The 69,291-nt window shown below is 46.7% G+C and overlaps 3 protein-coding genes and 5 long non-coding RNA genes across 14 annotated transcripts in view; 3 read left to right on the top strand and 5 right to left on the bottom strand.

The window, feature by feature from the left end:
- TBC1D25 (TBC1 domain family member 25) overlaps positions 1 to 6,339 on the bottom strand; it is a 15,329-nt gene extending 8,990 nt beyond the window's left edge. Inside the window, exons 1-2 of the mRNA XM_081175717.1 lie at positions 6,091 to 6,339; positions 399 to 508 (exon numbers count right to left, since the gene is read on the bottom strand). Of these exons, the coding sequence (XP_081031843.1) occupies positions 399 to 508; positions 6,091 to 6,180 (200 nt within the window). The 5' untranslated portion in view covers positions 6,181 to 6,339. The remainder of the gene's footprint in view (positions 1 to 398; positions 509 to 6,090) is intronic.
- Positions 6,340 to 9,799: 3,460 nt separating this feature from the next.
- LOC308576471 lies at positions 9,800 to 13,880 on the bottom strand. Its single transcript, XR_014003257.1, has 2 exons — positions 13,759 to 13,880; positions 9,800 to 10,287 (listed from the first exon to the last, which is right to left on the bottom strand). It is a non-coding gene; the product is annotated as an uncharacterized lncRNA (long non-coding RNA).
- Positions 13,881 to 13,907: 27 nt separating this feature from the next.
- Positions 13,908 to 20,324, top strand: LOC308576455. 6 transcript variants are annotated; one of them, XR_014003231.1, is made up of 7 exons: positions 13,908 to 14,218; positions 16,831 to 17,001; positions 18,678 to 18,845; positions 19,137 to 19,446; positions 19,656 to 19,711; positions 19,805 to 19,862; positions 20,237 to 20,324. It is a non-coding gene; the product is annotated as an uncharacterized lncRNA (long non-coding RNA). The 6 variants fall into 6 exon arrangements; XR_014003232.1 differs by having other exon boundaries at positions 19,656 to 19,862; XR_014003233.1 differs by lacking the exon at positions 20,237 to 20,324 and having other exon boundaries at positions 19,805 to 19,863.
- A 1,084-nt stretch (positions 20,325 to 21,408) lies between these two features.
- Positions 21,409 to 23,212, top strand: LOC308577223. Its single transcript, XR_014003525.1, has 2 exons — positions 21,409 to 22,089; positions 22,830 to 23,212. It is a non-coding gene; the product is annotated as an uncharacterized lncRNA (long non-coding RNA).
- A 3,025-nt stretch (positions 23,213 to 26,237) lies between these two features.
- Positions 26,238 to 31,769, bottom strand: EBP (EBP cholestenol delta-isomerase). The gene is made up of 5 exons (XM_081177231.1): positions 31,648 to 31,769; positions 29,851 to 30,220; positions 29,068 to 29,104; positions 27,946 to 28,076; positions 26,238 to 27,231 (listed from the first exon to the last, which is right to left on the bottom strand). The coding sequence occupies exons 2-5, from the start codon at positions 30,164 to 30,166 to the stop codon at positions 27,020 to 27,022; spliced, it is 696 nt and encodes a 231-aa protein (XP_081033357.1). The 5' UTR covers positions 30,167 to 30,220; positions 31,648 to 31,769; the 3' UTR covers positions 26,238 to 27,019.
- Positions 31,770 to 35,186: 3,417 nt separating this feature from the next.
- On the top strand, positions 35,187 to 63,964 carry PORCN (porcupine O-acyltransferase). Of its 2 annotated transcripts, XM_081175765.1 has the most exons (15): positions 35,187 to 35,328; positions 38,376 to 38,520; positions 41,333 to 41,525; positions 42,209 to 42,252; positions 43,854 to 44,035; positions 45,020 to 45,150; positions 48,383 to 48,397; positions 49,907 to 49,921; positions 54,614 to 54,739; positions 55,842 to 55,942; positions 57,147 to 57,223; positions 59,923 to 59,986; positions 61,030 to 61,115; positions 61,638 to 61,748; positions 63,218 to 63,964. In XM_081175765.1, exons 2-15 carry the CDS (start codon positions 38,385 to 38,387, stop codon positions 63,317 to 63,319), a joined length of 1,383 nt encoding a protein of 460 aa, XP_081031891.1. In that variant the 5' UTR covers positions 35,187 to 35,328; positions 38,376 to 38,384; the 3' UTR covers positions 63,320 to 63,964. The 2 variants fall into 2 exon arrangements, with proteins under 2 accessions (XP_081031891.1, XP_081031892.1); XM_081175766.1 differs by lacking the exons at positions 48,383 to 48,397; positions 49,907 to 49,921.
- On the bottom strand, positions 36,680 to 38,358 carry LOC308576467. Its single transcript, XR_014003253.1, has 3 exons — positions 38,105 to 38,358; positions 37,428 to 37,731; positions 36,680 to 37,180 (listed from the first exon to the last, which is right to left on the bottom strand). It is a non-coding gene; the product is annotated as an uncharacterized lncRNA (long non-coding RNA).
- Positions 49,828 to 51,692, bottom strand: LOC308576473. Its single transcript, XR_014003259.1, has 2 exons — positions 51,511 to 51,692; positions 49,828 to 50,033 (listed from the first exon to the last, which is right to left on the bottom strand). It is a non-coding gene; the product is annotated as an uncharacterized lncRNA (long non-coding RNA).
- Positions 63,965 to 69,291: the final 5,327 nt, after the last annotated feature.

Here is a 69,291-nt window from a genome sequence, read left to right as displayed (position 1 = left end):
TACTGAAAACAGAAACTGTTAATAATAATGAAGGTAAAGATTGTTCATGTTTATTTGAAATGACAGAAGACTGGTGATCCAAAGTTTAACCACTCTCCCTCTCCTTACTTATGAGGAGATCCCTTGGTATGAGAGGCTCTCCTTTGAACATGGGATCAAATCCGTAGCTTTCAGAAGATTTGATGTCAGAACCGGGAAAGGAATGCAAGACTTCCTGTTCTCAGGTCACTTTTACTCATGTCCCTTCAAACCTCATTCCCCTCCTAGATACGAAAACAGAAGCTCCATCTCTCAGCTCCACCTTCACTGACCCCATTTTCATTTAGTGGGAAAGTAGCTAGGGAGCTAAAAGTCGGGACTACCCAGTTCCATATTTTCTATCCTCTTCCCAGACTCACCCATTTAGGTCAAATGCCCTGATGAGGATGTGCTGCAATACATCCAGTGAGGTGATCTGTGGATCCACGGCGAAGGTACGGAACTCAGGTTGCAAGAAGCCTTCACATTTCTGAAAGGATTACAAAAAGTAAGCAGGAGCAAAGAACCAACCCTATAACTTGGAGGAAGCAGAGATCCAGTGAATGAGAGGTTGGGGAAAACAAGTTCAGAATGCCACCCAACTATAATCTCTTAATTTCCCTATTGACAAAAATAAAAAGTTTGTCTCCAAATCTCCACACCACCAGCAACACACTCTGCTTTTCTACCACAATGATACTAAGTTCTAAGGGGTCGTTCTACCCACAGTGAAAACAGCCCTTTAAATGCTATCTATATATACCAAACACATAAGCCTGATACTTTACAGACCAAAGAACAGATCCTTCCCCTAGGATAACCCTAACGAGAGAGGAACAACGAATGGTTCTATTGTTAGTGTATTAATACACAAAGGGGATAGCTCACTGACCATGAACTGATGCAATTCCATTTACATCAATGGAGTTACACCAAGCTAAGCGCTTGGCGATCTCTCTCACAAAAGTAGGCCTTCTGAAGTATATCGGTCGGTGCAACTTGCTTCTTATCAACCTAGACTTTATCAAGGGGCAAATTCAGCTCTTTTACATCAGATTTACTACTTGAAAGATTACTAGTGGGAAAGGTAGATCTCATACGCAGGTGTGTTTCTCAATATTTTGTAACCAGGGATACTGGGGGCCAAACATGTGAGCTGAAACTTACAAAATATTTGAGCTATCACTCAGCTATTGCAGTATCTACATAGCTACAAGGTTGGCAATAATCCTTCAACATCACACAAAAGAAAAAGGGTCCAAAATGGCTTTTGGCTACTTCCATATACAATGTCATCTCTTCACACTAACAGAAACAATGGAGTGAGCAGATCTTAACACAGTCTGGAGTATGGTCCAGATTATATCATTTACAGAAGGTTTACAGCCACAGAGACATAGTCCTACCTATGTCTGATGGGTGGTGTACAAATAATAAATTTATTATTATTATTATTAGCAAAGCAGTGGCTTCCAATTAAAAAACTAACTGCACAACCCTAAGTATATTACTTTGATAATCCCGTTGAATCAATCAACATACTTCCAAGGTGAGTAAACAAGCTTTACCAGGAAACAAGCCAGTGAACTCAGTTGAACCTATCCCCAAGCATGCTTACAGCAGTCTGCCAAAATAACACTTTTGACTAGTATAAAAACAAATAATAATAATAATAATAATAATAATAATAATAATAATAATAATAATAATTTATTACAGTGGTGCCTCGCAAGACGAAATTAATTCGTTCCGCAAGTCTCTTCGTCTTGCGGTTTTTTCGTCTTGCGATGCACGGTTTCCCATAGGAATGCATTGAAAATCAATTAATGCGTTCCTAGGGAAACCGCCTTCAGACCAGGTCCGGGGACAGTCTGTCCCCGGACCTCTTCTGAAGGCTGGGGGGGGGGGGAACAAGGGCTTTTCTTCCCACCCACAGCATTTTAAAAAACCCTGGGACAGCGGAGGACTTCTCCGCTGTCCAGGCGATCTTAAAATGCTGGCAGGCGGCATTTTAAAATCGCCCCGGGACAGCGGAGGACTTCTCCGCTGTCCGGGGCGATTTAAAAGCCCCTGGGAAGGCAGGCAGGGGGGACAAAGACTTTCGCCCCCCGCCCGCCTTCAGAAGGTGTTCCCGCCCCCCCGCCCCGCTTCGCAGCAGCGCTACGAAGCTCGGCGGCTGGGGCAGGTGTTCCCGCCCCCCCACCCCGCTTCGGAGCACCGTTCTGAAGCGGGGCGGTGGGGAGAAGCGATCTCCCCGCAGCCGCTTGCTTCAAAAGAGGTCAGGGACCTCTTTTGAAGCAAGCGGCTGCGGAGAGGAGCGATCTCCCCGCAGCCGCTTGCTTCAAAAGAGGTCCCGGACCTCTTTTGAAGCAAGCGGCTGCGGAGAGAAGCGATCTCCCCGCCGCCCCTTGCTTCAAAAGAGAAGACCCGCTGTCCCCGGGGCAAGCTTCGCTTTGCGAAGCAAGCTCATAGGAAAATTCGTCTTGCGAGGCAACTCGAAAACGAAAAAACCTTTCGTTTTGCGAGTTTTTCGTCTCGCGAGGCGTTCGTCTTGCGGGGTACCACTGTATTTATACCCCGCCCATCTGGCTGGGTTTCCCCAGCCACTCTGGGCGGCTTCCAAAAGAATATTAAAATACTATGATACATCAAACATTAAAAGCTTCCCTAAACAGGGCTGCCTTCAGATGCCTTCTAAAAGTCTGGTAGTTGTTGTTCTCTTTGACATCTAGTGGGAGGGCGTTCCACAGGGAGGGCGCCACTACCGAGAAGGCCCTCTGCCTGGTTCCCTGTAACTTGGCTTCTCGCAGTGAGGGAACCGCCAGAAGGCCCTCGGTGCTGGACCTCAGTGTCCGGGTAGAACGATGGAGGTGGAGACGCTCCTTCAGGTATACTGGACCGAGTCCGTTTAGGGCTTTAAAGGTCAGCACCAACACTTTGAATTGTGCTCGGAAACGTACTGGGAGCCAATGTAGGTCTTTCAAGACCGGTGTTATATGGTCTCGGCGGCCGTTCCCAGTCACCAGTCTGGCTGCTGCATTCTGGATTAGTTGTAGTTTCCGGGTCACCTTCAAAGGTAGCCCCACGTAGAGCGCATTGCAGTAGTCCAAGCGGGAGATAACCAGAGCATGCACCACTCTGGCGAGGCAGTCCGCGGGCAGATAGGGTCTCAGCCTACGTACCAGATGGAGCTGGTACACAGCTGCCCTGGACACGGATTTAACCTGTGCCTCCATGGACAGCTGTGAGTCCAAAATGACTCCCAGGCTGCGCACCTGGTCCTTCAGGGGCACGGTTACCCCATTCAGGACCAGGGAATCCCCCACACCTGCCCGCCTCCTGTCCCCCAGAAACAGTACTTCTGTCTTGTCAGGATTCAATCTCAATCTGTTTGCCGCCATCCATCCTCCAACCGCCTCCAGACACTCACCCAGGACTGTCACCGCCTTCACTGGTTCTGATTTGAAAGAAAGGTAGAGCTGGGTATCATCTGCATACTGATGAACACCCAGCCCAAACCCCCTGATGATCTCTCCCAGCGGCTGCATGTAGATGTTGAAAAGCATGGGGGAGAGGACAGAACCCTGAGGCACCCCACAAGTGAGAGCCCAGGGGTCTGAACACTCATCCCCCACCACCACTTTCTGAACACGACCCAGGAGGAAGGAGCGGAACCACTGTATGACAGTGCCCCCAGCTCCCAGCCCCTCAAGACGGTCCAGAAGGATGATACTTCAGTTCTCAAATGAAATCTGTTCCAAAAGCCCATTCGTCTTAAGAGAGGCGCGGCTCCCCATTGGTTGCAAGAGTTTCTTGCACTCAGAAGCCGCGTCACACGTTCGGGTTCTGAAAAACGTTCAAAAACGGAAACATTTATTTCCGGGTTTTTGACGTTTGAGAACCAAAACATATGATGACGGAGGTGTTCGGGAACCGAGGTTCCACTGCACTAATTACATTACTAACAGAAAAATTTGAGAGGAGAAATATTTGCCCAAAATGTAATCTAAATATCTATATACTGTCAAAGTAACAGGTGCTAGACACCTGACAAGAGAAGCAGGTGCAGCTACTGCAAACCAGACAATCTGAGTACAAAACATGTGTTTTATAGATCAGTGTGTTATAGATTATCTGTATCTGAAGAAGAGTGCATCACATGAAAGCTCATACCTAAAACTACTCAGTTGGTCTCTAAGGTGCTACATTATAATTTTAAAACCCTTTTGGAAGGATTCTTTTAAAGACTTTCTTAGATCATATAACTTTTTTGAAGACATGATTCTTTTAAGGGAGTTTTTAGGTTTTTAAGAAGAGTCTTAACTATCTTCTAAAAGAACTGTTTTAATTTATTTCAACTACGGCAGACCATCACGGCTGCCTACTTGAATATAGATTAGTACAACCATTAGGGACAAAGTCATAGAATTGTAGAGTCGGGAGAAACCCAAGAGTTATCAAGTTGTCCTTATTTTGGAAAGCGTGTAACTCAAGGCATTCTTCTTGTGAAGAAGAAATCATCTCCAAACCTGTAAGCGGTTGTGTATAGTGAATCAACAATTGTGAACTCATTCTCTTTCTTCTTCTACGAAATGAAATACAGTTCCTTTACAACATTATTTTACACTCATAGATTGTCTGCAGCTATTAAATTTAGTAAAGTTTCTTAGAGTAATAAAGCACTAAGAAGTGTGAATTCCCATTGCCCGCTGAGAGCAAGTTAATCTCTCTCTCCACATCTAAGTTCCTAAACTGTCACTAATAACTGTGTAAAAGAGTCAACACACTACTTGTTATTTGTATCCACCAAGGAGGCCACTCACAATTTGACAGCAATGAGCAGTACATCAAATTGAAAGAAAGCGGCTCTAACCCTTTGAGAATTAGAAGTATGGCTACTATAAACAACTGTTTGGTGTGATGTCTGCATTGAAACAACGACTTGTGCAAGGCAGTAAGTTCAAAGGCTGAGCAGGAATTTGCCCCTGCTCTGCTCTAGCCCAGGAGTGGGAAACGTGTGGCCCTTTAGCAATGCCATGGTCCAGTATGGACAGTGGCCATGGGTGATGGGGGTTGTAGTTAAGCAGCACACCTGAAAGACCGCTTTCTTCCCTTAGAGATCCTCCTAGGCATTAAGATCGGCAGAGGGAAGTCTTTGGGTAGTTCCACTGCATAGTTGTCAACCTTTCCTTTTTTTGGAGGAAATTCCCTTATTCCAGCGCTGTTTCCCACTGCTACCCCGGATTGTTAGATATCCTGTAGACTGTCCCCGGGACAGGTGAGGCTGCTGATCCCTTATTTTCGAGGCTCCCCGGGACAGGTGAGGCTGCTGATCCCTTACAGTGGTACCTCGGGTTACATACGCTTCAGGTTACAGACTCCTCTAACTCATAAATAGTACCTTGGGTTAAGAACTTTGCTTAGGATGAGAACAGAAATTGTGTTCCGGCGGCGCGGCGGCAGCAGGAAGCCCCATTAGCTAAAGTGGTGCTTCAGGTTAAGAACAGTTTCAGGTTAAGAACGGACCTCCGGAATGAATTAAGTACCTAACCTGAGGTACCACTGTATTTTCAAATCTGAAAGTTGACAGCTATGTTCCACTGCCCTCAGAGGTTCAGCAGGTAGGTGGCCCAGGAGTTTTTTCTCTGCGGCAGCCCCGAAGTGGTGCAATTCCCTCCCCGCAGAGGTGCACCTGGCACCTTTATTTTGGAGCTTTCGTGAAGTGCTGAAGGCACACACATATGTTTAGGAACCTCATTGTGCTCTGTCTTACACTCTGCTTTTGCCATTCCATCTTTAAATCTCCGCAGCCCACCCTAGGACCAGGTGGCCGAAAGGGCAAGCGAGGAACCTAATTGTAAACCAAAACCCAGCCGTCGGAGGGCCGTAGGTTTCCCACGCTGCTCTAACCGCTACGTGGCACTGCCTGCCGTATCCCTCCTGAAACAAAGGGCGGCTCCTCTCGGGTCTCCGTCCCACAACCCGCCTCAATACGAAACCGGGTTCCCTCCGCCGCCCCCTGTGACGTCAGCCGCCCTTCCCCCCGCCCCCGAGTCCCCTCAGGCAGCTCACCTTGACCCGCACGCGAACCACCTCGTGCTCCTCCTCCTCTGGCGCCCCCGCCGCCCCGCCCCCTCCCGGCGCCCCCGCCGCCGCCGCCATCCCGGCGGCCCCTCCACCTTCTGGCGTGTGAGGGCGGGGGGAGGAGGCGCCTCGCGCCGGGGCCGTTGCAGCCCCCTCCCCCTCCACGTCACGCGCCCGGCGGGGGGGAGGAGGGGGAAGAGGGCCCCGCGCCGTCAGCCGCCTCGCTCCGCCGGGACTCCCGCGTCAGGCAGGCGGGAGGCAGGCGGACGGAGAGGCGCCGCTTCCATCACGTGACCTTTTCCCCCCCCGCGCCGGCTACTTCCGCCCCGTGCGGCGCTGACGTCACCGCCCCGGCCGTAAAGGCGCAGAGCGCGAAGCTGGCTCAGGTGTTTTATTTAAGCGCGTGTCCGCGAGGAAGGAGGAGGCGGCGGCTGAACTGCTTCGCCTCTGCGGGTTTTTTGGCGCGAGTTTCCCGCTCTTTCTGTGCTTTAATCGCCTGAGGAACTGAAATGCGCAAGGTGGCGAGGGAAGGGTTAAGAGGAAGCGGCTCCCACGAAGAAAACAAAAGGGGGAGGAAGTGAGAGGACCAACCAATCAGGAAAGGGGCCGTGAAGAGCAACATCCGGGTCAAACGGAAACTAGTGCACGGCAATAGCCTTGTGTGAAGGGCAACAACATCCGGGTCACCCGGAGTCCACGTTCCATTGGATTCACCGGCTGCATCCGGGTCGAACAGGGACGCGCGTCCGATACAAGAAAAGGAAAGAGGCGCCTACGTAGGGCCCTCCGACTTCTGTGTTGCGGAAGCATCTTGCGCCACGGGGCTGGCCAAACACGTGGGGGGGCGTGCCGTTTTGTTCATTGAAGCCAATGAGAAAGGGGGCCGTACCGGTGACGTCACAATAGCGCGCTTGGGATAACGGACGGGCCTTTATTGTACCAGGATTGGTCTGTGATCATAGAATCTTAAAGAGTTGGAAGGGACCCCGAGGGTCATTTAGTCCAACCCCCTCTAAGGAATCTCAGCTAAAGCATCCATGACAGGTGGCCATCCACTCTCTGCTTAAAAACTTCCAAGGAAGGAGAGTCTACAACCTTCGGAGGATGTAACAACTCAATTGTTGATATATTTATTTAGGAAAATATGTATATACTACCGTATCCTAAAGATACATCGCATCGATTTACAACAACGTAAAAACAAGCAACGAATGAATAAAAAATTAGGATATATTAAAAGCAAGCCAGTAGGGTTGTGTGGGTTGTAATCTTAATTGCCTACAGAGGCCTGGCAGAACAGAAAGGTTTTTAGCAGGCGTTTAAAAGGTGGCATAGAAAAATGTTTTTTACCCCACCTTTGGTGAGGGACGCAAGGCAGCTTACAAATAAAATAAGAGCATTAATAGAATTAAATCTCTCTCTATTCTAATCTGTTATGCAAGATAACATCATGACAAACAAGAGACCATGATTGCATCTGCTTTCCACTGGGAGGCTTTCAGCAGCTGGGACTCAGAGATGGCTCTTATCATGAGCTACTGGGGCAGCTGCAGGTCACGTGCCAACACTCCTGAGCCTCGCAAAGGGAGTAGGCAGACAAATGATAAATGTTCTAGGCAAGCATAGCTACTATGCCACTTGAAAACAAGTGATCCTTCACTCTGTCTTTTTAATACCCCTACCAGGGTTCACTGGGACGCGGGTGGCGCTGTGGTCTAAACCACTGAGCCTAGGGCTTTCCGATTGGAAGGTTGGCAGTTCGAATCCCCATAATGGGGTGAGCTCCCGTTGCTCAGTCCTACTCCTGCCAACCTAGCAGTTCGAAAGCATGTCAAACTGCAAGTAATTAAAAAGGTACCTCTCCGATAGGAAGGTATACGGTGTTTCTGTGCGCTGCTCTGGTTCGCCAGAAGCAGCTTAGTCATGTTGGCTATCTGTGGACAAACACCGGCTCCCTCAGCCTATGGAGCGAGATGAACGTGCAACCCCAGAGTCGTCTGCGACTGGACCTAACGGTCAGGGGTACCTTTACCAGGGTTCACCAAGGTTCACCTACTGCACATGTGTGCACGTGCTATTTACATCAGCCTATCTCCACCTCACGCCTTCCACAATGCCAATCTTCTTTCATCGCTGGCCATGCTGGCTTTTAAAGCAGGGTGTGTTAGCATACTGACTACAGCAGGTTTGCTTTTTGAAAACTTAAAGAAGTTTAATGAACTGCTTTATTTCGCAAAAGATCTGGATGTACTTATTGTAGAAACGCTCCAACTCAAACCATATTCATTAGCATTAATACTCTGGATAGGGAGTTAAGAGGGGAAGGAGGAACAGCATGTAAACTACTTATCAAAGGCATCCCAAAAGAGAAAAAGAAAGAGTGTTGCACCAGAGACTGTTATAAAATATAGATGGAACATAGGCAGTAAAATGCAGCTCTAAGATATGCAGGTAACTGCCTCTCTGCCAAAACTATTTCACAAAGTTACTGTGAGGATAACATCAATTAAACCTGCACTCATAACTCTTCCTCTACCTTTAAAGTAAGTGGAGAAAAGTTACAAGTTAACCCTCAGATAGATCAAAGCAAGGATTTAAGTAACAGAAGTAAAAAAAGAGCTTCATTACATTTTTCAGTTGGTTTCACCACCTAACCATTTAAGGCAGTGATGGCGAACCTTTTAGAGACCACCTGCCCAAACTGCAACCCAAAACCCACTTATTTATTGTTAAGTGCCAACACGACAATTTAACGTGTATGTCTCATTTTTTCGGTGTTTCACGTTTCCTCTTTATGACTGCTGTTGGAATAAATAATCCTTCATAAAAGTTATTGCATTACATTCTTCATTAAATTATCTTTCCACTGATATATAATCTTATGGTATAACTCAGTGTTTTTTTCAGGAAAAAATGTTTAGAAGTACTTTCATTTTGACTCAAGAAAATCACCACCGGGGGTGTGTGTGTGCGGAATAAATACAGTTCAAATTGGGAAAAAGAAATACAGTTCAAATTGGGGAACCTGAACACCTAAACCCGGAAATGAGTGTTCCGGTTTTGGAACTTTTTTCGGAAGCTGAGGAGGGCCTGGCTGCCTTCAGGTGGTGCAGGGGGTCTCAGATGCAGCTCTGGGCTGCTTGCACCTTCCCCAACCCCAGCAACTATTCAGCCTGGCTGCCTTCACGGGGTTGGAGGGATCTGATTTGGAGGGGGGGCTCCTTTAAACTTCTTCCTTGAGGGGAGTGCAGCCGCGAACTCCTCAACAGAAATTGTGACGGAGCCTGCACATCCCCAGCTGAGCAGCCCTGATCCTGTTCCCGTGCAAGCAGCAACGCTGCCTAGCGGAGCAGCCCGATTCCACTCCTACTTGCCTGACCCTAACCCTTACTCTAATCCTTACCCTAACCCAGCCCTCCTCTCCTCCACACACTTCCTCTACTCCCGGCACAGAAGCTATTGCCCTGCTGGGGCGACAGCATGTGTGCCCTCAGAGAAGGCTCTGAGTGTCCTCTCTGGCATGTGTGCCATAGGTCCACCACCACTGGCCTAGACTGTAAGTCCAAGCACATTCTGGAAATGTCAGAAAACACAACTTCATTTTTTATATATGTGTTTGCATTTCCCACAAGAAATGCAGGCCTGTATATGTGCATTTCTCAGGAGAGTTCTTAAAAAGGAGGTACAGCAGCTAACATCTTGCACACAGGCCATGTTTCACATTCATTGCAACACAACGGCTACTGAAGAAAAAGTGTCCACAGTGCACCGTTCTCATAGCCTGGAGGGCTGAAATTCTTCTTCAAGGAGCTCCTCTACTGTCACATTCTCATAAGCCGGAGGAGGTGTGAGGGGTTCCAGGCGTTCCGCCCGCTCTTCAACACCTTTGACTTCATGGGTACCCAACACAAATCACTGCAGTTTGGGCAGTATGAGCAACCTGAGGCGGAACCTGGACTGTAGATCTGCCTCTGAGGCAGCCGTGTGCCTGGTGCCACCGAAACACTGAACGCCTCAACCACAGTCTCTCAGTGGGCAGGAGGCTCAGTGACCACGCTGCACAGAGGGGACTCCGCTGGGGTTGTTCCTGGACTGGATGTGATGGTCCAGGTGGTGGGTCCCAATAAGTAGCCGGTAGTCACCACCTCCTCATATGCTGGTGCCTCATAGGCCTCCTTGTCTATGCTGGTAAAAGAGAGGGGAAGTAGTTAAAAACATTAATCCTCATAACAGCTCCATACAGTGGTACCTCACAAGACGAATGCCTCGCAAGACAAAAAACTCGCTAGACAAAAGGTTTTTTCGTCCGCGATTTGCCTCGCAAGACGAATTTCCCTATGGGCTTGCTTCGCAAGACGAAAACGTCTTGCGACTTTGTTAAGCCGTTTAAACCGTGCTTCGCAAGACGGAAAATTCGCTAGACGGCAAAAATTGCGTAACGAATTAATTTCGTCTTGCGGGGCACCACTGTACTTCCACAAAGGAGGATTATCTGTGCTATCAACAAACAAGGCATGATAACTACCATATTCAAGCAATGGGATCATCAGGTGCATTCTGCTATCTGGCCCCCACAACCGCAGGCCTCATCTGCACCATGCATTTAAAACACTATGATACCAGATGTGTGTGGTGTAAATAATAAAATTTATATGACTATTAAACAGTGAGGGCTTGCCCCAAAAGATTTCTGGGAACTGTTGAGGCATCTGATCAAGGCCTGTATTTTAAAATGAGCTTAAAGATATATTTGCAAATGTTTGTATGTTTCATGCCAGGCAGAAACCAGCTGGCTAAGTACTTTGGCAGTTGTTTATCTTCCTGCTCTCCTGAACAAGGACCCCCCTGATTTATAGCAGTAGCAGGAGACAAGTTTCTCAAAGTTGTAAAAGGGAATTACAGGCTGGGAGCAAAGGTTATACTGACCCTACATATTACAGAATACAATCAAGCTGCAAAAACACTAATTAAGAGTTGGTAAATAGTAAGATTTATTGTTTAACAGAAAATAATACCATGGGAAGAGCTAATGGGAAAAGCAGCTGGCTGGGAAAGGAGGGTGTAAACTGAAGAGGCTTCTTTTGAAGCTGTTTTTACTGAGATCCTTTTTTACTTTGCGAAGGCCTTTTCTTCTAAAAAGCTATCTATGTTATGTATGAGATTTGTTGGCTTAATGTAATTATGCAAAGGATTTAGAAAGTAAGAAATGTTAGATTCTTATGTTAGATTCTTATTTCATTGATGATGTGTGAGAATGTGAACCCAAGATCTCTGTTTAGATGGAATTTAATACCATGAGCCATTTGTTTTAGCCATTTGTTTTGGAATGCAGGGGCAACAGGGGAAAAAAGGTGATCTGGTAATTAAGGTGCCTTGTCGGGGCAAATGTAAGATATATGGCTACTTGTCTGCCATTTATGGATAGAAGGAAATATAGCTCTTTGTCTCCCATAAAAGGTAATAGGAAATGGGTGTATCTTTTATAATTGGTTCTAGCAAACAGCCAATAGGAATTTCAACCAGGCTGATTGGACAGAGGCAGCCAAAGGAGGAGCAAGGGGGCTGGGCTGAGGGAATATAAGTGCTGGCCATCAGGGCTGGGGGGGGGCAAAGCTTTGGTAACCATATACCACTGTGCCTATCATTTATTTGTCTGACAAATAAATTATTATTTTAATTTCTCTATTGCTGCGTTGAATATTTCATTCCAGCTAAGCGTTAACCACAAGCAGGGTGCTACTGTAACTTGCCAAAAGAGCTCTTAGGGGACTCCTACGCCTTTCACCAGAGCTACAGTTCCCAAAGTTCGCTGTGGAGAAGGAGTGACCATTAAACCTACTGTAGAATCTGAGAGACTTTAAGGGTGCTTCCAGTTAGAATCCCACCCCAAAATATTGGAAAATTCAAGCTGCACAATTGTAGTCGATTGGTAGGTCTTGCGCAACAACCTTCTTCTCCAAAAGATTGGATTTTCGGCGATAAGTGAAGGGATGGTATAATGCAGTGCTTTTTTTCTTTAAAAATGTTTAGGGGTACTCTCATTTTGACTCAAGAAAATCACCATTTTATAGTTCAAATCAGGAAAAATAAATACAGTAAATTAACAAATTTACTGAGGACAAGATGGTTGGACAGTGTTCTCGAAGCCACAAACATGAGTCTGACCAAACTGCGGGAGGCAGTGGAAGACAGGAGTGCCTGGCATGCTCTGGTCCAGGGGGTCACGAAGAGTCGGACACAACTAAACGACTAAACAACAAACAACAAATTAACAAAAGTACAATGATTCACAAAAGGTTAAGAGGTATGAATACCCCTGCGTCCCCCCAGAAAAAAAGCACCAGGATAATGCATTGGAAAGTGTGGTGCAAACGCCATCTAACCTCTCTGCAAATATTGTCAGTATCTTTTAACTCAGTTGATGGGGATTCCTTCGCTCTTCCTCCTGGCTTTCTTGAAGTTGGTTCAGATGCAATGCCAACCCATGGTTTACATTGCTTTTAACAACCAGCCACAAGCAGTTTTGTTAATGTGATCCTGCAGTTCTCCACTGGGAATATTTCACATAATGCATGATTTGATTCACTGACCCAGGAGGAGGTGGTAACTAAGTCAACGGAGAACAGATAAATTACAAGCTATTTGCCACTGCAGTGGTACCTCGGGTTAAGTACTTAATTCGTTCCGGAGGTCTGTTCTTAACCTGAAACTGTTCTTAACCTGAAGCACCACTTTAGCTAATGGGGCCTCCTGCAGCCGCCATGCCGCCGGAGCACGATTTCTGTTCTCATTCTGAAGCAAAGTTCTTAACCTGAGGTAATATTTCTGGGTTAGCGGAGGCTGTAACCTGAAGCGTATGTAACCTGAAGCGTATGTAACCCGAGGTACCACTGTACAGTTAAATAGAATCTCCAGCCATTGTAGCTAAACAGCTAAGAGGTAACATGGTGTATACATATAAATAATAAAATTAGTATTCTTATTATTATTGAATAGGATGTCCCTCTTTTCATCAGAGAAATCTTGGATGGTATATTTTTATGATAGTGTACACAATAAGAAGTGATCCTCTTTCAAACTGCTTCCAGCTCACCAAAAAAAGAGAGGCTTGTTATTTCTCTCTGATATTATGTCAGTGGTTATTTACACTTTTCGGAAATTCTTCAAAAACCACAAGACTGGAAGTGGGCAGATGTTGGAGCAATACTACTCAAACAATTGACCAGGACTGCTGTGAACATTTTTGGATATTGATTCAGAAGATTAAGAAGGCAAAAGGAATTAATATTATTATTATTATTTAAATCTGTGTATGGGGATTAATCTAATACATGCTGCCACTTGCAATTACAACTGGGTAGAAATTATTGGAGGAACAAGAACATCTTATTATAGGGAAAGGGAAGAGCATAGATCCCCCCAAGCCCCCCCCCCCAACTGGCTATGGGAGGCTCAAGAGAATCTCCAGAAAAGCACACTGTGGAGGAGAGTTTCCTGGCTCCCACTCAATGAAGAATTTGAACTCAGGCTGCAGTGTCTACCAAAATCTTTAATGCTCAGATCAGTGTGGTATATGGGCAAAATGCCGTTCAAAGGCACAGCAGGTGCTACACATAGCCAAGCAAGCAAAGACATCGATCCAGAAATGACACAAACCCTGGCTTAGGAGCTAACTCTTCTTAAGGCCCCCCCCCAAAAAAAAAAATATTTGAGGGGGGCAGGCACCCCCCAAGTAGATTGGCATTGTCATTTAAATGCTGTGTGCTGTGTCATGTGACTATGTGGGGCAGGGCTTACTGCCCCCCATATTTTATTCAAGTTGGCACCCCAGCAACCCTGTTATTAGGGAGTGGGGCCAGCACTAATTTCTCACCCATGCGCAGTGATCCCATGATGAAAACAAACACATTTGTATCAACTGTATTACTGCGCCGAGGGACTTTTTTCTGTGCCCTTATGACTGACAGGTGGTGGAAGGCGCGAGCCAGAGTCTAGTGAGTGAGACTGTCCCTGGCTATAATACTGGTTTTAGCCCTCTCACTGGTCAGAGCTGAAGTTGTTATTTACAACTTTAAAAAGAGATACAACAGATGTTCACTTGTGATCTCCCTAGTTGGCAAGTTTAAATATTGCTTATAGATAGATAGATAGATAGATAGATAGATAGATAGATAGATAGATAGACAGACAGATAGACAGACAGACAGACAGATAGACAGACAGACAGATAGATAGAAATCTTAATTCAGTAACTCCCTAAAATTGTTAGGAGACGCAATACACTTTAAATTAAAGGGAAACTGAAAGTAAATAGAAGACCAACAAAGAATTAATCCTAATAAAACAGGGAGAGTAAATTGTGGACAGATGATGGACTTTGAGAAAGCCCCCAAAAGAAAGCTTAGCCAAGCAAAATTTAAACTGAAAACTCATAGAAATACCAAAATGAAGATTTTAAAGAGAATCAAGAAAAGCAGATACACCTGATGACTAGAAAAGACAAATGAAAGAATGTGAGGGGCGAAATCAAGTTTATTTACCTTTCGACCAACTAGTCTTTGGATGTACAAAGGAGCAGAGGAAAGGGTGGGTGGATATGAAGTCTGCTTCAAGCAGAGTGAAGAATAATTGCAGGAAATAGAAGGCTTTTCTTTTAAAAGGCAACTGGAGAAGCCATTTCATAAAAAGAAGGCTGGTGTTTCTGTTGCCGAAGTTGTTATTATTATTATCATCATTATTTATTTATTTTATATAGCGCCCTATACCCGAAGGTATATATAAGAGTGGCTGGGGAGACACAGCCAGATGAGCGGGTACCAATAATAAATTATTATTATTATTATTATTATTATTATTATTATTATTATTATGTACACGATAAGAAGTGATCCTCTTTCAAACTGCTTCCAGCTCTCCAAAAAAAGACTTGTTATTTCTCTCCAACCGCATTGGTTCAGGGACAGAAATATTTTGGGAGACTTTCAACAGAAACAGTACCTTCCTGCAGTAGACATGCATTCATGTTTATTTGCTGCACATATCTTCCTCAGCACTTAGTAGATTTGAGATATAGGGCAAAGATAGGCATAACGTGTGTGTTCAGGTAGAGCACTAAACCATGGTTTAGCATAGCAGGGGCATGTGAGCAGGGTGGGGTGGCAGCTTGAGAATCTGGGTGTCCTGCAGGCATCCATGCCACCCACCCTGAGCCTGGCCGCCACCTGGACCCACTGCATCTCTGCCCCATCATCAATAACAAAAGGATGCCACTGCCATTCCACCCCCTTCATGCGCTACAGATGGCTTAACAGAACAAGAATGAGCCCCATTGAGCCTTGGCCTCTTCCATGCCCTCTCCAGGGCAGCCACAAATAAGAGATCATAAACACCCACTTCAGATCAACTCCACTTTCGCCTGTCGTGTGAACACAGCATAATTAACCCTAACTAGGGTTAGTTGAAACTAGCTAACTTGGTAAACTCTGGCGTGACGTTGGCCTGTTTCAACCTGCCTAGTTTGTCTGGTTTGAACAACATGGCAAGCTGCACTTAATCTGAAACAGAAGCAAAAGCCTCCAACTTCTTTCTCACAGCCATGCCAGTGGGATGGGGACTGTGTGAGATGGAATCAAAATCAACCCAATCTTTAAACAGAGTAGTCATGGCAGGTTCTTCACTCGTGTTCCAAGTGCAGATTCCTACTGGCGTTGCAATTCATCTGATTGTAGTACCTTCTTTTGGCACATTGAATGTTGTATCCTCCTTTTTAAAATATACGTAGATCTATATTAATTTAAACATTCATGCTTTGCCTTTTAAAAAATAATAATAATAGAAGTGTTTAGAATAGAAGCAAAAGTGCCCTGAGGATGGAATAAGGTGCTCTCGTCCACAGCCAGTTTGGGGTGCAAACTAGCAGAACTGCCTCTCCCTGCCCCAGAGCACATCCCCAGAGCAATAATTGAGATGCCCCTGTTTCCCCTTTGAAGGAGTCTTAATAAATTTTGTTAAACCTTCATATTAGCACCTGGAAGTTGGGTTTAATCTCTAGGGTGGAACAGAAGCTTCTTGGCTACATTGTGGATCTATGTAGATAAAATCACACAAACAGTCTGGGATTCATTCTGAACTGTCAAGTATGATAACCTAGTGATGGGCTGTAATAAAGAAAAATCTGCCCTTATTCCCTTATGGAGGACACAAGAGCCCTTATAGAGTCCTTTGTAGGTTCTCCATCGGTAGGAGAAAATAACAGAGGCCAACCGGAGAATATTGAGAAGCAAAGCAGCTAGTAAGCCTGATCTTTACTGAACTGTTGCAACAGGGTGCTCCCCTCACACGCAGGAAAGGAGGGGGACCCTGAACAAAGGTGAGTCTGCCCTTATATAGACATTTTAAATTCCCTGCCCTGAAGCTCAAGACCACCCCTCCATACATCATACAGACATCACAGAAGGGGTGTAACCCAAGACCACCCCCCACAAACATCATACCTACATCACAGAAAAGATGGTCTACAACAGAAATTTGAATGTTGTTGTTTTTCCTGTCTGCCAGGTTATCTGATAATGCCTTATCTGATTGCCTTTCCTGGTAGTCTGGCCATTCCTTTGAGATGAGTATCCCTGTTAGGTATCCCTGGTCTAGATAGGAGCATAGCTGGGTCACCAGCCGAAGCTGATGGAAGGCACTCCGGGTCACTGAGCGCCTTCCCTTGTCTCTGGACAGAGGTACAGGGCGACCAAGGCAGTTTCCGTGCCAAAAGCAGGCCTAAACCCTGATGGAAAAGAATCCAGAAAACCAGCTTCTTTCAAGAGCACCTGGATCTGGTCTGCGACCACTCGCTCCAGCCTCACTCCAGAAGTAAGAAAAACCAAGACTGGGAAGATTTTAACACAGGTAAGACTTAGAAGTGAGACGGGTAGGGGGATCCGGGGGGGGAAAGAAAGCTGTGCATGTGAGAAAGAGCAAAGCAGAGGGGCAGAAGACAACATAGCTCCTTTTAATTTCAGGTTAGCTCAGGTTGCCTTGTTGACAATAATGCATTGCATTGCACTTGTGATAGCTTCCTGGGGGCTATAGAAAAGTTCCTTCGCTAATGGGCAGAACTTCATTTATTCATAATGTGTCTTCCAAGGAGTAGAATAACAAACCCTCTTGAGCAGCTGGCTTAAAAGTGGTGGCATTTGACATATAAAGCTAAGAAGAGGCATTATTATGATTATGACTGTAATTGTGATTATTATTGTATTTTAATAATACCCCACCCTTCCTGATTGGAATCAAAGCATTCAGGGAGCCACTTCAGAGTGGTGAATTTAAAAAATAATGAAAGCGAAGTAACTATTGATCAAGGAAAGGTATGGAAGCCATTAGGATCAAGAATTGTTTCTGGGAGGGGGAAAAAGGGGGGAAATAACTGAGAAAGCCACAAGGAGAAGCATAGCTGTCAGCTTTTCCCTTTTCTTGCGAGGAATCCTATTCGGAATAAGGGAATTTCCCTTTAAAAAAGGGAAACATTGACAGCTATGAGGTGAAGCAGTGAAAAGCAAGCAACCAAGGGTGAGAGTATTATACCTAATTGTAGTTACTGGGCAACTGCAGAAGAGGGTCACCAAAATATTGTTCAGTTTTTGTTCCTTCAGATGTGTATAAATCCATAAATCCATACTACTGTTCCTAATGTAGAATTTAGAACACCCATTTTAAGATCATATGCATCAAACTGCTTCCTTTGTCTGTAACAGTTGCCTGGCTGTTTTAAGTGTGAAAAAGCAAATAAGGCATTTTGAGGGTGAATCTACTGGTGGGAATGGTAGAGACGGCCTGGTAGAGGCGTTGGAGTGAGTAGAGGTTTTCACCATTTGGTCGGCCATTTCTAAGCAAAGAAAGTCCAGCAAACGTTTAAGAACATCCATATTACTAAACGAAAGGTTGAGCCTTGACCATTTTTTCCTGTACATAAAGGGCAGAAGATTTTGTCTGCTAATGGTAAGGCTGAAATGACTGAGAAAATATTGGAAATCTTATGACTCCTGACTCTCTGGCCATTTTGACTCGTAGATAAGGGGGTGGCTGATTGTTCCACTAATGACCAGAGTGTGGCCACACAAAATCATAATAACAACCCACATTTGTGAAACATTTTCTAAGAGAGGTCTGTACCCCTCAATCCTGTAGATAAAGGAGGCATGTAGCTCCCCATTTTCTTTGCCTGGAGTACCGGTATTTCTCTTGAATGCAGGAAAGATGATCCATATATGCTGAGACTTGATTCAAAATTTAATTTGACCCAAATTCTATGACAGGCTTTTTGGTGAAAACCTGCTGGGTTTCCGACAAATACTAAAATTTGGGTCCTCACCAGTACTTCTGTTCCTAAGGTAATTTATTTAAAAACCTGGTGTAGGAAACTGCTTCCTTTGCCTGTAACCTCTCACTTGTTTACCTTCAACTACAATCCAACCTTCTAGTAAAAAAACTTTTGAATTATCAGAGGTGGTGAGAGGCACTAATAACTAACAATTAATCTCTAAATGCTCTATCTAATTGTATCTAATTGCATCTAATTGTAGCAGCAATGCGGTTGTGTGTCTTCTGGCTGAAGGTCAACTAGGTGAGTATCTTGTGCTTGGCTGAGGGGAAAATCTCTGCTGTGTTCTGCCTGCAACTCTTTGTACAAAGATTTTTTCAGCTCGCAGTGAGGGGGACCATTCAAGCACCCTGAGCCTGTTGGAGAAAAGGTAGGCTCTAAATGGAATCATACATCAAATATGCAAACTAAATATTCCAAAATAAAAAAATTCCTTCCTGTAGCACCTTAAAGACCAACTAAGTTAGTTCTTGGTATAAGCTTTCGTGTGCATGCACACTTCTTCAGATACACACTTGTGTATCTGAAGTTGGTCTTTAAGGTGCTACAGGAAGGAATTTTTTTATTTTGACTATGGCAGACCAACACGGCTACCTATCTGTAACTAAATATTCCAAAGAGCTTGTATTGAGCAATGTTGATTATTCAATCAGTTTTTCAGAAGAGCTGCGAACTCGAAAGCCTAATGCGGTCGCTCTCCGTGCTTCTACCTGGAGGGACTTCTCTTGTCGGGACACCACTGCAGGGGAGGCCCCTTCCTGTGCCATCACCACACAATAAGGTACATCTTTTGGTGGGACAGCCAGCCTTGTTTTGTTACAGCTCTTATTTTTACAAACCTCACAGAGCTACCTGTGCCGGAAGCAGATCTGCTCCATTGACAAAAGGCAGTGTCAGAGCTCTTGATCCATCAAATGAACATCTGCAGTGCAGGATTGAGAGACACCTGCGTCTTGACTGCGCTGCTTTAGGTAACCTGCTGTTTTTGCTCCTGTGTCTGGAGGGGAGGGCTGCTGAAGACCCTAGTCTCTTCCAGGTGCATCTCAGTGACACAAGAATTTTGCAAGCCTTCAGGAAACTTAACGGCAAGTGAACTTCACACTCCACAATTCAGTGATCTTTTTCAGTACAATCCTTTTGGGCTGGTTTCTCCATTTCCCCCTGCTTGATCTCTTCACAGTTCTGCCCAAGAGCGGACCACACTCAGGGGAAGCCAGCTCTTCCTGCAGAAGTCAGGTCAGTAAGAAGAGCTGTGTTCCAAAAACATTTCTCTGGAATTGGCGGGAAAGGGCCGGGGACAAACTAATGAGTCCAGATTGCTTTTCACAGACCAGCAGAAGGAACTTCCAGGCCCATGAATTCACGCTTCAGAGGAACAGACAAAAAGGTGAGCATAAAGGCAGAGTTTGAAGTCTGGAACCAGTCTCTCTGTTCTGCCCTGCAAATTAATGGCTGTCAACATGGCACTCTGTGACTTCAACACATCTAGGTGAATATCCCTTGCTCATGGCAACCTTGATTGTGTTCTGTCTGCAACTTCATAATTCTTAAGGGTTTTCTTTTTTCCTGAGAGAACATTCTGTATTCAGAGTGTTCTCTCAGGTTTTGCTTTTCACCTTGTTGCATTGGCCAAAAAAAAGCAAAAGACGCTGGTGGTTGGCGCTCCTGGTTTCCAGGACGGGGTTCAAGCCCCTGCGGTGTCCCTGCTTACTTCCAATGCAACCTCTCTCTCTCTCTCTCTCTTTCTCTCCCTCCCTTAAGAACTAAATGAAGCAAGTTGCATTTCTAGAGCTGCTGTGAAATCAAGGTAGTGGGTTGCTAGGGTTTCACCAGCAAAGAATTATGGGCACTTTGTTTTTTTTTATTTTTATATAATATTTTTTATTGCATTTCTTTTCATAGGTTCACAGATTCATTTATAAAGCAAGAAACAAGAAACAGTTTTTAGATATACAGAAAAATAAAGAAGAAAAAAAGAATTAGTTGTGTTTCAAATCATCCTTCTATAAGTTGCTTTCCATCTGGACCTCCTCACATCCTCCCAACATTGCGTTCTTTAAACTAGCAATATCAGCAATTTATCATCTTATTTCACCGCTTATTGTACCTTTCAATTTATTATGTTACCAATTTCCAAAAACTTATAATTCTATTTGATACCTTCAAAATAAACATAATATATTTGTTTCAGATTTGTGTCCTTTTTTTATCATATCTTACTTTATCATTTACCTAATCAAATTGCAGAAGCATAACGTTTTTTAATCGTGCACCATCTTAACATTCATACAATTTATAATATTTTTGCAAATAGTCCTTAAATTTTTTCCAGTCCTCCTCAATTGTTTCTTCGCTCAGATCTCGAATTCTGCCAGTCATTTCTGCCAACTCCATGTAGTCCATCAACTGCGTCTGCCAGTCCTCCAGTGTGGGTAAATCTTGTGTCTTCCAATACTTTGCGATAAGAATTCTTGCTGCTGTAGTTGCATACATAAACAAAGTTCTGTCCTTCTTTAACACCTTCCGGTCCACCATGCCCAGAAGGAAGGCCTCCGGTTTCTTAGGGAAGGTATATTTAAATACCTTTTTCAATTCATTATATATCATTTCCCAGAAGGCCTTTACTTTCGGGCAGGTCCACCAGAGGTGAAAGAATGTCCCTTCTGCCTCCTTACATTTCCAGCATTTGTTGTCAGACAGATGGTATATCTTAGCCAACTTGACTGGGGTCATGTACCACCGGTATACCATTTTCATAATGTTCTCTTTCAAAGCACTACATGCTGTAAATTTCATACAACCTGTAAATTTTTCCACAACCTTTCCCAGTCCTCAGACATAATGTTATGTCCAACATCCTGTGCCCATTTTATCATAGCAGATTTAACTGTCTCATCCTGTGTATTCCATTTAAGCAGCAAGTTATACAAAGAATTATGGGCACTTTGTAGCTTTGTGAGGGGTTAGCGACAGTGCTCAGGATTCTTTGTGAGGAGAGAAATGGGGATAAGTTTTCCTTTAATGCTTTTTGACCACTAACAACTGCAAATACAACAGAATGGTGACTGAGTGGGGTGAAGGGAAAGAGGTAGGAAGGCCTTTAATGAAATCCACATGCCCTGGGCCCCCTCCTGTTCTAGTTATAACATATCTCCCCCTGCTTCCCTGATGCAAAACCCCTCTAAAAATAGTAGGCGAAAGAGGTCGGCACAAAAATAGCCCCCCTCAGCCCTCCACCCTGCAATTTGAACATTGGTCTTGAGTTTTCTCCATCCACAGTCATGGATAAGCAGGGATTCTAATCCATGTCAGAGCTCCTCAGTCGAAAACCAGGGACTAAAAGCTCTCCCAGAAATATTAAACACAGAATACAATGGTGACCTTGAATAGAGTGAGTGTCTCTTGTTGGAAAGGTAGGCAGTGTGCACGTGTGTGTGTAATTTTCTTGTACGTTTTATGCTCCTTATCACTACCCCCAACATCTGTGAGCTGAGGATCCCTTTCCCATCATCATCATTGGCCCAGATTGCGCTGGGCTCCCTGGACCCGAAACCTGAGCCCCGCAAAGAAGGAATCAGCAAGGAACTGGATGTGACGGAGGACATCTTGCATGTGTGAGTATTGGCCAGGCGCCCCCTACTCCAAGAGGCAAGATGTGGCAGCAGTCGGGGCAGATGGTGGGCTCTGAGTCCTGGGTGCAGCCTGCTGGAAGGTCTCCTGCACAAGCTGCAGGAGGATGAGAGACAAGGTGGCACTGTACTGGATGGCATGTTGAACTTGAACCAGGGTTTAAACAACAACAACAATTTTATTATTTGTTCCTCCTCAACCTCTAGACGTCTTCTGTTCCCCGAAACATCTCTGCCTTTTCCTCCCTGGTGCCCCATATGCCTGGTACCCTCTCTCAGTGTATCCTCCTCGCTTATTTCCTTCAAGCCTTCCCGCTCACCTTCCCATGAAGCCCTTGGAGCAGGGACACCACAGCAGCCAGGCCTCTAACTAAACCACAGCAGTTGTCAGTCAAATCATCGCCTCCTTTGCTGCCCCCACGAACCCTCTCCTTCCTCTGTTGTGCCAAATTTTAGCTGTAAGCCTGTCAGGGCAGAGATCTATCCCCTCGTATTTTCTGTAAAGTGCTATACAAGCTGATGATACTATATAGAGGAGAATAATAATTCCTCCCTTCCTCTCTGTCGAGTCCTTTGCATTCAGGTGCTGCCATGATAAGAATAAATTGGAATAGAATGAGGGACTGGAATAGAATGAGGATATTGGACTGTTAAGTGTAGTGCAAGTGTTGACTACAAGTTTCGGTCTACACAAAGTATATATATATATTATTATTTTTTTGCAGTCGATGGAGAGCAGATGAAGCCCGGATTCTGCGTGTATCCATCAGCTCCTTCTTGAAGCATCTCTCCTTGGTGGTGGAAACTATGGACCTGTTTGGGTCTCCTGTGGCTTGATAGATGGTTGCAACAGGAAGCTTCCCCATAGTCTTGGCTGGACTCTGGACTTGCCCATGGGCTACTGATGTAAGAAGAGGCCCTGAACATGTCATCCTTAGAGCCAAGATGTTGTTTTCTGTTCTGGAGCCAGCGCGGAACTCTCTACTGTCGGATACTCTTGGACATTGATAGATTTTGGGTGCTGAGAAGCAGGCAAGCCTGGGACTGCCTTGATATAAGACAATGTACATAGAATCTGGTGCTCTAATAAATTATCCAGTGTACTTTACTTTATAGTCTGCATGTGTTAACTGATTAAATATATTTGAGCCGGCTCACCATATTGATTAATCAATTACAGTATACAGTGGTGCCTCGCAAGACGAAATTAATTCATTCCGTGAATTTTTTCGTCTAGCGAATTTTTCGTCTTGCGAAGCACGGTTTCCCATAGGAATGCATTGAAAATCAATTAATGCGTTCCTATGGTCAAAAAAAGTCCAAACAAAGCCAAATTTGGTACAACAAGAGTTTATTAAGTGCTCTTTAAAGTCACACATACTGTAAAGAGCATTTCAAAATTCAAACCCAGAATTTTTTTAAAAAAACAGCAGAGTGGCCCAATGGTCACAGAAAATCATAAAAATGCAGGAAAAAAAACACAAGCTTCCAGATTCTTGCAAACCCCTTCCCAACACCAAGTCCTTGAATTCCAAACACCCCAACCCAAAATCCAACCCCCCCCAAAAAAAAGTTTTAAAAGCTTAACTTACCAAATGGCTGCAAAATAAGTTTTGGAAAAGCTTCAAAAATCACCAAAGTCTTTAAAAACCTCAAAAAGGCTACTATGTACACTGCGTTCTATGAGTTGCTCCTCAAAGTCAAGTCGCAACTGTATTAACGGTGTTAAGAAAAAGGAAACAAACTTGCAAGACGTTTTCGTCTTGCGAAGCAAGCCCATAGGGAAATTCGTCTTGCGAAGCAGCTCAAAAACGGAAAACCCTTTCGTCTAGCGAGTTTTCCGTCTTGCGAGGCATTCGTCTTGAGGGGCACCACTGTACAGTCCATGGCCGAGGGTTAGGGCTAGTGGGAGTTGAACCGGGGGAGACCCAGGTTCCCCATCCCCATTGCTGCATCTCTCTGTCTCTCTTGCCACCAGGGAGAAAGCAGCTAATAGCTGGCAGTGAGGAAGAGGAGGGGGCCAAGTGGAAGAGGAGCCAAAACGGATGGCATGGCCTTGAAGTCCTATTCATATAGGAAAATTTGCCTTTCTTTCTTTCTTTCTGGCAGGGCTCCTACTTTTAAACAGCAAGCAAAACTTCCCCACCTCTGTTGCCACCTTGGCATTCTAGTGAAAGCTTCACCTGTTGAATTTCTGTTTGACATTTGTCGTTAGTTATACTTGCAGCTCCCTCTTGAAGGCACACATGCTGAAACCTGGATTTGTGCTTGTGTAAAAAGACCCAAGAGCGCTTCTTGCCAGCCATTGCTGTTCCTGAACTGGGATAGTCTTGCCCCTGTTATCCATGCTCTGGTAACCTCCAGAGTGGGATTACTGCCTTGCACTGTAAGTGGGGCAATGCTTGAAGAAATTACTAGTGCAGAAACAAGTATTTAGTTTTGTAGTTTGCTTTCAGTGCTGGTAGAGACCAAGTGCCCAAACTGCAACCCAAAACCCACTTATTTATTGTAAAGTGCCAACACGGCAATTTAACCTGTGTATCTCATTTTCTCTGTGTTTCACGTTTCTTCTTTATGACTGCTGTTGTAATAAATAATCCTTCATAAAGGTTATTGCATTGATATGTAATTTTATGGTATAACTCAGTGCTTTTTTCCTAAAAAAAATGTTTATGGGTACTCTCATTGTGACACAAGAAAATCACCACCGGGGGGAAAATAAACACAGTTCAAATTGGGGAAAATAAATACAGTGGTACCTTAGTTTTTGAACAGCTTTGTTCTCAAACTACTTGGAACTGAACACTTCAAACCTGGAAATGAGTGCTCCAGTTTTGGAACTTTTTTTGGAAGCTGAGGAGGGCCTGGCTGCCTTCAGGTGGTGCAGGGGGTCTCAGATGCAGCTTCCGGGCTGCTTCCACCTTCCCCAACCCCAGCAGCTATTCAGCCTGGCTGCCTTCAGGGGTTGGAGGGGATCTGATGTGGAGATGGGGGCTCCTTTAAACTTCTTCCTTGAGGGGAGTGCAGCCGCGAACCCCTCAACATAAAGCGTGAAGGAGCCTGCACCTCCCCAGCTGAGCAGCCCCGATCCAGCTCTTGTTCCTGTGCAAGCAGGAACGCTGCCTAGCGGAGCAGCCCGATCCCACTCCTACTTGCTTGCAAGCAGGAGTGGAGGCAGGGATCTCTCAGAAGTGGAGCCCCAGCCCAGCTTTCCCTCACTTAGTGCCGGGGTTGCAGGGCTGCATTCAAAGTAAAAACTGAAACTTTCCAGAAAACCACAAAGCCAACAAACTTGCAAGCCATGAAAAAGCAGCAACACAACTAATTGAAAAAAGCAAACCAACCGCAAATCAATCAAAATCACAAGAAAACATAAAACAACACTAACACTGACCCTAACCCCTAATTCTAATCCTTTAAGGTAAAGGTAAAAGTAAAGGTACCCCTGACCGTTAGGTCCAGTCGCGGAAGACTCTGGGGTTTAATGCTCATCTTGCTCTATAGGCTGAGGGAGCCGGCGTTTATCCTCAGACAAATTCTGGGTCATGTGGCCAGCATGACTAAGCCGCTTCTGGCGAACCAGAGCAGTGCATGGAAACGCCGTTTACCTTCTCTCCAGAGCAGTACCTATTTATCTACTTGCACTTGATGTGTTTTTGAACTGCTAGGTGGGCAGGAGCTGGGACCGAGCAAGGGGAGCTCACCCCCGTTGTGGGGATTCGAACTGCTGACCTTCTGATCGGCAAGCCCTAGGCTCTGTAGTTTAGACCACAGCGCCACCCGTGTCCCAATTCTAATCCTTACCCTTACCGTAACCCAGCCCTCCTCTCTTCCTCACTCCTTCCCTGCCCCCAGCATGGAAGCTATGGTACCAGGGCTGCAGGCTTTGGGTGCTCGTGCGCCTAGCATGGAAGCTGGGGCGATGGTGCGCATGGCCACAGAGAAGGATGTGAGTGCCCTCTCTGGCACGCGTGCCATAGGTTCGCCACCACTGATTTAAGGCAACTCTTAAACATAAGTAGAAGCACTTTGTATAGAATTTTGCATGAAGATTTCCACCAAGCAGAGCTGCTTCTTGGCCTCCTTACATACTTCCCCACCTGCCATGCACACAGTTTCAACAGACAAGGAAACAGGTGGATCATCATTTATTTAAAAAACAATTGTATCTCATTTTACAAAACCAGTGAGTTCAGCAGCATATGCGAGGTACTAAAGGTGTTCCTTTGAAAATGTACTGAAATGCTTAGGAGCATAGTTTACAGAAAAGAAACTTGTTTCAAAAGCAGGAGAAAGGTCCCCTCTTAAGAAGAGACCTAGATGTGAAATCAGCGTAATATTATTAATGGTGGATTTTGTGCTACCTTCACAACTAGATACACAAGCATCCCAAACAGAAATTAAAACAACTGGATGCTTCTACTCTGCAGCCTCATTTAGCTTGAGATATAACCCTAACCCCAGGGTCTAGCAGTCACACAGAGCCCTATATGAAGTCTTCATAGCACTGCTCTGCTTAGTCTAATACAGAATTGCATGATGGAGGCTATCCATAATGGGACCTGCAACCCATTTGCTCAGAAGTAAAACCTACCAAATTCAATAGGGCTTCCCCTCAACACACTCTCCCTGCCTTGCCCCAGCTCTCAGTTCCAGAGGTCTTTGATAGAAGTCTCTTCTGGAAGGAGCTGCAGGACAGAGCATATTCCAGCAGCTGTAAAATAGATACAGAAGGCCATTCCACTTAATCCCGAGGAGGGGTAATTGGTGGATACTTGGAGAATGTCCCTAGTTGATGGGGGCAGTGGACGAAATAAACCTAGACAAGGCACCAGAAAGTAGCCAACCAATCCCTGAATTATTCCAGTGCTTCTCCAATGGCATATGTGTTCATGATGATCCACTATGCAAGAGGTCAGTGCTTCTTGAATTTGCCAGCATCCGTTATCTTCTGGCAAGCGCTGAGGTGCTTCCAAGCATCCAGGATGAGGATGGAAGGAATGATGATCCACAAAGCGTTCATGAAGACAAAATAAAACCAGAAGTATATCGGGTGCCCTATCTCACTGTGACTGAAGCCCTCGAGATACTCAGTAGAAAAGTACAGAACGTCTCCATAGAGTTGGCCTGCAGTGAATGGTAGAGACAAGACAACCAATTAGAGCAGGGGGTAAGGAACCCTTTTCAGCCCAAGGGGCCACATCCCTTCATGGGCAACCATCTGGGGGCCACTTACCAGCGATGGGTGTGGCTAGAGTGGAGGAACAACTTCAACTCCTAATTTTATCCCATAGGCTACATTCAAGTCATGAACACTTCAGAGGTTTTCACACACATCTCTCCAGCCAGGTAAGTGAAAAGCATGACCACAGTTCCAGAGACACAAAAGCACACAAGGAAGCGAGTTGAGCAGGGCCAGTGAAGGGTCTGGCACAGGAGTGAGCAGGGCCTGGGAGAGAACCCTGAGGGCCAGACGCAAGAGATCTGGACAGCCACATTTGGCCGCTGGGCCCAAGGTTCCCCACATCTGGATTAGAACCAGACAAAAGAGATACACAGCCCGAATTTCCTAGTTCCATGAGTTTCCTAGGTTTTCCAGTGGTTGTAATTGAGTGTGAGAGAGATAACTGGGATTTTTTTTAAATTGTTTGGGGTGGGGAGAGGGAGAAGACAAGGGTGAGGGGTTATGGATGCCAGGAACACAAGGAGCGTGCAGCAACCTTTTCAGGCATTCTTCCAGTGCAGAACATGTGGTGAAAAGGCACAGGGGATTGGGATGCAGTTGAGCTCGGCCGTCGTTATATTTAGAAATCTGTCCTTGTGTGTGCCTCATATACCTACCCAGCGACACAATCAGTTGCAGCACAAACCGATGGGGCTGGTCTGAAAGAAATGCTAACACAGTCCAGATGGAGAGGGGGCCCCAGGCGAAGGCTGTGATGGTCTCCACACAAACTGTGAAATTGTCTGATCTGTAGGGACAAAAGTGAAATAGAAATCACTTGGGGGTCAAGAAGTATCCAAACTGTTTTTTGCACTGCATTTCTCTATGGTCTCACTCTTCACATTTCCACCTCCCCAGCTCCAATATCAGATGCATTGAAGCATTATTAAGAAACAGACTTGAGTCCATAAATGCTTATGCTGGGGGGGGGAGCTTTTTCGGCCCAAGGGTTGCACTACCCTGTAGAAAGCTTTCTGGGGGCCACATTCCACTGGTGGGCGGGGCCAGAAAGAAAAGCAAGCAGAGCTTTTCTGGATGTGACTTTGTACAGCAGGCTGCATTGCAACTGCACAGAAGTCAGAGATTCCCCTTCATCTAGGCACGCAAGAGTCCAGGGACACATTCCAGCCAGGCAGAACAACTCAAGGGGTGTGTTCTGGGGAGCAGAGGGGTTGCCTGGGGAAGAGTCCTGAGAACCAGGCAGAGAGGCCTCGAGGGCTGCATTTGATACCCCAGCCCCAAGTTTCTCCAAGCCTAGCTTAGGCTACAACAAATGTCTTCTTCTTTAAGGCACAAGGAGGCAAATTTTCTTGTTTTTTGCTGCAACGGATTAACATGGCTACCCCAGAAGCTTTTAGCACACACCCAACAGTTGCTAACTAACAACTAGCCTTCACCCTGCAGGCAGTAAGCAAAATGTTAACCATCTAATGCCAACAACAGTGGCTTCTCAGGTAAAGTATTATTCGCCCCAAATGCAAGCTCTGCTGAGGAAACGCAAGAGAAATGACTCGGGGTAATCCCATGCAAGGCTGTCCCACTTTACCTCCTTATGGGCTGCCATGTTATAAGATGTAGCTTAAAATATGCATCTATAGCCTTTTAAAGCTGTTAGTGCTCCCCCACACCAATCTTTCTGTTTCTAATGATTCAGTGCTGGATCTTTGCATGACTGAATCCTTTTCCTCCATTACGATATAGACAAACAGCTATCCCACCACCTCAAAGCAGACACTCACATGACGTATCTGCTGTCACCTTTGGCGTATTCCTTCCCTATAGCATAGTGAGGAGAGAAAATAAGGCACAACATTGGTTATAATAAGCTGAGAAGCACAAAATTTCACATGAATTGAAAAGCTTGTGTATTTCACTAACTAGCAATTAGGTAAAGAGAACTGTTCAGACTTTCGAATTCAGCACCAATTTCCAAGTGGAAACAAAGCCAATTTAAGCATATTACATCTCTGCAAAAAATAATAATAATGCTACTTTGTTCTATTTGCTGGTTTGGGGAGAAAGGGTGGGATAGATACTGAATAAATAAAATGAAATGTTAATGATACAGTGGTGCCCCGCAAGACGAATGCCTTGCAAGGCGGAAAACTCGCTAGACGAAAGAGTTTTCCGTTTTGGAGGTGCTTCGCAAAACGAATTTCCTATGGGCTTGCTTTGCAAGACGAAAATGTCTTGCGAGTTCCTGCGGGTTTTTTTTCCTTTCCCCCCCTTTTTCTAAGCCGCTAAGCCGCTTATCAGCTGATCCGATCAGCAGATAAGCCGCTAAAAGCCGCTAATAGCGCTAATCTGCTAATCCTTCAATTGGCTTGCTTCGCAAGACGAAAAAACCGCTAGACGAAGAGAATCACAGAACGGATTCTTTTCGTCTTGTGAGGCACCACTGTAGAGTCTATATAATGCTTCCCTTATTTAACTGCTACGACATACTTTCCCCAGAACTGGGAGAAGAACGCTGGTGTTTTGCATACATGCCCTTCATCCCCCCACCATCAAGTCAGTCTTACAGAGCTGTGAAAGAAAAGATTGGTCCCCTGCGATTTCCTTGTGGTACAGGCTGAACCAGCCTTCAATGACACCATGAATAAAGCCACAGACAGCAAACCAGCAGACAGCCAAGGAGCGCCATGTTCCAAACGGTGCAGCTGTCCTGTTCTGCCATCTTGCTATGAGCCAAGTTACTATCAGCAGGAGCCCAGAGACAGAGAAGAGGAAAGTCAATATCTGCCACATGGGGCGGTCATTGGGGACGTAGTGTTGGAGCTCCAAGTTTCGAGGCCAGTAAGGGTGGGGGACAGCAAGGTGCTTCGCTTCTAACCCCATGGCGCTTGAGGAGAACTAAACCAAGTTGCTGAAACCGGTGAATGCTCTTTCGCTCTGCAATAAAGAAACAGAGTTGGTAATGTTAATTCGCTAGAAAGCACATGTGAAATGAATATGGATTCTGGGCTAATGAGTTACCATTGTCACAACTATGGGAAATGTTTGAACTATTACTTAGAAGTACACAGAACAATGTAATTTGAGGTCATGGGGTGTCCAGAAAACTAGAACTGTAGCCCATATCAAAAGGGGTGGAAAGACTACATATACAAATAAATCAATGCGTTATCTAGCCAACAGATTTACATATAGGTCCCCATTGTTTAGTAATCCATAATATATTTCCTTTAAGAATCTTTTGTTTCCAAACCTCCATTAGATAAGGTGACTCCAGAAGTAGTAGATAGAGGAAGCAGGAAACCACCTCCAGATGAAGATTTCTCTATGCTGTCTTCCTAACACGCAGCAGCCTGGTCATCACAATATTTTTACACCTTCCACATAAAACTATGTAGAGCATGGATGGGGAACCTCTGGTCAAACTGGGCCCACCAGAGGCCCCAATTGGGCCCATGAGACTGTTTCCCCCAAACCACACTGCACCTGCTGTGCAGCAGGTACTTCTTTCTTCTTTGGCGATCACTTGTAGTCAAGTTAGATTGTCTTCCATGAATATGGTCTTAACAGTGTGTCCATAAGTGACTGTGGAGGTCAACTCTGGATCCGTGCATCCTTCCACAGTGGGTACATAGGTTTCTGGGCGGAAGTTGATCACAGTGAAGATCTTCCAAAACATACCTTTCTCTTAGCTTATTTCTCCTTTTCTCCCTGAGTTTGAGCTTTTTCAAAGTCCATGACACCTTTGGTCATGTTGTTCAGATGCCTGATTATCATCTTCCAAAGCAACTATTCTATTCCAAACTTAAAAATGGAAAGCGTAATGCTGGTGGTCAACAAAAGAAGTTCAAAAACTTTCTCAAGGCAAATCTAAAAAAAATTAGTATAAACACCGACAACTGGGAATCTGGTCTGCGAGCGCTCCAGTTGGAGAACAGCTTTTACCAAAGGTGTCATGGGCTTTGAAGATGCTCGAACTCAGGTGCGCAAGGGAGAAATGTGCTAAGAGGAAGGCACGCTTGCAAACCCTCATTGTGATCAACACCCTCCCAGAAACCTGTGTCCCCCCACTGTGGAAGGACACGTGGATCCAGAACTGGCCTCCACAGTCACTTACAGACTCACTGTTAAAACCGTGTTTATGGAAGACAATCTTACTCCGCTAAGAGTGATCGCCAAAAAAGAATACAGTTCTCCCGATGTGCATTCATCAGAGACGAACTCGCATTGCCCCTGGGCATGCACAGAGTGCTTTCCCCACCACCACCCACAACCCGAGGTTAGGAAGAGAGATGAGAATGCATTGCACCGCTGCACGCCTTCCCCACCAACAGCAATATAGGCACTTCCGAGCCCTTACTTACCAGCGCTGCCCTCCGTCCACAAAGGCGCCTGCAGAATAAATGAACCTGCAGCTCAGCAGCTGCTTCCCTCGCCGATATCGCCCTATTACCTCCGCAGCCAATAGGGTTTCCCTTCGGTGTTGATTGGCGAGCACTTCACCCAATCATCCTGCAGCGAGTCGGAGGCGGGCGACCACCTAGGCTTCCAACGGGAGCGTAAATATCGACGTCACGGGCAGCTCAGCATCATGATTGGTTGCGGAGCGGCTGAGGCGATGTGAGTTCATGTTGTAGATCTGTCGGTTGTTCCTTCCGCAGACCTAGTTTGCCTACCTGAGACCCGAGGACTTTGCCTGGCCCTCGGCTCTTGCGCCACTTTGGCCGCTTCACTTCCAGGGTGGCTGGGAATGCTGAATAGGAGACCCCTGTCCTCTGGCCCCTTAATTTGCCCAGAGGCACTCTGGCAAATTAAAAGTGCAGGTGGATAGCAGATTTTCAGCCACTCTGGGCAACTAGCAGCAGTTCATCTTTTATAAATTTTTATTAAAATAAAAAAATTCCTTCCAGTAGCACCTTAAAGACCAACTAAGTTAGTTCTTGGGATGAGCTTTCGTGTGCATGCACACTTCTTCAGATACACATTAGATATACATTTTTATTAGATTTTCCACAATGATAACAAAAACCACAAAGCAGAATGATACACAAAAACAGAAAAAAGGGAACAATAAACAGATGAACAATAACAACAAACTTAATTCTTCACAAATCCAACCTTTTAAACATCTTGGTTGACTTCCTCAAGTCCCTCCCTTCTGAGTTTCCTTGTAAAAGTAACAGCTTTCCAATATCATTATTAAACTAAAACAATTTCCAATCATAGTCCATCTTATTCACTTTTCTTAACATTCTAAATCCCATTTATTTAATTATAACTTAGTTTAATCCTAGGCCTATTTGTTTCTTTCAAGTAATTTCTAATTTTTTATATTACTTCCAGCACTTCATAGTATTGTTGTGAGGAGGATAAAATGGGCACAGGAAGACATATAAATGCTGCCCTGAACTCCTTGAGCAGGGACAGGCAACCTAAGGCCCGGGGGCCGGATCCGTCCCAATCACTTTCTCAATCCGGCCCGCGGACGGTCCAGGAATCAGTGTGTTTTTACATGAGTAGAATGTGTCCTTTGATTTAAAATGCATCTCTGGGTTATTTGTGGGGCATAGGAACTTGTTCATTATTATTTTCCCCCAAAATATATTCTGGCCCACCACAAGGTCTGAGGGACGGTGGACCGTCCCACGGCTGAAAAAGGTTGCTGACCCCTGTCCTTGCGGAATGGGCAGGATGAAAATGGCAGTGTGCACACATTTAAGTTTAAGGGTGCTTGGAATTGTAGTTTTTTTTAGAGGTAAACTACAGTTCCCAAGGGGACGTGGGTGGCGCTGCGGGTTAAACCACAGAGCCTAGGACTTCCCCATCAGAAGGTCGGCGGTTTGAATCCCCGCGATGGGGTGAGCTCCCATTGCTCAGTCCCTTCTTCTACCCACCTAGCAGTTCAAAAACACGTCAAGTGCAAGTAGATAAATAGGTACCACTCCGGCGGGAAGGTAAACGGCGTTTCCGTGTGCTGCTCTGGTTCGCCAGAAGCGGCTTAGTCATGCTGGCCGCATGACCCGGAAGCTGTACGCCAGCTCCCTCGGCCAATAAAGCGAGATGAGCACCACAACCCCAGAGTCGGCCACGACTGGACCTTTACCTTTACAGTTCCCAAGATTCTTGGTATGTGTATGTGCTTAAAATGTGTTTTAAATATATGATATGCAGGTATATGGGAAGTATACAAGCATTTTCCTGTTACTGGTATTGACTACACAGAGAAGTCTGTGTTACATCCTGTGTACATGCTACTGGCTTAAAATACAGCAAGGTCATTCTTTTTCTCAATTCAGATTGAAGCTGTTTGGTGGGGGAGCACATCAAAATACATTATTTAATAAGAAACAACAGGATAGAGATGGACTGTATCTGATGCTGTTTGTTGGTGACTAAACCTCTGCATCCTTGGGAAAGCACATCATGCACAGTAAACGGGTCTGCAAACATAGCCATAATCTAACAGGTGGGGGCAGAGGAATTATACCTCTCAAATGTAGTACTATCTTTCCATCTCTAAAATTGGCAGATGTTTTTTGGGAAGTCTGATTTCTTGATGCTATAATGTATATCATGTGCTTGGAGATTTCTTGGAATATACAGTTTAGAAATAAAATAAAATCAATAAATCAACAAACTGTGCTTGGTTTATCTGCACTGCACACAGCATATTTTCCTGCTTTCCAGTTGTGGCACAGATTATGCTGTTCTGATGTGGTTGGATACTATGGGTGGGATTCACCTAATGAACTCTTGTCAGCAAAAGCCCTGCCGTAAGTGTTTTGTCTACAGTAGAGATTGCCATGTCACACCTGCAAGGAGCTTGATTGACAAAAGATTACGAGAGGATTCTATAAAACTCACTCCCTTAGGAAACGCAGAGTTGAAGATAAATTGCAAAAGGAACACTGATGGTTTGTAAAATTAATAGTTGTACTAATTAGCCCAAATAGCTTCAGCTTTCTGTCATTTTATTGTTCTTGTTGGAGGAGTTAAATTTCCATACATTGTGTGCTTAATATCCAGGTCCTGTGAAATATTTTCCATGTCGTAAGTACTTGGAAACGGTTGAGGCAGTTGGCTGCGTTTAGCCTGGTAAAGAGGAGACCGAGGAGATATGATAGCCATCTTCCCATATTAAAAGGGCTGTTGCATGGAAGAGGGAGCGAGCTTGTTTTATCCTACTCCAGAGGCTAGGACTGGAACCAATGGATTCAAGTTACAAGAATAGAGATTCTGACTAAGTATCAGGAATAACTTTCTGGCAGTCAAAGCAGTTTGTCAATGTAAAGGTCCCCCTCAAAAGGTGATGGACTGGAAATTTTTAGGCAGAGGTTGGATGGCCATCTGGCATGGACGCTTTAGTTGAGATTCCTGCATTGCAGGGGGTTGGACTAGATGACCCCGTGGGGTCCCTTCCAACTCTACAATTCTATGATTTTATCATTCTACTCCAAATGTTACCATCTAGTTCCCCCCAGGCTCCTCCTATTCACTCCTGTCCATATCTGCACCGCAAACGTCCATAAATTCTGTGCTGGTTGTATCTGCCAAGGCTTCCCTAAAATATTCACGGGTGTGTAGCTTGGTGAGAATGCTGCCGGGCAGTTTTGCCCCCTGTCCCACCGAGTGCGTGTGGACGCGGATGCGCGCTCGCACCGCGGATTCCTCCCCAATCGCTTGAAGGATTCGCAGGAGCGCAAACACGAGTCGAACCCGGGAATACGAAGCTATTTTATTGTATTTTTTTTTTTAGTTTCCCTGCACCTCTTCCGCATTGGCTGCCCACCTGCACCCTCCCCCATCCCTTCCCTCGGATTGGCCACTCCGGAGATCCAACTGTTCCTTTCCGGCATTCCCATTGGCCTCCCGACTCGATCCGCCTCCAATTTTAAAAGGGATTATTGCTCCTCTTTCCCAGCGCCGACCTCCCCTTCCTTTCCCAGTTTCCAGCTGGGGGGGTGGGGGTGGGGGTAAGGGAGAAAACCCGACTCGCATCGTCCCCGGAGAGCTGGAAAAGGAGGGTGGTGGAAGGAGGCGCCTCGGTGAGTTCGCCGCGACCCAGGGGCTGCCTCTTGAAGAAGCGCAGCTGGAGCTGCAGGGAACATCTGGCCGGAAAGGAGAGAGAGGGCGCACGCTGGGGGAGGGGGGCCAGGGCCTCTTCCCGGGTCTCCCGCATTGCAGCTAGGGAAAGGGCATCTGAATCCGCCTAGGATTTGCCCCCTCCTAGATGTGAATCCCTCGAGGGCACGTCGAGATCCACGGAGCCAGGGCATCTTTTAAGGGGATTCTCCCCCCCCCCCCCGTTCCTAGATAGAATCTGTCTCCCCCAGGGAAACGGGCCGGTGTGTCCTGGGGAGAGCGAGGAAGGGGAAAGGGCTTCCCCCAGAGTTGCATGCCGGAAGGGGGAAAGGAAAGCGGTTTCCGCGCAGGAGGATCCCGATCTGATTTTCTCTCGAATCCCGACGACCAGTTTTCCTTTGTCTATGGTCCATGCGTTTCCCCAGGCAGCGTTTCCTTCCTGCACCTAGGAAATCCCCGGCCTGCAAAACCGCTCCCTGGATCTTCCAGCAGGCGGGCTGCCGAATAGGCCGCAGCCGCCCTTTATGTACCCGTGATCCCTCCATATGCAACCTTACAGCCGTTCAACTCATTTATTCATCCATCTCATATTTCTCATCGGCCATCTCTTCTGCACCATAGATTACTATTCCTCTGGCTATTCCCTTCCTTCTTTTTTCCCTTTCTTGTCCATCATCCGTGGTCACAGGAGCCCCCAATATTTTATTAAAATTGGCACCCCTGGCCTTGGTCCATATTTTGGTGGAGCTGGAGATGCTGTTCAGTAAAGAGCTTCCTAGCACGCAGTTGGCACCATGGTCTAAACCAGTGTTTCCCAACCACTGTTCCGCGGCACACTAGTGTGCCGCGAGATGTTGCCTAGTGTGCCGCGAGATGTTGCCTGGAGGGAGGCGGGCGAGTCAGGCGGCGAGAGGCGGGGCGGCGGCGGCGAGGAGAGGCCGCCCAGCGCGGGGCTCTCGCCGTCTGCCTGCCTGGCTGCCTGCGAGCTCGGCGGGCAGTGCCTCCGTCCGCAGCGCCCGCCTCGCGGCTCTCATTCCCTGCCCCTGCCAAAGCTCACCCAGCCAAGCCGCGCTCTCCTTCCTGCCTCGCTTTGCTGCCTCCTCCCCCCCCCACCCCCAAAGCTTGGAGGTTCCCCGGCAAGGGGGAGGGAAAAAAATTGAAACTTACACTTTCGTGCGTCCCTCCCGGCGTGACGCTGCGCGCTGACGTCACGGGGCTGTAATGGTGGTGTGCCTCGAGATTTTTTTCATCAAACAAGTGTGCCTTTGCCCAAAAAAGGTTGGGAAACACTGGTCTAAACCACAGGGCCTAGGCCTTACCGATCGGAAGGTCGGCAGTTTGAATCCTGGCAACAGGGTGAGCTCCTGTTGCTCGGTCCCTGCTCTTGCCAACCTAGCAGTTCAAAAGCACATCAAAGTGCAAGTAGATAAATAGGTACCACTCTGGCGGGAAGGTAAACGGCGTTTCCGTGCGCTGCTCTGGTTCGCCAGAAGCGGCTTAGTCATGCTGGCCACATGACCTGGAAGCTGTACGCCGGCTCCTTCGACCAATAAAGCAAGATGAGCGCCGCAACCCCAGAGTCGGTCACAACTGGACCTAATGGTCAGGGGTCCCTTTACCTTAAAGAGCTTCCTGCCTCCCTTTCCCTGCCCTTAAAGGAAGCTTTTTGGAGCTTTGGGAATAACATATGCTGGTAGTCTTACTCATATTTTTACCAGGCCTGCATACAGCCACTCAGCTATCTGCCCTGTGACCCGTGAAGAATTGCTTCCAGGTGATCAAGCAGAGGAAGCTTAATCTTAAATACAGTGGTACCTCGCAAGACAAATGCCTCGCAAGACGAAAAACGCGCAAGACGAAAGAGTTTTCCGTTTTTTGAGTCGTTCCACAAGACGAATTTCCCTATGGGCTTGCTTCGCAAGACGAAACGTCTTGCGAGTTCTTGCGAGCTTGTTTCCTTTTTCTTATAGCCGCTAAGCCGCTAATAGCCGTGCTTCGCAAGACGAAAAAACCGCAAGACGAAGAGACTCGCGGAACGGATTAATTTCGTCCTGCGAGGCACCACTGTAGCTTTTGTATTTGCCCTTTTCAAGCAAGTAACAGGTTTTATTGAAACTTACCACCATTGCAAGCATGTTAAGGGCTGCTACCAAGAGAAGGCCTAAACAGGGAGCTTCCCCTGCTCCTTTATTGCTAATGCACAACAGAGGACTTGCAAAAAATGTAGTACAGTGCGGCTTTGTGGGTGGTTTGTGCACCATTGCTACATGTGCAATGTGCCCATCACTGCTGTGCCTGTTGCTTGCCTTAAGAAGGATCACCATGATGAGATGATTCCAGGATCTAGGCAGATTCAGCATGCCTACCTGAGCTTTAGGGACGCGGGTGGTGCTGTGGGTAAAACCTCAGTGCCTAGGACTTGCTGGTCGCATGGTCAGCGGTTTGAATCCCCGCGGCGGGGTGAGCTCCCGTCGTTCGGTCCCTGCTCCTGCCCACCTAGCAGTTTGAAAGCACAAAGTGCAAGTAGATAAATAGGTACCGCTTTATAGCGGGAAGGTAAACGGCGTTTCCTTGTGCTGCGCTGGTGCTGGCTCGTCAGCTGCAGCTTTGTCACGCTGGCCACGTAACCCGGAAGTGTCTTCGGACGGCGCCGACTCATGGCCTCTAGAGCGAGATGAGCATGCAACCCTAGAGTCGGACACGACTGGCCCATACGGGCAGGGGTACCTTTACCTTTACCTGAGCTTTTGTGGAAGTAAGCATGTGCTGAAACTAATCCTTAGCTTGCTCTGTGTTCAGAGGGAGTAGTGGAGGCTTAAAGTAAAATGCAGGTGTGCATGTTCTGCAACTCTATACCACCTGAGTACCCAAACCAGCGCATGGTGGCATGGATCCTGGAAATCCCACCTGGCCTTGCCTCTGGAGACGGGCACATGTGCTAGAGCTAGCTATGGGGAGGGGATTTCTCAGCTACCCGTCTTGACATCCCTTTGTCTCCTGCTTCTTCCAGGCAGCGGCCATGGCCACATTCACCCGGGAAGAGTTCTACCAGCAGCTCCTGAGCGGCTGCGTGTTGCCTACTGCTCAGCAAGGCTTTGAGCAGGTCTGGACTCTTCTGCTCTTGTGCCTCGTGTGCCGTCTCCTCTGGAGATTGGGTAAGTGCAGACAATCTTATGCACGCAGTCCTCTAGGGCATTCATCAGACCCTGCGTTACAACCCCATATTGCTTTCACTCATGATCTGCATCTAAATCCACCTTCCCACAGCTCTCTTGCTTTGCGCAATTGCATCACAGCTGCGGCCCAGTGGAAAGAAGACTGTTCAGAAGTAATGGTGTTATGAGAATGAGTCTTGGGATTCCATATGCCCCCCCACTAGATTTGACAGTAATTGGGGGACATGTGGCCCTGCAGATGCTGTTGGACTACAACTCCCATCGTTCCTGGCCATGCTAGCTGAGGCTGATGGGAGTTGGGGAGATCCTAGTTCCCTACTCCTGTTCGCAGCCAAAGCATCCTTACACTAAAATGCTCAGAACGAAGTGCTCCATCATTTAAGATATTGTTATGATGAACTAAGAAATGCTGTTGTTATCATTTAATTTTGCTTGAACCATACATGCCTAAACCAGGGCTGACCAAGGTCATGCTTTCCAGACTTCAGTTCCCATCAATATCAGTTGCCTAGGACCCTCGTACTTACGGGATCGCCTCTCCCGGTATGCCCCGCGGAGGACATTAAGGTCCATAAATAGCAACACCCTAGTGGTCCCGGGCCCTAAGGAAGTCAGATTAGCCTCAACCAGGGCCAGGGCCTTTTCAACTCTGCCTGGTGGAACGCTCTGTCTCATGAGACCAGGACCCTGCAGGATCGGATTTCTTTCCGCAGTGCCTGTAAGACAGAGTTGTTCCGCCTAGCCTTTGGTTTGGAATCAACTTGATCCCCTCCCCCTCTTTTCTTTTTCCTTTCTCCTTCTGTAATGGAACTCCTATTTGAGGACTTCCCTGGCTTTTTTCTGACCCACGTAGGACCAGTCTGGAGAGTTGGCCTTGGTGAAGATTTGACGTTTTCATCCCCCAAAAGTTTTTGATTTGAGTTTCTACTGAAATGAGGCTGCATTTTAATGTACTTAATCTTGTTTTTAAGTTGTATTTTAATCAATTGTTTTTACCTGGTGTTAGCCGCCCGGAGCCCGGTCTTGGCTGGGGAGGGCGGGGTATAAATAAAATTTATTATTATTATTGTTATTGTTATTGTTATTATTATGAATGGCAACAGTCGAGGGTGATAAGACTTGTAGCTCAAAACATGTGGAGGGCACCCCATTGGTCACCTGCTGGGGGAAAAGGCACACACATGGTGCCTGCTTTTCCTCCTGCTGCAACAACCAGGGCTCTCTCTCAGTCTGAATGTCATTACTGAGCTACATCCCTGGACGGAAAGCAGCGCCAGAGATGAGATGGAGGGCAGAGTTCCAGACAGACTGGAGCAATCCTCAGGGAGTGGAGAAGCCACAGCATCCTTCCCTCCACTCAAAGCTCAAGCGTTTCCCTTTATTTGTAGTGGACCTGCTGTTTTCAGCGTCCCCCTTTCAAAGTGGCTTTTGCCTACCAGGTCCTAATGCAAGCCCCAGCTTTCTTTCACCTTCTAGTTACAGCTCCTACCCTTCTTACAACTGTAGCATAAAATGACCCAGGAGGGGACTCTTGAGTGTCTTCTTTCTCTTCCAAGGTAAATACACAGCTGGGGAGTCTGGAGGAGGGATCTTGAGGGAGAGGGCGTAGCTCAGTGATGGAGCACCTGGTTTGCACACAGAAGGTTCCAAGTTCAAATCCCTGCAGGGAGCAGGTGATGTGGAAGGCCTGAGACTGGAGAGCTGTTGTAGACAAAACAGTCCGTGCCCCTTCCAAACCATCCGTTTCAAACCACTTTAAATAGTCATGGCTTCCCTCAAAGCATCCTGAGAGCAGTAGTTTGTTAAGGGTGCTGAGTGTTGTTAGGAGGCGCCTATTCCCCTCACAGAGTTACAATTCCCAGCGTTCCCAGGGAATAGGGATCGACTGTTAAGACCACTCTGGAATTCATTATATATCATTTCCCAGTAGGCTTTTACCTTTTTATAATGAATTGAAGAAAACGTTGAAAATAACTTTTGTAAAAAAACACCAGAAGCCTTCTTACTAGGTATTTTAGGCCAAAACATACCGAAAGAAAAGAGGACTTTCTTTATGGATGCCACTACAGCAGCAAGAATGTTGATTGCACAAAATTGGAAGACTGGAGAAATACCATCTAAAGAACAATGGCAAGAGAAGTTGGTGCACTATGCAGAACTGGCAAAAATGACAGACAGGTTAAGAGAAAAAGACAACAGCGACTTTGAAAAAGAATGGGAACCATTTATATCATACTTGTAGAAACAAAGAAAGTCGATAGACTTAATGGCAGGATTTAAATAAGCATTCACACTATTAATATTAGAAAATGTCTAGAGAAATATTATGGTGTATTTACTTTTATTTTTAGGTTTGACGTTATGTTGTTAATAACATTTTCTGTTAGGAGGTAACAAAGTGGGTGAAAAGAGAAACAAACCAGAAGTGGAAGTTGGGTGAAGCCTAGGAGGGGAGGGAGGAAGGAATACGTAGTAACTGTTAAGCCTTTGAGATGTATGTAATGAATGAAAAAGAAAAATGAATAAAATTTATATATACATATATAGAGAGAGAGACCACTCTGCAAATTGTAGCTCTAAGCTCTAGGAGGGTAATTGGGGTCTCCTGACAACATTCTTCACCTCGTAACAAGCTGCATTTCCCACAATGCTTTGGGGGAAGCCATGACTGTTGAAGTGCTATGATACTGCTTTAAATGTATAGTGCAGATGGGGCCATGGGCAGCTTCCTATGTTCCCTGACCTTCTCTCCACCTGACCTCCATTTTCCTCTCTGGCCTTCTCCTCGCAGCTCTGCCATCCTACGTCAAGCACCTGAGCACAGTCGCCAGCGGCTTCTATGCCCTCTACCACTTCTTCCAGCTGCAGATGGTCTGGGTCGTCCTTCTCAGCCTCCTGTGCTACCTGGTGCTGTTCCTGTGTCGCCACTCAACCCAGCGCGGCGTCCTCCTCTCCATCACCATCCTCATCTACTTGCTCATGGGGTGAGTGCGGGCGAGGAGCAGGGAGGGAGGGCTGCTCACAGGTTGCTATAGTCATAAGCGGTTGGCTGGATGAAGAGAGTAGTTAATGGGAAGCGAAGTGCAACAGAAGTTAAGAAGATCTGGACAACTGTGGAGCAAAGGTGGCAGCTTGGCGATAGGAGAAACCACTACTTAATATATATATTAAAAGAATTGGAAGGGACGCCTCAGGGTCATCTAGTCCATGGGTAGGCAAACTAAAGCCCGGGGGCCGGATCCAGCCCAATCGCCTTCTAAATCCAGCCTGCAGACGGTCCGGGAATCAGCGTGTTTTTACACGAGTAGAATCTCTCCTTTTATTTAAAATGCATCTCTGGGTTATTTGTGGGGCCTACCTGGTGTTTTTACATGAGTAGAATGTGGGGCATAGGAATTGGTTCATATTTTTTTCCAAAATATAGTCCGCCCCCCCAAAGTCTGAGGGACAGTGGACCGGCCCCCTGCTGGAAAAGGTTGCTGACCCCTGATCTAGTCCAACCCCCTAAAATGCAGGAATCCAGCCCACAGCCGTCCCTGGGTGGGCTCGAACCACCAACCTTCTGGTTCACAGCCAGACATACTGACCCATTGCTCCACCTGAGGCATCATAACCATTTCCCATCTTTGACCTTCTCCCCTTCTTCCCCCGCCCTTCCTTTTTGCAGGGAGATGCACATGGTGGACACCGTGAGCTGGCATAAGATGAGAGGTGAGTGTTTTGTGGATTTTCTCTTTCTAGGCCCTGATCAAGCCTTGGGGGATCGTGGGATAAGATGTTGGAGCTTGCTAGGGCTAGTCAGTTTGTGTGTGTGTGTGGAATGCGCTTCCTTTCCAAAAACTTGAAGATTGCTCAAAGTGCAGCGTTCATACTTCTCACTCTGCAAAGAACAGATAATAGGGAGCTCTGAGCAAGGAGGACTCCCAGATTCTGTGCCTGGTTTTGGGAAGTGGGAATGAAACCGATGGGACTGTGAGGCAGCCAGGGCTTCTGGGATTTGGCCCTGATTGGGTCTCAAAGGGAAGCCGGTTCTTTTTCATAGGTTAGATGGGGGCGGGACAAGCCAGGTGTTTCCTCCAGGCAGAGCAGTTGGTCTCTTACCTTTCTCGCCCTGATCTGGCCACAATGATCCACACGACGGTCACCTCCAGGCTTGATTATTGTAACTCGCTCTGACCCAGAAACTCCAGCAGGTGCAGAATGCCACTGCGAGGCTCCTTACGGGGTCCTTGCTGTGGGATCACATTCATCCAGTGCTTTACCAACTGCACTGGCTCCTGGTGGAGTACAGGGTCAGGTTTAAGGTGCTGGTTTTGACCTTTAAAGCCCTATGCGGCCTAGGACCCACGTACCTTCCGGACTGCCTCTCCTGGTATGCCCTGCAGAGGACCCTAAGGTCCACAAATGACAACATTTTGGAGGTCCCAAGTCACAAAGTGGTTAGATTGGTCTCAACTAGGGCCAGGGCCTTTTCAGTACTGGCCCCGACTTGGTGGAACACTCTGTCACAAGAGACTAGGGCCCTGCGGGACTTGACATCTTTCCGCAGAGCCTGCAAGACAGAGCTGTTCCACCTGGCCTTTGGTTTGGACTCTGTCTGACCCTTATGTTTCCCTCACCTTACGGTTTTGATCTATGGGCTACTTTTAAATGAGGCTGCATTTTAAATTGCATTTTAACCTGTATTTTAAATTGGTCCGTCCCCCATTATGTTTTTACTGTAATTTTACTGGTGTTAGCTGCCCTGAGCCCGGCTTTGGCCAGGGAGGGCGGGGTATAAATAAAATTTTTTATTATTATTATTATTATTGTTGTTGTTGTTGTTGTTGTTGTTGTTGTTGTTGTTGTTGTTATTATTATTATTATCATCATCATCATCATCATCATCATCATCATCTCATCTCCCCATGTGTTCCATTTATCTTTTCTACATTCTGTGGCTAACACAACATGCTTGGTTCTCATTGGGTTCGGTTTTTATTTTTTTTTTGCAGGGAGGTGGGTTCTCTTTCAGGTTTTGAAATATATAGTACTTCTTCGACTCTTGAGTTTGGCTGCCAATAGCTCCTCCTTGTTTCTCAGTGGCTCTCTTTTGTCCTCTTGGCACTCAGCACTTGAGTTTTCCATTAAAAGGAATTACATTCCCCTCTATTTGGCGGTCCCATTCAGCCACCATGGACTATTACCTTTTCTCGATTTGCCTGATACTTTTTCAAAAGTCATGTCCCATCTTGGGCAGTGAGGTCCATAGGTTACGGGCAAGCACTGAAGCATGAATCTCTATTGCGTGTCTGTCTGCTCCCTCCCACCAGGTGCCCAGATGATTGTGGCAATGAAGGCCGTGTCGCTGGGCTTTGATCTGGACCGGGGCGAGGTGCCAGCCATCCCCTCCCCAGTAGAGTTCATGGGATATATCTACTTCATTGGGACTGTCATCTTTGGACCCTGGTTCCGCTTCCGCACCTACCAGCAGGCCGTGGAAAGCAGGAGAATGGTGAGCTCCCTATCGTGTGTTTACTCCTGGCCCAGTATGGGGAACAGGGCCTGGTTAGTTGGGGGTTCAGTAAAAGGGCACCATCTTTGAATATTGGAAACCCACATCCATCCTACCCAAGCGTTTTATTACGTCATTATTCCATTATTATTATTATTATTATTATTATTATTATTATTATTATTATTCCCTGCCCATCTGACTGGGTTGCCCCAGCCGCTCTAGGCGGCTTCCAACATAAATAAAAACATTAAAAAAATAAACATTAAAAAGACTTCCCTATACATTGGACGCTCGGGTTGCGAACTTGATCCGTGCAGGAGGCACGTTTGCAACCCGCAGCGTTCACAACCCGCAGGGCCGCATCTGTGCATCCACGAGTCGTGATTTGGCACTTCTGCGCATGCGCAAAGCATGATTTAGTGCTGAAACCTGGAAGTAATCCATTCCGGTATTTCAGCGTGGTGCGCAACCCGAAAATGTGCAACCTGAAGTGTCTGTAACCCGAGGTATGACTGTACAGGGCTGCCTTTAGATGGCTTGGGGGTTGGATAACTCCATACCCTCCAACATTTCTCTGGTGAAAATAAGGATGTACTAAAGAAAATCAGGACATTCTGGAATCAAATCAGAATCTGGGATGGCTTTTGTAAATCTGAGACTGTTCCTGGAAAATAGGAACACTTGGAGAGTCTGTATCCCTTGTTCAAACACATTTTGATTTTGTTCTGTGAAAGCCTTGAGTTCTCTGGGTATAGGGCAGTATATCAACAACCACCACTACCACCACCACAACAGCACCAGCCTTATAACAACCACAACAACAACCACAACAACAACAACACCAGCCTTATATCTGATGAGTTGACATGAAAAGGGTCTCTCATTTCTATTCATACTAAGATAATGACATAAAAACAGTGTGAAAGACACAGGCCTGTGATAGTATTTTCTTTGTCTTTCTCTCTCTTTCCTCTCCTGCAGAGCTTCTCCTGGCTCCAGAAGGTCTGCCTGAGCTTCTTCCTCTGCCTTGTGTGCCTCATCATGTCCACTTGTGTGGCCCCCTATCTCTTCTCTTACTTGATACCCCTCTACAGCTACAAGCTACTCAGGAAGTAAGTTGGTTGCTCCAAAGAGATGCTCTGACCTCGGCCCCAGGCTCCCTACAGCTGGCCCATTGGGTTTGTTAGGGAATCCAGCCAGTAAGCACAGGCCAGATTAACCCTGATGGGAAGTGTGCTGTAGAGCAGGGCTCCCATAAAATGGCGGGCCCTAGTATATTTTTAATTCCTGGGTGTTTTCAAAGGCAAGATCACTTTATTGTCTGACTTCCTCTCTTCCTCTATGCCTCTGAATCATTCAGAGAACTGTATTCCACTTACCGTATTTTTCGCTCTATAACACGCACCAGACCATACCATTTCCTCCTTTTAGAGGAGGAAAACAAGAACAAAAATATTCTAAACGAAATAGTGGATATATGATTTTTGTGGTTCATGCTGTGGCCGCAGACATGTGATCTGACAGTGAGTTTGGAGTAGCCCAATGCAAAAATCCTGAGGATCCATGTGGATCCATGCTTTGTAACCACGGAGGAGGGAAGGAAGGGGAACCATGGATCCTCTCCTCACGACTGCAGGAGATCCCCACCACCACCCGCAGGCATTCGCTCCATAACACGCACAGACATTTCCCCTTACTTTCTAGGAGGAAAAAGTGAGTGTTATGGTGCAAAAAATACGGTACTTTAAGCTCTTACACAAACCAAAAAGCTCTCTTGCGAATACTGGAGGGGGGAGGAGGAAGGTGAAATAGGGTATATGGGATATGGTCCTTGACCATATATATCAGGTCATTTATTGCAGGTTAGCTGCCCCTTGACTGGAATCAGAGTGGCTAAACATAAGGAACAGGCTGAATGTTCTCCCCCTTTTGTGTGTATCTGAAGAAGTGTGCATGCACACGAAAGCTTATACCAAGAACTAACTTAGTTGGTCTTTAAGGTGCTACAGGAAGGATTTTTTTTTATTTTGACTATGGCAGACCAACACGGCTACCTATCTGTAACTGGAACCATGGAAGGCACCACATTGAGCCGCATGAAATGGAAGTCCATCAACCTCAGTGTATCTGAAGAAGTGTGCATGCACACGAAAGCTTATACCAAGAACTAACTTAGTTGGTCTTTAAGGTGCTACAGGAAGGATTTTTTTTATTTTGACTATGGCAGACCAAGACGGCTACCTATCTGTAACTGGAACCATGGAAGGCACCACATTGAGCCGCATGAAATGGAAGTCCATCAACCTCAGTGTATCTGAAGAAGTGTGCATGCACACGAAAGCTTATACCAAGAACTAACTTAGTTGGTCTTTAAGGTGCTACAGGAAGGATTTTTTTTATTTTGACTATGGCAGACCAACACGGCTACCTATCTGTAACTCCCCCTTTCTGTGAGTGTTTGTGGGTGAAGCTATTCCGGATTCATTGACCCAGGGTTAGGTTAATTAACATGGGGACTAATTAATATGTTTCCTGCTGTGGAAGCTTCTGAAAATACAATTCTGGGCAAAGTTCTCATGATGTAACAGTACTGCATCCCCTGTTCTAAAACTTCAGCTTCTAGCTCAGGCCTGCCCAACGTTATGATCTTTGGGCCTGGTGGGCCAAAATATGGCATTTGTCTTCCATCTGTGATGCTGTTTAGCACCTAGGGGACAGAGGGGATATGTTTTGTACAGGGTGAGCTACTCTAAACTCCGACCAGCAGCCATTCTGCTGCTGGCTATACAGTTCAGAAGGGCTTCCAGCCTCCTCCTTTAAGGCCCTGAGAGAATTGCTTTCACATCCACAAGCCATTTGGCAACTAGGACAGAAGTAATGAACCTGTGGCCCTCCAGTTGAGAGCTTTCCAAACTGTGAGTCGCGACACATTAGTGTGTCGGCTGAAGTGTGTAGGTGTGTCACACGAACACTCCCCACGCTCCTCCCAGGGCTGGAAAATGGTTAGTTTAACCTCCGGTTTGCTAGTAAAACCAAATGACTGTGTCGCAAAATGATGCATGTCTCAAAAGTGTGTCACCAACATTAAAAGTTTGGGAAGCTCTGGTCTAGTTGTTGAATGGCATCAGCTCCCAGGAGGCCAGTGGTTGAGGATGATAGGAGCTGTGTTTCACAACCTCTGGAGAGCCACACAGATTCCCCATGCTGGGGCTCTGATAAGTGCCTGGTATCTTCACCTTGGGGTAGTTATTGGGCCTTGGAATAACCGTAACAGATAAGGGTGCTGTGGCCCTTGGCTGTGGGTGTGAGAAACCTGTGGCCCTCCCGATGTTGCTGCAGGATCCCGTTTTAAGACTGACGCTGCAGAAACAGTACCGTACTTTTCCGAGTATAAGACTATGTTTTTTCTCTTTTAAAATCATGCTAAAAAGTGGGGGTCATCATAGGGTGGATGTTTGTTTGATTGGTTGCTGCTGCAGCTGTCAGCAGCTATTGTGCATGTTATTGGTTGCTGTGTCAATGGGTGGTGTTGATTGGCTGATGCTCTGGCAGTTGGGTGAGTGATTGGCAGCTTCTGCCAGTGATGGGACAGACGGGAGGCAGATTTGGCGACGTGTGCGGGTGAGTGATTTTTGGCAATCCCCGCTTAAAAAGCTCAACAACCCTGGGTAATCCTTTGCAAAAAAAAAAACCTCAACAACTCTGTGCCATCTCCCCTCATTTTCTTAAATCTGAGTCCCTCAAAATAGGGAGCGTCTTATAACGGAAAAGTACGGTACTTCTTCACACAAGGCACAATCAGCTATGGAGTTTCTCTGCCATGAAATGCGGTGGGCCAAAAGTGGTTTGAACAAATCTGTGAAGGAAGAGCCTATCAAAAGTGGCTGCCAGTTAGTTACTGGGCTACGTGGTTGGTTTTTGGTGTGTGGGGTTTTTGTCAGTGAAGCTCTGTTGTGCAGCCTCTCGTCCCAGTTTCCCCTTCCAGTTCTTCTGTGTTAAAATTTTGCATTGGTACGGTGAACGAAGAGAGGATCCCAGGAATATTGAGGCATTTAACAATTGCACAATTGAATTCAGTGGATGCTAGGCCAGGGAGAAGAATTTCAGCAGTTGTGGCCTTTTCCATCCATACTGGGAGAAGCAGACCTTTATCAAACCTTTTCCTGCCACATAGTTAAATCGTGTAAGAGCATTCAAGGGCAGGTATTTTAAATATTATTTGGAATGTCCTAAAGCCTGATGAGCTCATTTTCTTTCTCTTTCTCTTCTGCGTTCTTTTGCTTCGTTTCCTCTGCCCTCTCCCTCCCGGTTCTCTCTCTGTTGGGATCGTGCTACTTGCCACAGGAAGCGCAGAAGCAGGTAACACCCGCCCAGCGCATCTCTCTGGCTGCCGGGCTGCATCATCTCACTCATTGCACAGCTGCATTCTTAACCTTCACGTGTCTTTTGTGGCTTCCATCAGTGGCAACCCATTTGTTCTGTCTCTTGACGGGAGGCACCGTGGGGTCATGGCTACCTCAGTCTGTTCGCCATGTTCCAGACACGGTTTGTTTTTTCTCTGTGAGGCCCAGCAACCGACATATCCTCATTGACTCGCTTTCACTGTGCTCGCTGTGTCTTGGCCTGTGTCCGGTGTGTCTGCTGTCCTTGTCTAGTCAGTGCCACTTGTGGCTGCTTTGCTTGACATTTCTGTGGTCTTCACCAATTCGCCCTGCTTAGGTCTGTGTCACCTGGTGGCTTTGAAGTAAGGCTTGGCTTTCTTTCCCCAAGTCTTGTGTAGTGTGACTTATTCCATGCCTTGAGCACTCCACTTCTTTCTGTGCAGTGAGGCCTAGTCTGCACTCGTGCCAGAACCTTAATCACAACCTACAAAGGCACTTAGCTCAATGGAAGACCCTCCGTCTGTAAAGGTGCCTGCCTTTAAAGTACCAAATGCTGGCATCAAACAACAGCGTGTGGCCACCAGATTTATGCAGCAGCGTTGTGTGACTTCATGGTGCCCGGGGCAGGCATGAACCCAGTGCCCCCCATGCCAGTGCCCCCAGTGAGGCCCAGCCCAGTGCTCCTCTCCCTGAGGGTTGGTTCCTCCACCGCCGAGAGAAGAGCGCTCCGCTGCACTGGGGGCACCTGCTTCCCGTGCCCTCAAAAATCCACGCCCAGGGCTATAGTCCCTCTGGCACACCCCTGCCTTTATGCTGTTCTTTGTGAGCTCCTAAGAAGTGTCTAGAGGCCACAATGAGAAATAGGAAGCTTATTCTGATCCAGTGAGGGAAGTACAGTGGTACCTCTGGTTATGTACTTAATTCGTTCCGGAGGTCCGTTCTTAACCTGAAACTGTTCTTAACCTGAAGCACCACGTTAGCTAATGGGGCCTCCCGCTGCTGCCGCCACACCGCTGTGCGATTTCTGTTCTCATCCTGAAGAAATGTTCTTAACCCAAGGTACTATTTCTGGGTTAGCGGAATCTGTAACCTGAAGCGTATGTAACCCGAGGTACCACTGTATTATGTTTTCAAGCCAGGGCTCCTGCCTTTTCCTGGCACAGAGGAAGAAAGCGCCTTCTGTTTGACAAGTTTGTCATGCAGATCTTAATGAAAGAACTGTTATTGAAATTTCTGCACTTGCACACTATCATACAATACAATACCCACAGGCCTGGCTTTGTTCAATGCAAACCAAAGCTGTCCAAATTACAACTGAAATCTTCAGCATATTGGCACTGCCAGCCATGGCTCTCTGTGGCTTTTTTATAGTTCTGTGGTTCAGTCTATATGGAACACCTCAATGCCCCAATATCTACTGATATCTTTATTCTTTCCTCTCTGTTTCTCGCTCCTGCCATGTTCTTCCCCTCCTTGCTTCTGCCAGGAGCACCATGGTGAGGTGAGTCTTCATGGGGGCATCTGTTTCTTCTCTGACCCATCGTGTGGGTTTTGCAAAGGTTCACTGGCCTCTAAGGCAGGCAAGCAAAATAATCAAGGGGTTGGAGCAGCTCCTGTAGGGAGGGGAGGTTACAACATTTGGGGTTATTTTGTTTAGAGAAAAGGCGAGTAAGTCAGCAGGACAGTGTAGAGGTGGAGAACTTCAGGCACAGTGGGGAGAAAGTGGACCGGGAGAAGTTTTGCTTCCTCTCCCATAATATGGGAGCTCCGAGCCAGGGAAGCTGAACGTTGGAAGTTTCAGGATTGATGTGGCGTGGCTTCATATCAAGCAAGACGGTTGTCTAGCTATTTTACGCCCTGCCCTTGAGAGCTCCTTTAACGCATCAAGTAGCAGTTATTCCAAACTAGTATTATTCCAGGATGATTGGCTCATAGAGGGAATGCAATTGGCATTGAGCCGACAAAGGCTTCAAATCCCCATTTTGCAGAGTTAGCACCATCGGAGGGATCTAAGAGTTACTGCTGATGCTAAGAGTTATCTGCTGACCTGCATGTAGCTCTTGTCTCTACTAACCAGAAATTCTCCGTGAATCAAGAATGATTGTTTGGGATTACTAAAACTGCTAGGGAGATTTTTGGCATGAACACCTGTCACCTAAGAAAAATGGAGAAACGAAAAATTGTGACTTGAGATTTGCAGTTACGTCTGGAGGAGCAGTAGTACATAGGGTACAGATCCCAGGATCTTCTCGGGGGCAGGGGTGGACCTGTGTCTTTGGCTCACTGACTTGAAATTACCAGTCGAAGTGACTTCTCTCTAGACATTGAACAGGTTTATCAGGCTGGGGGGGGGGGCTCACAGGGCAGCCAAACACAGGACTTAGTGCTATGATTCTAAAGTTAAAGGAGCAGTACTTGAAGGTGTGCATAAATGTTCACATGATGAAATATGGGGAGAGCACAATTCTGATTTTTCAAGATTAAAGTTAAGGGGGTAACGGGGTTTAGACCCATTACTGCTGCAAAAGGGGGTGAGTATTAAGTGGGAGGGGGCTTCCCTTTCAAACTGGCTTCCCAGCATAAAGATAAGTCTATACTGCACCAACTCTAAGAGATGCAGGTGTGCTACTATCCAAAGTACGCCTGGAAGTCCCAGAAGGGCTGCAAGAATCCGATCCCAGCTGACAACAGCTAGGATAAAGAACACAATAAAACATTATGTTTGTGCATGTCTGTTTTCCTTGCCCTGGGAACAGCAGAAGGAGTGCTCTAAAAGCAAGAACCTTTGGACTGCAACAGCCCGCCCCCCCAGGAGCTAAGAAAGAGAGCAGAGCCACCGAGTGATATCCATCAAGGCCCTCTCTTTATATTCTTGTAATGTCCTGGTTTATGGTTACCCTGGTGGGGGTTTTTCATTTTCGTTTCATATATAGTTTAACTGTCCCCATTTTTTACTGCCACCTCACACTGCATTATTGCCCTTTATTATGAAACATTTCTTATGAGCTGGCCCTTGGGGGGGCATCTATACCGCCAATCTTATGTCGTCAACCCCCATTGCTCGCCCACGATTAAGGAGTGGATATACACCTGATATTCAAGGGTGGCATAGCTGATCCCTCAGCTCCCTTTCTGAAGCTCACCCTGGAGGAGCTGCAGTTGATAGAAAATCCATTTTACAGAACAACACTCAAAATCTGGAGGGGCTCCGTCAAAGTCTTGGCTCCAACACCCTCTCTTTTTACTCCATTTGGAGAACACCCTCGTTTTCAACCTACAGTGGTGCCCTGCAAGACGAATGCCTCGCAAGACGGAAAACTCGCTAGACGAAAGAGTTTTCCGTTTTGGAGGTGCTTCGCAAAACGAATTTCCTATGGGCTTGCTTCGCAAGACGACAATGTCTTGCGAGTTCCTGCTGGTTTTTTTTCCTTTCCCCCCTTTTTCTAAGCCGCTAAGCCGCTTATCAGCTGATCCAATCAGCAGATAAGCCGCTAATAGCGCTAATCCGTCAATGGGCTTGCTTCGCAAGACGAAAAAACTGCTAGACGAAGAGAATCACAGAACGGATTCTTTTCGTCTTGCGAGGCACCACTGTACTTTTGAGAGTGGTCACTTTGGTCATTGGGCAGTCAAGAGTTTCTTCCGTGTTTTGGATCGGTTAGAGGGCAACGAATGAGCAGCCTTGCCTGAAGCTCATTGGCACTCCGGTGAACGGTTTTCAAATGGTGCAAATTCAATCTTTTAGTGCACTTGTCCTTAGAACGCAAGGCCCGCTCAGAATGCTCACCTTTTATGAGCACATTTGTATGGGCTTGTCTGGAAACTTGAAAGGGGTGGTTTCTATTGGTAAAACCTATTGGTGTTTCGCAACTTTCAGACTAGTTGCAGGACCTTAGCCAGACCTAGCAGAGTGCACGCAGAATCCACGGAAGCAATTGGCAGCTTGGCTGCAGACAGGATAGACGAAGCAGGAACCAGGAACTTGTAGTTAGGTGTTTAGTATATACAGTGGACTATTTACAGGAACAGAACACGGATCGACCAAATTTCTAAATCTTTTTTCACTTCTGACCAACATTTCTCATAGTTATCTTTAAATAAATTCACATTCTTAGAGGTCATATTCACCCCCGGGTATTTTACCTTCTTAACCAATGTTAAGTCTGTCTCTTTCTGAAACCCCTCTCTCTATCGGCGTCAAATTTTTCTCCAAAACCTTGGTTTTTATTTATTCAGTTTAAAACCTGCCACCTGCCCAAAATCCTGGATCTTGACCAATCAGGGAGCTACCTCCATGTCTCTGTTATCACCAGGCAGACTTACTCCTTCACATGACCTTCTGGCTGTCTGCCAAACCTTAATTGACTCTGTGTGAGTAGCTGTACGTACACAGATTCCCAACAGTTTCTTTATTGTAAAGTACAAGGGATTTCTGTCGGAAGAGGGAGGGACTGCATCTAGTCTGAGAGAGGGAGGCTGATCTGGGCAGAAATATTGATGAAGGAAAGTTGAGAGTCCAATGAGGCAAACTCCGCTCAGTTTCAGCCAGAATTAAAGAACTGGTGCATCAGGTGGGTCTCTGATGAGACAGTGCACCTGTTACAATGGGAAGAGTAAACCGAAATCTGCCCATGCAATGCTAGTGGGGCTGCTGCATATTGGGCATGGACTACCACAGATGGTAGTTGTGCCTAGTAGTGGCAGCTTTTTGGACCTGCGTTTTTCAGGAAATCTTGGTGATTGTTTCTGCAGCTTATTCTCTCAGACGCAGCTCTGCCTCTGTTGTCTGCCTTTTCATCAAGTATGAAACAGGTGATCTATGAAGAACTTAGCCTTTTTTCTTTTTTAAAGTGGCTATTAAGCTAGAAATCATTGGCGTTCTCATTCTCCCTTTGCTTTGGAGGGTTGCTGGGCAAAGTGTGTCAGATTTGCTGGTGTAAGGGTCTTGCTAAGGCTTCTTGAGTCAGAGGTACCTGGTGGCCTCTTCTGGTGTTTATTGGTTGTAAGGATAGCTAAGTCGGACCTCCTCTCTCAAAACCCAGCTTTGAGAGGCATTTCATTTGGGACTGTGACCACCTACAAAGACAAGTACAGTCAAACCTTGGTTGTTGAATGGAATCTGTTCCAGAAGCCTAGTCAGCTTCCGAAATGTTCGACAAGCGAGGCACGGCTTCCAGTTGGTTGCAAGAGCTTCCTGCACTCAGCAGAAGCCACATCAGATGTTCAGCTTCCAAAAAACTTTTGAAACCGGAGCATTTACTTCCACGTTTTCAGCGTTTGGGAGCCAAAACGTTCCAAAACAGAGCCGTTCGGGAATCGAGGTTTGACTGTATATCCTATACATACTGTATTTATCGCTCCATAAGACACACTTTTTTCCTCCTAAAAAGGGGAAATGTCTGTGCGTCTTATCGAGCGAATGTGTGGTCGATCGCTGGCTCCCTTTCCAGCCCCACTACCTTGCCCAGGCCTCCATTGTTGAATGTTCTGCAGACGGAGGCTGTTTGTTTCCCCAGCGACATGTGACTGGCTGATTAGATTATCTGTCTGGAAACTGTAGAAATGGCTCCCTTTCCTTTCCTAAAGAAGCTGCAGAACTGTGAGTTGAACCACATAAAAACAGGATTTTTTCCCTTTGCAAAGTAAGCTCAACAACTTTGAGCTGATCCTCAAAAAAGGGGCTTTCCCCTTTGCAAAAGAAGCTGCACAACTTTGAGCTGATCCTCAAAAAAACTGGGGCTTTCCCCCTTTCCTCCTCTAAAAACTAGGTGAGTCTTATGGAGCGAAAAATACGGTGATGTGTTCTTTGCTGCCCTGCAGTGCTGTTCCATAGTATCCAGGATACTAATTGTAGTTCCAATGTGGGTTTTTTTCTCTTCATTTCTTGTATTATTACCTGGTTTTTACTTCCTGGCGTTTTAATTGTTTCCCCTATCTAAATAAAATAAGGAGAGCACTTCATACGGCACCATGGAATTAGATGGCTTTAGAAACGGATTAAACCAATTCATGGTCGGGAATAAGGCTGTGTTCCGCTGTCAGAGGCAGTATTCCTGTGAACACCTGTTTCTGGGAATCACCTGCTTGTAGGCTTCTCACAGGCATCCGGTTGGCCACTGTGAGGACAGAGAGGCCTTTGCCCTGATCCAGCGGGACTGTTCTTACATCCTTGTGTCTTGCTGTTGCAACGCAGCTGGCTTCGGGCTTACGAGAGCGCTAGCTCCTTCCACTTCAGCAACTATTTTGTGGGCTTCCTGTCCGAAACAACGGCCACCTTGGCAGGGTCTGGCTTCACGGAGGAGAAAGACAACCTGAAATGGTGAGTGTTGTTGCAAGGGGGGGGGAGAGGTGGGGGGGTGCCTAGGATACTGTACTAAAAATGTAGCCTCCTTAAATCCCACAAATAGGTAAATCAGAAAACAGGTCTTAAAGTAACTTTTTATGCATAGCTCGGTCTGCTGGAATAGTTTTTGCAAATGTGTTAAATGTGGGCAGGTTCCCCCCTCCCTGGTTTGTTTTTTGGTGGGTAGTTATTAATAATAATGGCTTCGATTCAGACTCAGTTGAATTTAGTCTGCAATCTGAACTGTGCTTACCTGGGAGTTAAGCTCCATTGAATTCAGTGGGATTTAATGCTGGCTAGACATGATTCGGATTATCACCTCGTGTTGCCAAGTCAGTGGAGACTTTTGATGAGTCCAAAGATTCCCCCCTTCCTGATTTCTTTTTTTATAAAAACATTTTTATTTTTTTTAAGATTTTAAAATATAACTTTATTGAATAATACAATCAATTTCCAAACACATTGTTTCTTCTTTCTTCTTACCTTTTTTTGCGGTTTTCGTTTGGCAAGTATGTAAATTGTGTTTTTGCAGATGTGTTTATTTTTTAAAAGTTTTATTGAACAATTTCAACATAACAAATTATCAATCCATTTAATCAATTAATTTCCCCCCCATCCCTCCCTCTCCCTCCCACCAAATACTTCCCTCAGCTCCCCTCTCTGATTTTTTTGCACATATCGCTCTCTGCATATTATAAAATTGTACATACCTTTATTTTGTCTATCATATGTTCACCTAATAAATTTGCAGATGTTTATTCAAAACCTGCCAAGGAGTCCAGTTCATTTTGTTGTCTTTTTAGATAATTTGTGAAAAGCTCCCATTCTTCCTTAAAGTCAGTTGTCGTTGTCCCACAATTTGTATGTCAATTTAGCCAGTTCTGCATAGTTCATCAGTTTTTCTTGCCATTGTTCTTTCGTTGGGATTTCCTCATTCTTCCATCCTTGTGCAATCAAGGCTCTTGCCGCTGTTGTAGCATACATAAATAAATTCTTTGTTTTTCTTGGCAAATCCCTATCAAAAAAATGCTTCCTGATTTCTGGCCTTCATAATGATTTTATTCCCTCCTCCTTCCAGGGATCTGACAGTGTCTCGCCCATTGAATGTGGAGCTGCCCCGTTCCATGGTGGAGGTTGTCACCAGCTGGAACCTGCCCATGTCCCGTTGGCTGAACTCCTGTAAGGATGTGTACACCTGCTATGTTAGTTATGTGGAGCCTTAGAAACAGGCTGCATGAGGACCCTCAGCCGTGGGCATCTGTGTCTGACTCGCCCCTGACAATGGCTCCCTGAGGAAGGGAGGTCAGTGACCCCTTACGGCAGGGATGGGGAACCTGTGCCCCCCCCCAGAAGATGCTTCCCAGCATAGTTAGGTTCTTGGGTCTCCCATTGTCTTCACCCCCCTCTTACTACTGGGAAGGGGGATGTAGAATACCCAGAACTCCTCTCTCTATTGCTCTAAATATTTACAAATCCTGGGGATAGACTTGAGATAATATAGTAGGGTTAATCCACACGTGCAGATTGGGGAGTGGGGAAAAGATTTCAGATCTGTGAGCCCTGAAATGGACTAAGTTATCTTCTCATCCAATGCTGGGCATTTCGACAGATCCAAATCTCTTTTCCTTTCACTAGTCAAGAGGTAAAGGAGCCCCTTTTAAGTAGGTTCTGGGCTGGCAAAAAAAGAAGTACTTCTTCACACAAGGTGTGATTAACCTGTGGAGTTTCTCTACCATGAAATGTGATGGATTTAAAATAGTCTGAACCGATTTGTGGAGGATGAGCCCTTCCAAAGCTGCTTGGCAGGATGGCTAAATGGAGCTTCCATGTTAGGAGGCAGTCTACCTATGATTTCCATATGATATGGTTAAATGTCAAAGGGAAGGCTACTGTAAGTTTCCCAAAAGTGTCCAGGTGGCCAGTATTGGGAACAGAATGCTGAACAAGATACATAGCGAACGTGTACTCTCCAGATATTGTTGGACTCCAAATGCCATCAGCCTCGGCCAGCATGACTAGTGATCAGGGGTGATAGGAGTTGTAGTCCAGCAAGATTGGGAAGAGCCACATTTTCCTTTCCCTCAAAATTAATCTCAAACAGCAAGGCTGTTCAGATTCTTAAGTCTGTGGAAGCGTCATGCCCTAGAACTGGCCAGGTGTGAGAGATCCCCACCAATCCAGTGCTATGTGGGAAGAGGAGGAGTGACAGCTTCCAGAAAATACTTTGAAACTCAGTGGCCGAGTGCCTGGAACAGATAAATGTAGTAGCTTGAAGTAAGTGCCTTTTACTGCATCTCAGTTGAGGTGGGGAAAAGCTGGCCAGGGCATCCAGTAGGAAGCAGCACGTTCTGTCCCATCACTAACTTTCTCCGCCTGTTTCCAGATGTCTTCAAGAACTCCCTGAAACTGGGCACCTTTTCAGCAATCATTGTAACCTATGCAGCTAGTGCCCTCCTACATGTGAGTATCCCTTTACAGAAGCCGCTATTTCCCGTTCCTTGGTCGCACCCTGTCATGATGAAACATGTACTGATTTGTTTATCTCAAACATTTGTGCCCCATCTTTCTACCTGTAAGAGGCGCCAAGGCAGCTCACAATCACATGGACTAGTCCCCAGGGATTTTGGCAGTGTTTCACCCCGCCTCTGGGTGCTGCCTAAAGTAGGTTGCTTTGCCCTGCTGCAAGGCAGGACTGGCCTGACCATCCCTCCCTTTCACGAATGGCTACTCAGGACAAACCTGTTGACCTTCATCAGTTTCCTTCCCAATATGCACCAAATGGCTGCCAGGCAGAGGTGGAAATGGCAGCAGGTGACAGCTCCAGGGTGCTCTAAGTGCTATATATGCGGTCTTGACTCTGCTACCACTCAGTGGATTTGTAACTGGCTGACTGACCGAACCCAAAGGGTGCTCATCAATGGTTCCTCTTCATCCTGGAGAAGAGTGACTAGTGGGGTGCCACAGGGTTCTGTCTTGGGCCCGGTCTTATTCAACATCTTTATCAACGACTTGGATGATGGACTCAAGGGCATCCTGATCAAATTTGCAGATGACACCAAACTGGGAGGGGTGGCTAACACCCCAGAGGACAGGATCACACTTCAAAACGACCTTGACAGATTAGAGAACTGGGCCAAAACAAACAAGATGAAATTTAACAGGGAGAAATGTAAAGTATTGCACTTGGGCAAAAAAAATGAGAGGCACAAATACAAGATGGGGGACACCTGGCTTGAGAGCAGTACATGTGAAAAGGATCTAGGAGTCTTGGTTGACCACAAATTTGACATGAGCCAACAGTGTGACGCGGCAGCTAAAAAAGCCAATGCAATTCTGGGCTGCATCAATAGGAGTATAGCATCTAGATCAAGGGAAGTAATAGTGCCACTGTTTTCTGCTCTGGTCAGACCTCACCTGGAGTACTGTGTCCAGTTCTGGGCACCACAGTTCAAGAAGGACACTGACAAACTGGAACGTGTCCAGAGGAGGGCAACCAAAATGGTCAAAGGCCTGGAAACGATGCCTTATGAGGAACGGCTAAGGGAGCTGGGCATGTTTAGCCTGGAGAAGAGGAGGTTAAGGGGTGATATGATAGCCATGTTCAAATATATAAAAGGATGTCACATAGAGGAGGGAGAAAGGTTGTTTTCTGCTGCTCCAGAGAAGCGGACATGGAGCAATGGATCCAAACTACAAGAAAGAAGATTCCACCTAAACATTAGGAAGAACTTCCTGACAGTAAGAGCTGTTCGACAGTGGAATTTGCTGCCAGGGAGTGTGGTGCAGTCTCCTTCCTTGGAGGTCTTTAAGCAGAGGCTTGACAACCATATGTCAGGAGTGCTCTGATGGTGTTTCCTGCTTGGCAGGGGGTTGGACTCGATGGCCCTTGTGGTCTCTTCCAACTCTATGATTCTATATGGAAAAGAGGCACTGTGATCCCCTGCCAAGCCCGGAGGAAGAGGCAGATGTCTATGAGATACAGGCTGATCCACTCAGAGAGGAACCTGTAAGGACAGGGCCTGTTTACCTTCCTTGAGCTCAGAGGATGAATCCCCGGTCATCTCCAGCCCCATGTAGAAGCCAGCGGTTGTAGAAGCAGAAAAAGTCATTTTCTAGAGCTCAGACAGCTCCTTCAAGAAGTCAAGGCTAACTGCAGTACAGTGGTACCTCAGGTTAAGAACTTAATTCGTTCCGGAGGTCCGTTCTTAACCTGAAACTGTTCCTAACCTGAAGCACCACTTTAGCTAATGGGGCCTCCTGCTGCTGCCGCGCGATTTCTGTTCTCATCCTGAAGCAAAGTTCTCAACCCGAGGTACTATTTCTGGGTTAGCGGAGTCTGTAACCTGAAGCGTCTGTAACCCGAGGTACCACTGTATAGGTCTTGCCAGCTGCCTTAAGGCTTCAGCTCTTTGCTGAAACAACATCACTCTGTAGCTGCAACAGGAGGGAGAGCTGCAGATGGGAGGGTCCACTGGCAGCTGCCCATGGTCCTGAATTCCCTGATCTCTGCTGAAAGAGACTCCACATGACTTTGCCAGCCCAGAAGAGATTCTGCTCTTCCCTTGTAAAGGTAAAGGAACACCTGACCATTAGGTCCAGTTGTGGCCGACTCTGGGGTTGTGGTGCTCATCTCGCTTTATTGGCCGAGGGAGCCGGTGTACAGCTTCTGGGTCATGTGGCCAGCATGACTAAGCCACTTCTGGCGAACCAGAGCAGCGCACGGAAACACCATTTACCTTCCCTCTGGAGCGGTACCTATTTATCTACTTGCATTTTTGGAGTGCTTTTGAACTGGTAGGTGGGCAGGAGCAGGGACCGAACAGTGGGAGTTCACCCCGTCGCAGGGATTCGAACTGCCGAGCTTCTGATCAGCAAGTCCTAGGCTCTGTGGTTTAACCCACAGCGCCACCTGCGTCCCATCCTCCCTTCTGAGACCCCCCAAAAAGAGCTTCTTGCAATCAGCAAGACTTCAGGGGAGTGGGCACTATTGCATCGGGGTCCAGAACTGCCATTTGTCTTTGCTTCATTAAGCCTCTTCTGGGGAGGGGAACACCCTTAAAAAGCAGTTAGTTTTCTTCAAGAATGCAAGCAAGACGCACCCCCTGTCCTGAGATTGCTGCTCCAACTGAGGAACTGTCTCTCTTCCTCTTCCTTCCCAGGGGCTGAGCTTCCACCTGGCGGCTGTGCTGCTCTCCCTGGGGTTTATCACTTACATTGAACACGGTGAGTTCCCTCTTTCCTTTGGTTGGGGACCAAATCCGGGTGGTTCTTTACCTCCATCTAGCCTTGGCCCAGAAATTGGCCCAGTTCAGACATAAAGACAGGTCATGGTTTGTTACATGCATGCCCCCTCCTCCCCTTGCTCCCTCCCTTGCGCTCGGGGGGATGGCATTCAAAGCTTTCTTTTGCCATATGTAACAAACCACAGTGATCGGTTTAATCCAAATACAGGAAACTGTGCTTTGAATAAACCACAATCTGTTAACAAGCCATGATCCTAAAACCAGTATTTAGGCTTTAAGCAGCAAATACAGCTCTTGAGCACAGCCTCTCACATGCAACCACTTCTTTTCTTTCTTTCTTTCAATAATTTTTATTGGTTTTACAAAATAAATCACGATTAACATTTTTCAATAAAATCCAAAATAAAGCAAGATTCTTCCAAATCGTAGGACTTCCCTCCTCGCCTCTGTGGGTCCTTTAAGTATCTTAATCAACTGCATATTATAGTTCATCCGAATTACAGTTCTCCAATATATCCAAAGTGTATGTAACATTGCAAGAGTCATTCAAAGCCTGCCAAAGAGTTCAAGTGTTTATACTGTTCTTTTAAGTACAATCTATATTTGTCCTATTCTCTATTGAAGTTTTGATAGTCCTGATTTCTGATTTTCCCTGTCAGTCTTGCCATCTCTGCATAGTCAAGTAATTTGCCACTCCTACTTTGTCAGTATCTTGTCTTCTTTCCATCGCTGGGCAAGCCACATCTTTGCAGCTGTAGTCGCGTACATGAACAGTCTTCTGAAATTCTTTGGGATATCTGCACGTAAAATTCCTGGTCTTTCAAAAAAAGTTGAACATTTTTGAAAGTTTTAAACATTTTAAAAATTCATTATATATCATTTCCCAGAATTCCTTTGTCTTTTTACAATTTCACCATGTATGGTAAAAGGTGCCCTCTTTTTCCTTACATTTCCAACGGAGATTTGAGTTAGTTCTATACATTTTTGCTAACTTACTGGGACTACCGCTTTCTTTCTGCCTAGTTCTCCGGAAGAGACTCGCCGTCATCTTTGATGCCTGCATACTTTCCAAGAGGTGCCCGCCAGGGTGTTCACATCGCCACAACACGGTGAGATGGGCCTTGGGTTCTGAGGATCTACAGGCAGCCCTTTATGCCGCCACACCAATGGTCTGGCAGCTCAATACATACAGTGGATGCTCGGGTTGCGAACGTGATCCGTGCGAGAAGCACGTTTGCAACCCGCAGCACCGCATCTGTGCATGCGTGGGTCACGATTCAGTGCTTACGCGCAAAGCACGATTTAGCGCTTCTGCGCATGCGCAAGCGCCAAAACCCGGAAGTAACTTGTTTTGGTACTTCCGGGTTCGGCGCAGTGCGCAACCCAAAATTGCGCAACCCAAAGCATCTGTAACCCGAGGTATGACTTCACGGTCTTCCTGGTGTCTCAGGCGGATGTCCTTTCCGGCTCTGCCTCCTGCGTTCCTTTTGAGGGTGGGGGTGGGTGCAGCTGAACATGCCAAGTGCGCTCCTTACTCCTCGCTTGGTTCCATCCCTGCCGGTTATAGCAGAGTGATTCCTGGTTGGTGCACCTGGACTGAGCCTCCACTGTTTCTTCTTCTTCTCCTGCAGAGTCTTTGGGTTTACCTCCTCAACCTGCTCTTTGGAGCGCTCGCCATTTTCCACTTGTCCTACCTCGGCTCGTTATTTGACATGGATGCAGACGACTCTGTGGAAGAGCAGGTAAAAGGGGCAAAGCCCAGACTCGGTGGGCAGTTGTGGTGGCCGTACTTTAGGACAACAACAACAAACCTATGGTTACGTGGAACATACTCAATAAACACACAAGACGTAACCGGCTGTACTTTTGAATAAATAAGGGATACTATTCATTATATCAAATTGTAGATTCCAACGGAAGTCTCATAAAGTTCAACGAAAAAAGCAGAAGACCCTGTGGATCAGTTCATTCTCTAGTCAGTTCATGAACTTTATGAGACTTCTATTGGAATCTACAGTTTGATATAATGAATAGTATACCGTATTTTTTGCTCCATTGGACGCAACGGACCATAGGAGGGGGAGAACAGGGGGGAAAAATTTCTTGTTCTCCCCCTCTAAAACAAGGTGCGTTCAAGGTACATTCACCAGAGCTTGTGGGGCTGGCGGTGGGGGGAAGCGCTGCTTTCCCCCACCGCCAGCCTCAAAGATCCCTGAAGCCTTTGGAGCGCAGCGCCCCGCTGCCCTGCAGAGGTTTGCGCGCAGCCATCCCCAAGCTAGAGCAGCGAGACGGAGCCCTCCCTCTCGCTGTTCTGGCTTGGGAACAGCCTTGCTAGCTTCTGCAGGACAGCGGGGTGAAGGCACCGTCCCCAAGCTAGAGCAGCGAGAGGGAGCGCTCCGCAGTGCTCCGTCTTCCTGTTCTGGCTTTGGGCTTAGCGGCGCAGTCTGCATTCGCTCTATAGGATGCACACACATTTCCCCTTAATTTTTGGAGGGGGAAATGTGCGTCCTATAGAACGAAAAATACGGTACCTTATTTATTCAAAAGCACAGCCGGTTATGTCTTGTATGTTTATTGAGCGTACTTTAGGACAGGCACATCCAGCTCCCAAGAGACTGCAATCTACTCACAATATAAAAAGACCGGCCATTGTCATTGCCAGGAGCTGTTGAGCTTTTTAAAGAGAAAAGTGGACCAAAGTTGTTGAGCTTTTTGAGGGGATCAAAAAGAAACACTGAGGTGATAGTGGAAACATTGAAGAAGCAGGACGAGGCAGGAGGCCCCAGAAGCAGGGCAGACTTTGGTCTTTCAAATTTCCACAGTGCCCTCTGCAAGCTCAAAATCCAGAGCCCTATGCCTCTTGCCTTCTGTTCTACTCAATTTACTCTATCATATTTGCACCCCCTGCAGCGCCCCCTAGGCTCAGCGCTCAGCATGGAAAAACTGTTTGCGCTGCACTAAAGCCCAGAAGAGAGTTTTTTTCTGGGGAAGAGGGATTACTTACAAATTACACTATTTTTTGAAAAAGAAATTAAATGCCGTTCTGTGGCATAGGCTGGGCTCACTGATTGCTGCAGAAAGATTGTGATGCATTGGGGGGGGGGGAGGAGCAGCTAAACTTGCCTGCCTGGAGTCTCCCTCCCTTTCAGCACCTCCTTCTTTGTCTGTGTTAAGCTTACATTTGTAAGAACTTTCTCTCCTTACCCTGCAGGGCTACGGGATGTCCTACACCATGCGCAAATGGTCTGAACTGAGCTGGGCCAGCCACTGGGCAACGTTCGCCTCCTGGGTCTTCTACCGCCTCATCAGCTGAGCTGCGACCTCGGTGCCGACGTGAGGAGACGGGGCAGAAGTCCAGGAAGGAGAGGCGGAACCAGCAGACCTCGTCTCCTTCAAGGAAGTCGGATGCCGTCCCGGGCTTGTGCATCCCTGGACACACTGGCTGGCCCCTTTCCCCCCTCTCAGGACACTTACGGAGGGAAGGGGCCTCTGGGCAGGGCATACTGTGTTCTGCCATGCGCTGGCAGGCCCTGACCCTATGCCCTCACAAAAGGAAGAAAATCAGGTCCCATGTGGAAAGGGGCTGCTGCCCAAACACACAGAGGTGGTCTTGCTTTTGGTTTTAGACTTCCTTCCCTCCTTCTGCCCCCATTTCATGATGGTTTGGGGACACAACATCCCCCGCCCCCCTGGGAAATTGTCTGCCCATCTTGGGGCTCCCTTTAATGACCAGTTGTGGAAGTTGCAGCACCGTTTCTCCTCCTTGTATGATTTAAAATGTGATTGTTTTATGTTAGAGCTGTTGCCCTACATTCTCCCCATGCATGCTCTCTTATTAGCTCCTTTTGCTCCCTTGCGGCTGACTGTCAGAACTGCACCGGCTGCTGTCATGGCATCCCTGGTTTTTGTTGGGATTATGGGCTCTTTCTTCAGTAAAGTCTGATGATTGGTTGATTGTTATCACCGTCTCTTTTAAACTGTATGTGGATTTCTGTCGTCTCCCCTTCGCTGTCTCTGAGGGAAGGGCAGGGGATGCAGATTAAGGAGGTTATGGTACCTGCGTTTCCAAGTAGGGCCGGCCCACCCATGAGGCAAGGTGAGGCAGCTGCCTCAGGTGGCAGGATCCACAGGGACAACAGAACCAACCTCCAAGGAATACAGTCATACCTCATGTTACGTTTGCTTCAGGTTGAGCATCTTCAGGTTGCGTCCCGCAACAACCCGGAAGTACTAGAAAGGGTTACTTTCGGGTTTCACCGCTTGCGCATGAGCAGACGTGCAAAATGACGTCGCGTGCACGCGCAGAAGTGGCGAATGGTGACCCGCAGATGTGGGTTGCGTTCTGCTCATGTTGCAAACTGGCCTCCGGAACGGATCTTGTTCGCAACCAGAGGTACCACTGTACATCGCCTGCTGTTGCTGCCACTGCACTCCCTCCTTGTTCCCAAAGTGGATCTTGAATCCTTCCTTGTTCCTGATGTAGGTCTTCACTCGCCTGTTCTTTCCTGGCAGGTGGGGGGCACACAATTTTGTGGTTTGCGTCAGGTGGCAAAATGTCTTGGGCTGGCCCTGTTTCCAAGACCTCGCTTTTCAAAGGCTTAGGGATTTTTGCAGAAAGAATAAAAGGGCAGGGAGAGGAGGGCTGGATGGCCGAGGGGCAGGAAACTATAGACATGCAGAGTGATCAATGGGAGCCGTGCAATGAACTGAAGCTTTGCCTATTCAAGACCAGTGGAATTCCTGTTTATTCCAGTTCTCTTCCTCTGCAATTATACGGACTACAAGCTTGTTCCATTGCCTCACCCCCGAAAACTCAGATGCTCAAGTTACTAACTCCATGCCAGATTATATGTAGATGCTCAGAATACATACCATAAAAGCTATATTTCAGAATTTTATAAAATGGAATAATTATACTCCCGGGTTCCATGCATGTTACTGTTGGTTAGAGTCACGGCTACACCTAAAAATTTGCATTAAAGGCAAGGGGAGAGAAGGAACATTGCACCTTCCCTTGATTGTGAATAGATCAAAAGGCCCCTTGAGTAGGTTAAGGGTAAAGGGACCCCTGACAGTTAACTCCAGTCACAGATGACTCTGGGCTTGCGGCGCTCATCTCGCTTTATTGGCCAAGGGAGCCGGCGTTTGTCCGCAGACAGTTTTTCCGGGTCATGTGGCCAGCACAACTAAGCCGCTTCTGGCAAAACCAGAGCAGCGCACGGAAATGCTGTTTACCTTCCCACTGGAGCGGTACCTATTTATCTACAGTGGTACCTCAGGTTACATACGCTTCGGGTTACAGACTCTGCTAACCCAGAAAAAGTACCTTGGGTTAAGAACTTTGCTTCAGGATGAGAACAGAAATTGTGCTCCGGCGGCAGCGGGAGGCCCCATTAGCTAAAGTGGTGCTTCAGGTTAAGAACATTTTCAGGTAGGAACAGACCTCTGGAACAAATTAAGTTCTTAACCTGAGGTACCACTGTACTTGCACTTTGACTTGCTTTTGAACTGCTAGGTTGGCAGGAGCAGGGACCGAGCAACGGGAGCTCACCCCATCGCAGGGATTCGAACCACCGACCTTCTGATTGGCAAGCCCTAGGCTCTGTGGTTTAACCCACAGCGCCACCCGTTACAGGGCACCAAATCTTAAACATGGATTCCTTTGCTTCATCTTTACATTATCATCTTGCAAAAGTCCCAGTACTATTTGGCAGGTTCCATCCTACAACTTACAGCTGTTTAAGTGGTGTAGTTAACTACTACTGATGTAATCCCTTCTATTGCAGCAAAGGTTTGTGAGTTTGATACCTGTACCTGCAAAAGGAATGGTTGGTCAAAATTAAGAAGAGGCAGAAGCAGACAGTAGTCACCCTTGGAATAATCCTGCAGCTCAGAACATAACTGCACCTGGAAGAAAAAGCTAAATATGGATACACCCTAGAAGCTGTTCCATGAGCAGAAAAGATGAGGCAAAGAGCCGCAGTGACAGAATTGATTCTACTTTTTCAGATCACTAGGGTAGTGTGGGGTTGAAGCTCCCCTTGATTTTTGGTTTTCAAAACTCCCTACAAGTACAAAATACCACAGTATTGAGCAGCCTGACCTTTTAAGTGGGGGAGCAAATCACAAATGCAACTCAAAGCCCTGCAGTCTGAAGTGGGGTGAAGCCTGGTCTACCACCTCAGCGTTTTGCTACATCTGTGAAGGCAGACCTACAAAGCAGTATAGGAAAGCTAGTGGTCGAAAGAGTTCTCTTGTGCTTTACCTATTTTGGACTATTTGGAGCATGGGGGCTATAGGCAGAGCACAGGAGCTGCAGGCTGAAAAAGGCCCAACTCCATTTGCCTGGGAGTAAACCCCACTGAATTCTTTTTTTCTTTTTGAGTTGAAATTGAACTTTATTGAACAATCAACGTCAACCTACCGTATTTTGCGCCCCATAAGACGCTCCGGCCCATAAGACGCACTTAGTTTTTTTGGGGGGGAAATAAAGAAAAAAATTTTTATTTCCCCCCCCCCCAGGTGCGGGGCTGGAAGAACCAGGTCGGGGAACAGTGGGAAGGCACGCTCTGCCTCCCCGCTGTCCCCCGAGCTTGTGGGGCTGGCGATGGGGAGAAGTGCACCAGTCCCGGGAGGGCAGGCAGCTCTGTGCCGCCATCCCGAGCGGGGCGGGACTTAGTGCCCCGCTCGGGATGGCGGCGTAGACCTGCCTGCAGTCCTGGGACGGCAGGCAGCTCTGTGCCGCCATCCCGAGCGGTGCGGGACTTAGCGCCCCGCTCGGGATGGTGGCGCAGAGCTGCGCTGGTCCCAGGACCGCAGGCAGCTCTGCTGGGCCACCGGGAGCGGGGCGGAGCTTCTCCCCCGGCTCCCGGTGGCCGGGCAGAGCTGCGCTGGTCCCAGGACCGCAGGCAGCTCTGCAGGGCCACCGGGAGCGGGGCGGAGCTTCTCCCCCGGCTCCCGGTGGCCGGGCAGAGCTGCGCTGGTCCCAGGACCGCAGGCAGCTCTGCGCGGCCACCGGGAGCGGGGCGGAGCTTCTCCCCCGGCTCCCGGTGGCCGGGCAGAGCTGCGCTGGTCCCAGGACCGCAGGCAGCTCTGCGCGGCCACCGGGAGCGGGGCGGAGCTTCTCCCCCGGCTCCTGGTGGCCGCGCAGAGCTGCGCTGGTCCTGGGATTGCAGGCAGCTCTGCGCAACCCTCGGAGCCGGTCTCCCGAGGGTTGTGCAGAGCTTCCTGAAGCCTGGAGAACGAGAGGGGTCGGTACGCACCGTCCCCCCTCGCTCTCCAGGCTTCAGCGAAAGCCTGCATTCGCCCCATAAGACGCAGGAACATTTCCCCTTCATTTTTGGAGGGGAAAAAGTGTGTCTTATGCGGCGAAAAATACGGTACATGACAATACATAATACAATATTTACAAACAAGATACACAACTTACACATATTTTACGGAAAAGAAAGAAAAAAGATGAAGTATATAAAATAAACTTCCGATTATTCTCATTGTACTGTTTCTTATTTTGTCGTTTTACCCACAATGCCTTCTTGTTATTTTTGTTTTCCTAGAACTTTTCATACTATTCTATTAGCCAGTATGTTACAAGAATCATTCAAGGTCTGCCAGGAGAATTTTGTTATCACAGTAATTTTTCGAATACTCTTTAAATAAATATCCATTCTTTATTCACCTTCTGCATCAAATATACTCGTAACTCTGACTCTGACAGGGAGAGTTAGAGTTAAAAGCCAGTGAATTCAGTTGGCATCACCTCTGAGTAGACAGGGTTAGAATTAATTGCACTGTAAGCAGCAAAACACTTTCTACATGAGGCCTTGCAGAGCACCCGCCAGCCAGTATGGAAGGACTGGGCGAGTTAGTTTTGATTCATTGGCCTGGCTTGCATGTAACATTAAGCCATTATTTGTTTAGCCAAAGTCTGGTTGAACACATGAACCTAGCCTCCTAAGCCATGGCTTGTTTTCTGGTAACAAAACACCAAGTGAAACCATGGTTTGATATCTGTAAGATTCTTAACTCTGTCATATCATAACTCATCATCATCATCATCATCATCATAAACTTTATTGCACTAGCCAAAGGCCATGGCATCATTCACAAAGGAAACAAAAGGGGAAAAAAACAATAACCATTAAAAACCATAAATACATCAGGCACTGCAAATACAATAAACCACAGTCTCATCTAGAATTTTTTTGTTGCATATGATAGAATAGCAGGAAGTTCTCTGATAGAATGTGCCAACTTAAATGTCCGGATCACCTTTGCAATTGACCGCTATTTTATCTAGTTCTTTTTCCTGATCTTCTTAGCTGCCAACGCATATAGTGCTACTTTATAAGTTATGAAGTCATCAGTATCACTCAGCAGTCATTTCACCCTTTCCGCCCTGTTCAAGTGGCAGAACCCATTCGTAAGCAGGGGTTTTATAAATCGGTCTCTTGGTTCTATATATAGCGGGCATTGCAATAAATAGGGGTACAGGTCCTCTACGCAAGGTTGACCACACAAAGTCTCTCCTTGTGCTGTACTTTGCCGTACTGACCATCCACCACCGCCAAGGGCATCGACTGGAATTGTAATTCTGTAAAAATGATTGTTAGTACTGCAAGTGGGAGCTTTGTCAGACAACTAGCTCAGATGTGCTCCGTTTTGATAACTGGGAACCATGGTGAACCTTTGGTAGAGGCAATCATGGTTAAATCCCTTTCTGCATCGGACCTGAAGAGACAATCTCTTAAGTGCCTCTTCTCCATCTTCATGATGACCTGAAGATCTTGTAATTGATATTGGGTCAAGGGGTTGTCACGTCCGCTTCCACGCAGAGGAGCAGCTGGGGTCCCATTGGGGAGCAAGAGCACTTTCCTGAGGAATTTGTTCTGCACTATTTCTAGGGCTTTGTTAGCATTTAGATACATTCCCCATATCACTACTCCATAGAGCATCTGGGAGACCACTTTACTGGCAAAGATTTTCAACACAGGTTCTAGTAACTGGCCACCCACCGTAAAATAGAATTGAATTACCGTAGTTTTCGCTCCATAACACGCATTTTTTTCCTCCTAGAAAGTAAGGGGAAATGTCTGTGCGTGTTACGGAGCGAATGCTTCCCTCCTCCGTGGTTTCCAGCGGGAGAAGAGCCGCTGAATGGGGAGGAGAGAGGGACAGAGTGCCTGCTTCTTTAAAGGAGCAAAGCGAGAGGGGAGAGGAGCCGCTTACACTCGTGTAAGCGGCTCCTGTCCGGTTGGCTCCTTTAAAGCAAGAAGGTTTTGCTTC

Source organism: Podarcis bocagei (assembly GCF_964188305.1).
Source record: "Podarcis bocagei genome assembly, chromosome: 17".
Classification (NCBI taxonomy): domain Eukaryota; kingdom Metazoa; phylum Chordata; class Lepidosauria; order Squamata; family Lacertidae; genus Podarcis; species Podarcis bocagei.
Note: the sequence above shows the minus strand (reverse complement) of the source record. Positions and strands in the feature narration are given on the sequence as shown.

Excerpts from the sequence above, each read along its gene's own strand:
- EBP (XM_081177231.1), bottom strand. The coding sequence starts at position 30,166 with ATGGGGTTAGAAGCGAAGCACCTTGCTGTCCCCCACCCTTACTGGCCT. Across the intron at positions 28,077-29,067 it reads GGTGACAGCAGATACGTCAT|ATCAGACAATTTCACAGTTT; the intron begins GTGAGTGTCTGC and ends TTGTCCCTACAG. Across the intron at positions 27,232-27,945 it reads GCAACTGATTGTGTCGCTGG|GCCAACTCTATGGAGACGTT; the intron begins GTAGGTATATGA and ends CATTCACTGCAG.
- PORCN (XM_081175765.1), top strand. The coding sequence starts at position 38,385 with ATGGCCACATTCACCCGGGAAGAGTTCTACCAGCAGCTCCTGAGCGGC. Across the intron at positions 44,036-45,019 it reads CCGTGGAAAGCAGGAGAATG|AGCTTCTCCTGGCTCCAGAA; the intron begins GTGAGCTCCCTA and ends CCTCTCCTGCAG. Across the intron at positions 61,749-63,217 it reads ACGACTCTGTGGAAGAGCAG|GGCTACGGGATGTCCTACAC; the intron begins GTAAAAGGGGCA and ends CTTACCCTGCAG.